General features: G+C 36.2%; 7 protein-coding genes across 8 annotated transcripts; 3 read left to right on the forward strand and 4 right to left on the reverse strand.

The window, feature by feature from the left end:
- Positions 1 to 7,865: 7,865 nt before the first annotated feature.
- Positions 7,866 to 8,763, forward strand: LOC132286833 (17.3 kDa class II heat shock protein-like). Its single transcript, XM_059789234.1, has one exon. The coding sequence runs from the start codon at positions 8,099 to 8,101 to the stop codon at positions 8,567 to 8,569; it is 471 nt and encodes a 156-aa protein (XP_059645217.1). The 5' UTR covers positions 7,866 to 8,098; the 3' UTR covers positions 8,570 to 8,763.
- Positions 8,764 to 9,767: 1,004 nt separating this feature from the next.
- On the reverse strand, positions 9,768 to 10,576 carry LOC132286838 (17.3 kDa class II heat shock protein). Its single transcript, XM_059789238.1, has one exon. The coding sequence runs from the start codon at positions 10,274 to 10,276 to the stop codon at positions 9,935 to 9,937; it is 342 nt and encodes a 113-aa protein (XP_059645221.1). The 5' UTR covers positions 10,277 to 10,576; the 3' UTR covers positions 9,768 to 9,934.
- A 6,442-nt stretch (positions 10,577 to 17,018) lies between these two features.
- LOC132286836 (17.3 kDa class II heat shock protein-like) lies at positions 17,019 to 17,923 on the forward strand. Its single transcript, XM_059789236.1, has one exon. It carries the CDS (start codon positions 17,259 to 17,261, stop codon positions 17,727 to 17,729), a length of 471 nt encoding a protein of 156 aa, XP_059645219.1. The 5' UTR covers positions 17,019 to 17,258; the 3' UTR covers positions 17,730 to 17,923.
- Positions 17,924 to 24,005: 6,082 nt separating this feature from the next.
- On the forward strand, positions 24,006 to 24,752 carry LOC132286834 (17.1 kDa class II heat shock protein-like). The gene has a single exon (XM_059789235.1). It carries the CDS (start codon positions 24,129 to 24,131, stop codon positions 24,597 to 24,599), a length of 471 nt encoding a protein of 156 aa, XP_059645218.1. The 5' UTR covers positions 24,006 to 24,128; the 3' UTR covers positions 24,600 to 24,752.
- Positions 24,753 to 24,843: 91 nt separating this feature from the next.
- On the reverse strand, positions 24,844 to 34,482 carry LOC132286830 (25S rRNA (cytosine-C(5))-methyltransferase NSUN5-like). The gene is made up of 13 exons (XM_059789230.1): positions 33,996 to 34,482; positions 33,459 to 33,517; positions 32,258 to 32,308; positions 31,227 to 31,362; positions 30,617 to 30,702; positions 28,596 to 28,694; positions 28,323 to 28,376; positions 28,068 to 28,212; positions 27,166 to 27,227; positions 26,617 to 26,704; positions 25,949 to 26,029; positions 25,623 to 25,784; positions 24,844 to 25,211 (listed from the first exon to the last, which is right to left on the reverse strand). The coding sequence occupies exons 1-13, from the start codon at positions 34,219 to 34,221 to the stop codon at positions 24,931 to 24,933; spliced, it is 1,530 nt and encodes a 509-aa protein (XP_059645213.1). The 5' UTR covers positions 34,222 to 34,482; the 3' UTR covers positions 24,844 to 24,930.
- Positions 34,483 to 34,896: 414 nt separating this feature from the next.
- Positions 34,897 to 39,416, reverse strand: LOC132286829 (protein PLASTID MOVEMENT IMPAIRED 1-RELATED 1-like). Its single transcript, XM_059789229.1, has 3 exons — positions 39,124 to 39,416; positions 36,437 to 38,670; positions 34,897 to 36,319 (listed from the first exon to the last, which is right to left on the reverse strand). Exons 2-3 carry the CDS (start codon positions 38,665 to 38,667, stop codon positions 35,167 to 35,169), a joined length of 3,384 nt encoding a protein of 1,127 aa, XP_059645212.1. The 5' UTR covers positions 38,668 to 38,670; positions 39,124 to 39,416; the 3' UTR covers positions 34,897 to 35,166.
- A 15,788-nt stretch (positions 39,417 to 55,204) lies between these two features.
- On the reverse strand, positions 55,205 to 63,141 carry LOC132286831 (uncharacterized). 2 transcript variants are annotated; one of them, XM_059789232.1, is made up of 2 exons: positions 62,949 to 63,141; positions 55,205 to 56,329 (listed from the first exon to the last, which is right to left on the reverse strand). In XM_059789232.1, exons 1-2 carry the CDS (start codon positions 63,030 to 63,032, stop codon positions 55,442 to 55,444), a joined length of 972 nt encoding a protein of 323 aa, XP_059645215.1. In that variant the 5' UTR covers positions 63,033 to 63,141; the 3' UTR covers positions 55,205 to 55,441. The 2 variants fall into 2 exon arrangements, with proteins under 2 accessions (XP_059645215.1, XP_059645214.1); XM_059789231.1 differs by lacking the exon at positions 62,949 to 63,141 and adding an exon at positions 56,460 to 57,034.
- Between the last annotated feature and the right edge of the window lie 8,948 nt (positions 63,142 to 72,089).

Consider the following 72,089-nt stretch of genomic DNA (forward strand, 5'->3'; position numbering starts at 1 on the left):
AGGCGAATGACCTACTCTCCGGCGCTGAGCCTGAGGGGAGGTTTAAATGAATCACTCCCCGGCGCTGAGCCAGAGGGGAGGTTTTGCCGAGCCTGACACTTAGGGTCCGAGGCGAGAGAACTACTCCCCGGCGCTGAGCCTGAGGGGAGGTTTTGCCGAGCCTGACACTTAGGGTCCGAGGCGAGATTTTCGCCAAGCCGAACACTGAGGGTCCGAGGCGAATGACCTACTCTCCGGCGATGAGCCTGAGGGGAGGTTTAAATGAATCACTCCCCGGCGCTGAGCCAGAGGAGGTTTATTTCCTATTTTTCCTCAAATCACTTATTATGAGGCCGAAGACTCAAAAATGATAGGAGGCCAAGAAAGCGAGTAACAGTGGCTGTGAAGTTCTCCATTTGTCGACTTTAGAGACCTGCCTCCACTGATACTCCCTTCTTGGCAGCCAAATGTTGTGGACCACGCATATATGAACCGCATTTCTTTTCTATTTCTATCCGATGTGGGACATAGACTAAATTTTGTCAAAAAAGTCGGTGTAAGGAATGCCTCTGGTATTGAGCTTGACAGCCTTAAATACCAGTGGGCCCTCCTTACACCGTAATTAACTATTTGAATATTCCCATATATAACAAAATGTAGCACATACTGTTTTGTCGATGTGGGATAGCTTGTGTAAGCATGCTGGGCCATAATTCATGTGTTTTGTGCCTTGTGTGCTTGTTTTTTTTTTTTTTTTTTTTTTTTAAAAAATCATTGTAAATGCGTTTTAGCAGCTTGCGTCTAATCACATAGTGCGACTTGGCATGTGCATAAAAGTTGCGTAAGTATAGAGTCGTATGGCCCCCCATTTTTATAAAAAGAAAAAATAGAGGAGAGTTGTATTGAATATAGAAGCAAAATAAAGAAAAGTTTGGCTGACTGTGGACATATGCAGCCTTATTTGTGAAGAACTTATAGCAAAATTGACAAACTTAACTAATGGAAATACGTTTTCAGGTGTATTGCGTTCCAAGGAAGCGCAATGGGACGTCCGCCAAATTCGGCCAAACGATATGCTCCTTTCCCCACTACGTCGGTAACTCTGTAGGGTCCGGTCCAATTAGGTTCCAGTTTCTTTACATGAGCTGTCTCCTGCTTCAAAACTCAATCGCCTACCACAAAGCTCCTGAATCTGACGCGTTTGTTATAACTGTTACACACCTACTGTTGGTATGCCGCGAGCCGAATTGCTGCCGCATCTCTCCTTTCGTCCACAAGATCAAGGCTATGTTCGAGTTGTTACTCATTGTTCCCTTCCAGTACCAAGGATGTCCGAAGGGTTGGGATTATGGACTCGGTAGGAATGACAGCTTCGGATCCATACGCCATAGCAAATGGGCTTTCTCCCGTGGGCCGTCTTGGAGTGGTTCGATAAGCCCAGAGCACTTGAGGGAGATTCTCGTACCACTTTGTCTTTAATTTCTCTAATTTTTTCTTTAAGCACCCGAATATCGTGCGGTTAGTTATTTCAGCTTGCCCATTGCCTTGTGGATGACTAACTGCAGCCAATTTTTGCAGGATTCCATATTCACTAAAGAACTTTCTTGTACTCCTGTTATCGAGGTTCTTACCATTGTCCATTACGATGACTTTTGGTTCCCCGAACCGGCAAATAATGTTGCTCCAAATGAAATGCTTTACTTCCTCGTGGGTGACGCTAGAGAAGGCTTCAGCTTCCACCCACTTGGTGAAGTAATCCGTAGCCAGAAGCACATGCTCTTTTTTTTCCATGGTTTTGGGTAACGGACCTACTATATCAATCCCCCATTGGGCGAACGGCCATGGATTAGCCATGGCGTGCAAACCTTCGGCAGGTTGATGCTTTATTGGACCATGACGCTGACATTTGTCACATCTTCTTGAGTATTCCTCGGCATTCTGAGCCAAGTATGGCCGAAAATACCCCTGGGTTAGAATTTTGTGCGCAAGGGATCTTCCTCCGGAGTGGTTTCCACAATCTCCTTCATGAACTTGTTTTAGAATTGTGAGAGCCTCAGTAGGGGTTAAACACTTGAGATAGGGACCGGAGAATGACCTTCGGTACAACTGGTTATTGATGATTGCGTACTTAGCCGCGGTAAGCCTGAGCTTCCTTGCCTCAGCTTTCTGATTCGGGAGAACCTCTTCCTTGAGGTAGGCCTCGATTGGATCAATCCAGTAGGGCTCGCGTGGTACTTCCGGGATCACCATCACCTCTTGCTGGGGATTAATGCTGGGCTCTTCGAGAATATCGATTGGAACAAGCCGAATCAACTCTTCATCCGAAGACGATGCGGCTGCGGCCAATCGATCTTCTTCGGCATTTTCATCTCGTGGTACCTGATGGAACTCGATTTGATCGAACTCCCGGATAGTATTCTCTACAGTATCTTTGTATGACTTCATACGTTCCTCATTGGGAGAATATTGCCCTGTCACTTGATTGATCACAAGCTGTGAGTCACTAAAAACTTTTAAACATCGTACCTGTAGCTGTTTAGCTAGCCGAAGTCCGGCGAGCATCGCCTCATACTCGGCCTCGTTATTAGTAGATGGGAAATCTAGCAAAATTGACTGCTGCAGCTTGGTACCCTCGGGGGTTGTGATGTCAATACCGGCCCCTGCCCTTTTCCGGTTGGAAGAGCCATCAACTCGTAACTCCCAGTATGGCTTTTGAAGTACCGGTTCCTCAGGTTGATCTTCGTATTCTAATAGGAAATCCGCTACCGACTGCCCCTTGTGAGATACCTTCAGTGCATAGGTGATGTCAAAAGAGCTAAGTTCAATAGCCCATTTTGTAATTCGACCAGACAGGTCTGGTTTAGCTAGGATAGCCCGTATAGGGTGATTTGTAAGTACCACTATGCTGTGAGACTCGAAGTAATGTCGAACTTTCCTCTTGGCATAAATTAACGCCAGGATTACCTTTTTTGTCTTGCTGTACCGTGTCTCGGCATCCGTCATCGTTTTGCTTGTGTAAAAGATTGGATGCTGAACCTTGCCCTCTTCTTTGATCAACACTGCACTTGTTGCTACAGCTGATACTGCCAGGTACAGGATGAGAGTGTCTCGGGGCGTTGGAGCAGAAAGGATTGGGGGTCTGGTCATGTAGCTTTTCAATTGATTGAGAACTTCCTGCTGCTGAGGTCCCCACATATCTTTGTTTTTGGATCGAATAGCATCAAAGAAATGTTTATACTTATCAGATAATCGGGATATGAACCGGCTGAGAGCCGCAATTCGGCCGATTAGAACTTGCACGTCCCTGCGGGTTTTCGGCTCCTGGTTTTGTATGAGTGCCTTTGCCTGAACTGGGCTTACTTCTATCCCTCTTTTATTTACGACGTGCCCAAGGAACTGTCCTGACGAGACGGCGAATGAGCACTTGGTGGGGTTCAGCTTCATATTGTACCTCTTGAGAGTATCAAAGACCTCCTGGAAGTGCTTCGGGTGGTCCTTTTTCCGTATACTTTTGACCACCATATCATCGATATAGGCTTCAACTGTATTTCCCAGCAAATTATTGAAAATTTTATTGACGAGTCGCTGGTAGGTGGCTCCGGCATTCTTTAGACCGAAGGGCAACACTCTGTAGCAGTAAGTGCCCATTTCTGTGATGAAAGCGGTTTTCTCCTCATCTTCAGGATTCATGGGAATTTGATTATAGCCGGAGTATGCATCGAGGAATGTGAGCCTTTCATAACCCGTCGTAGCATCCACCATTTGATCAATCTTGGGCAGAGGAAAGCTATCTTTTGGGCAAGCTTTGTTAAGGTTGGTATAATCTACGCATACCCTCCATTTTCCATTCTTCTTTTGAACGACTACTACATTTGAGAGCCATTGTGGGTATTGCACCTCTCAAATGAATCCTGCTTGTAATAGTTTATTTACTTCCTCGGCTATTATGCGATTCCGTTCAGGTGCGAACCGTCAGTGCCTCTGCTTGACTGGCCTGAACTCTGGGTTAACCCTCAGACTATGGCATGAGACTGTAGGATTGATCCCCACCATGTCCGAGTGATCCCAGGCAAAGACATCTGAATTGCACCGAATGACCCTGATCAATGCTTCATTCTCTTCGGCTGTGCAAGATGAGCCAATGTAGGTGATCTTCTGAGGGTCTCCGAGGACTACCTCTATAGCTTCGAGGGACTCCTCGGTAGGTGCTTCAGCTTCGTCTTCTTCCTCTGCCTTGAGATACTTGGGCAGAGGATACTGTAACTGCTATTTGATTGCGTCTTTGGGATTCGCCTCTGACTGAGGTGATTTCAACGCTTTCTTTGCTTCGTGCAGCGTTAGCATGTAACATTCTTTGGCAGCAACCTGGTCTCCCCAGAGGTCGATGACCTCCCTGCCATCGGGGGATAAACACCTCATCACTTGATGAAGTGTAGAGGGGACTCCATTCATACGATGGATCCAACCTCTCCCCATAATGAGGTTATAAGATGGATGAATCTCTGTCACGACGAAGTTTTCCTTCAGAGTTCTTTTTGCTGCAGTAACGGATAGATCAATCACCCCAAGCGGATTCACCTTAGTACCATCAAATCCCATTAGGGGGCCGAAAGTTGGCCTGATGGACGATGGTGAAACCCCCAACTGATCAAAAGCTGTTTTTGTAATGATGTTGGCGCTACTTCCCGGATCTATCAGTACTCTCCTGATCATGTAATTCGCTACCAGGAGGCTGATGACCAAGGCGTCCTCATGCGGGCGCTGGACTCTAGAAAGATCATTGTTACCGAACCCAATGTTGATGCTGCCTGGTGTAACCGTGTTTACCGAAGACAATCTTCGTAGTTATTATGAGCCTCTCTCAGCCTGGATCTGTACAACTCTTCAGACTCCTCATCATCCTTTGATCTTCCGTGTATAGCATGGATAACCTTTACCTGACCGCCCTCTACCCGTCGAGGGTTAACCTCCCGAGGTTTTACGTGCTCCTTCGTGGCGAGATACTCCACCAATTCTCCTCGCGCTATCATGCTTTCTACCTGTTGCTGTAGGGACCTGCAGTCATTGGTGGTATGCCCATAATCTCTATGGTAGGCACAATGTTTGCTTTTGTCCCTCTGCTCCAAGGGTTGTTTCATGGGCTGAGGAGTCGCGAACCTCGTCTTATTCTCTTGGAATAGGCGCGCTAAGGTAGTACGGAGAGGGGTAAGCCTGTCCTCTGTCCTTCGCCTTTTCTCAGACGCTTGGGTGACTTGTGTGGCGGTATGAGGAACCTTCTGCACCCTCGTGCTCGCAGCTTTCTCTCGAGACTTGTTCTCCACTGTGACAAGGGTAGCGTGCTGTGCGCGGTGAGCTACGTTTTCTTCCAACCGAATGTAGATTTGTGCCCTAGCGTTCAAAGTCTGCATATCCGGGGGGGAATATTTGACCAAGGATGTGTGAAACTTGGTTCCCTGGATCATTGCCAGCTTAAATGTTTCGATTGCCGTGGCAGGATGGCAATCTGCTATCTCCGAGGCCTCCATGTTAAACCTGGATAAAAAATCTTGCAGGGTTTCTCCCTTCCTTTGCCTTATGGTAAAAACGCTGGCGATACTTTTCTTCTGCTTCTTATTTTCGCAATACTGGGCTAAGAACATAGTGCACAAGGTCTCATAGTCAGGGATAGACTTGTGTGGCCTATTCCTGAACCATTCTAACGCTGCTCCGGTTAAACTGGTAGGAAAAACCTTACACATCCATGGATCATTATGATCGTCCAGTGCCATCTTTTGCGCATAATGATCGAGATGCCGAGAGGGGTCTCCTGCCCCATCGAACTGGGTGAAGGATGGCTTAGTGAACTTCTTCGGCCTCTCCACAAGGTACACCTCGTCAGTAAAGGGGGTCTTGACCAAGGAGTTCTTATGCTTTCTAGCCATCTCGGCTGGTGTCTGGACTCTCAAGAGCTTCTTTTCGTCGAAGGCATCTTGCATACGTGCGCCATCTGGAACGCCATTGGACCATACCGTAAGCCTATGGCTGGACTCGGCCTGTTCGTCCTGTGTGCGATGCGGGAGATTATCCGAAGCAACCGCCTCGGACCTCGTCCCTTGCTTTTGCTGAACCTCACTAGGTCGAGCCCCGTTGGGTGGTGTCTCGTTGGCTGGAGGCTCGTGAACCGGAGGTAAATTCTGGGTGGGGGGTGGCGCCACAGCATTGCCTGGTGGTGGTTGTGGCGTTAGCCTAGCCATGGCCGTGTGCAGCGTCTGAGTTTGCTGCTGAAGCGCAGCTATCTGGGCGACACTCGTATCGTTTGCTTGCCGGAGTGTCTCATACTGGTGCAAGAACTCTTCTCGCATCTTTTGCATCAATTCTATCTATTGATTCATTGCTGACTCTCCGTTTGACATTCCAGACACGATTAAAGGATTTAATTTGAAGAACAAGTGGGAGTATATTTTGATACGCTTCCCACAGATGGCGCCAAAGTGTAGGTGCAAAATTTCGCTCAACCAATAGTGATTGAGAAAAATAAAACAACTCACTCAAAAAACAATAAAAATAAATAAGAACAATATATAGAGAAGTGTTGAATTGCTTGATCCTTTATTGGAGGTCTTAGCCTCTATTTATATACAAAAGATTGCAAAATTATGGTAGGACTTGCGTTGCTTGCCCCCCAATTCTTTCTATATAACCATTCTTTTCTAGTAGAGTTTTTTCCATTGTCGAATTTTCCATACATAGAACTTGCCTTGCACAGAACTTCCTATCAGAATTTTCCTTATAAGGTAATTCCTTCAAATGGTAGGACTTGTGCATTCTTGGGCTGAATATATTCTGATCCGGCTGGGCTTGAGTAACAGGCCGGATGTTAAATACTCATAAGCTGGGCTGATGACTTCTTGATTCGGCCCTGATGGAAGTTGGAGGACAAATTATAATGGTCTTGGGCTGTAAGTATGCTCAATTTGGGCTTGAACATGATGGGCCTTGAATGCCCTTGTAATGTAGATATGTGTGGTGGTGACATGTGCGCTTTTTATTGGAGGGAGTTTTTTTCCCTCCACACTACCATTCAACTCTTAATTTATTTCCAAAAATTTTAGGTGACCACCTATTGGATATAATCAAATTATGTGTCCCACCAATATGTAATACTTGTTGGAATATTTTTTAAGTCTGAATTTAATAACCACGCCTATATTTGTTATGTGAAAAAAAAAAAAATGGAGAAACAACTGGGCATAATAGGAAATTTGAAAATAAAATAATGATTTTGTGTGAGAAAGTAAATTTTCTTGTATTTTATGCGTCCAAAAATTTTGAAAAAATTTATCGATGCGGGAATCTCACTTTCCCAAAAATTTTCCCTTTCCAGGTAACCAAACTCCCAAAAATTAATTTTCTTTTTGGTTTTTTTTTTTTCCATTCTACCTACTTCACGCTAACCAAATGAACCCGAAGAGAAATGTATGAGAAAGAATCCATAATTCAAAAGAGAAATTGTCAAAAAAAAAGAAAAAAAAAAAAAGACGGAGGAAGAGAAGTAAATTAAAAATTGAAAAAAAGTTAATTCAAAAAAGAAATTGTCAGAAAAAAAGACAGAGAAAGATACATAAATCGAAAATCGAAGAAAAGTTTATGCTTATTTTATTCACTTTAACTCTTATTTATTATTATTATTATTTATTTTTATGAAGGAGACAACATAAAATTGGAAATGAAATTCTTTCATTTTTGTTGCATTTAATATCATTTTTTAATAAATATTAAATATTATTTCTCTAAAAAAAAATATCCCAAGATTTATTTATTTATTTATTTTTGACAAATAAACTAAGAACACAAATTGGTCCACAAATATAAAATTTCATAGATGGATGCCCCCACTAACATACCAAGAAGTTCCAACGGACTTTAGTGGGAGAAATGACCAGAACCTCCCAGAAGTGTCTCGCCTATTCCCAACCTTTCCAGAAACTTCACATACCCCCACCTATAAATTACCCACGACATTCTCATCCCTTCAACACATTGATTCAACAAAACAATCCAAGCAAAATCGAAAGTTTTCGAATCTCTCTCACAACCCAAAACCATTTCAGTAATTTATCTTCCCCAAACAAAGCAGAAAATGGAATTCAGGCCAGTGGGTTTCGACGCCCCAATCTTCCACGCCCTTCAACACATCCTAGACGCCACCGATGAAGCCGACAAGTCCTCCAACACTCCGACTCGCACATACGTCCGCGACGCCAAGGCAATGGCGACAACACCGGCCGACGTGAAGGAGTACCCGAATTCGTACGTGTTCGTGGTGGACATGCCGGGGCTGAAGTCAGGGGACATCAAGGTGCAGGTGGAGGACGACAATGTGCTGGTGATAAGTGGTGAGAGAAAGAGAGAGGAAGAGGAAGAGGGAGCCAAGTACGTGAGAATGGAGAGGAGGGTTGGGAAATTCATGAGGAAGTTTGTGTTGCCTGAAAATGCTAATACTGATGCCATCTCCGCGGTTTGTCAGGACGGTGTGCTTACTGTTACGGTTCACAAGTTGCCTCCTCCGGAGCCCAAGAAGCCCAAGACCATTGAGGTCAAGATTGCTTGAATTAAGATGGCACATCATTCCTATTGGTTTATGATTTTAGAATGTCCTGTTTTAGAGTCTTTCTTAGCTACTATAATTTGGTTGTATGAGTTGGGTGTTTTGTTGTTTGTGAGCTGTGTTTTAGGTTTGCTTTCTGATGTGGAGGTTTAAATATTTTATATAAATCAATGGGATATATTGTCTTTTAAAGAGAATCTGTCTCAGCTTCGTGAATTTTTCCTTTAATGAATTTTGAGTATAATATACAATTTCCATTTTGGGGGTGTGCTGTTCTTAATATTTGGATGATGTGCTTTTGAAAATTGAAACAGCCAATAACTGGATTTGGAATATGATTTAATATCAGTTTACAACAGTAGGGGATTTTTTATATAGAACTCGCCTATCGATTTCTATAAAAGAGCATTGCACAATCTCTAGCAATTATTTCGCAATTTCACATCATGAATTTCTCACTCTCTGATGACCAACCGATTCGTTGTCATTCACCTTCGATCTTGAATTTCGCTCTTTCGATCGATTAGAGTTAGGGCTTCTTCGGAGGAAGCTCAGCCCATCACGAGCGTTCTTAATTTCGATACAATTAACAGTGGGAGCTAGTCAATTGTATGAATTGCCTATAACTAGGGCAAACTATATATGTTAATCGCTCTTATGCATTGCCTCTCTTAACATCCTTATGTAGTGAAAGTTCTTAATTTTATGGGTTTTAAACAGGGTTGATAATGTTGGTGCCAGAGATGGGATGCACATTTCTCAATTACTTCTTTGTAGTTCGCATTTACCTGTCACAATATTTAGTTTATCTTTCAATTTTAGAAGAAACTGAAATTTTAGGACAGTCCACCAGAGTATCTGTGCATATTTATATATACTATATGGATGTATTATATATATACTGAGCTTCAATATGGAATTAATTAAAATTTTCCATGAGTACAAAATAACAATTTCTATTAAATCATATTCCAAATCCAGTTATTGAACATCATCTATATAAAAAATCCCCAACTGTTGTAAACTGATACTAAATCATATTCCAAATCCAGTTGTTGGCTATTTCAATTTTCAATTGAACATCATCCAAATATTAAAAACTGCACACCCCTAAAATGGAAAAAGTATATCATACTCAAAATTCATTGAAGGAAAAATTCACGAAGCTGAGACAGATTCTCTTTAAAAGACAAAATATGCCATTGATTTATATAAAATATTTAAACCTCCACATCAGAAAGCAAACCTAAAACACACCTCACAAACAAAAACACCCAACTCATAAAACCAATTATAAGTAGCTAAGAAAGACTCTAAAACAGGACATTATAAAATCATAGGCCAATAGGAATGATGTGCCATATTAATTCAAGCAATCTTGACCTCAATGGTCTTGGGCTTCTTGGGTTCCGGAGGAGGCAACTTGTGAACCGTAACAGTAAGCACACCGTCCTGACAAACCGCGGAGATGGCATCGGTATTTGCATTTTCAGGCAACACAAACTTCCTCATGAATTTCCCAACCCTCCTCTCCATTCTCACGTACTTGGCTCCCTCTTCCTCTTCCTCTCTCTTTCTCTCACCACTTATCACCAGCACATTGTCGTCCTCCACCTGCACCTTGATGTCCCCTGACTTCAGCCCCGGCATGTCCACCACGAACACGTACGAATTCGGGTACTCCTTCACGTCGGCCGGTGTTGTCGCCATTGCCTTGGCGTCGCGGACGTATGTGCGAGTCGGAGTGTTGGAGGACTTTCTCTACATCTTTCTTTGCAATATTTACCTCCGTCAATAAAAATTAGGAATAATTATACTCACAAGCCAAAAGTGGAAAAATTAGGAATAATTATTTTTGGACTCGGCGGGTTAGCTAGAGATAGTCCCACTCCTATTTAACATGGGGCTTTTGCTGCAGATGAAATGGAAAATTGCTCATACAATTTTTTGTAGGCTTAAATCTCTCTTTGCACTCTGGGTCAATTGAAAAACCTAAAGTTCTTGCATTTGGCGTCAATCAACTCTCTGGTACAATCCATCCTTCCATTTGTAATCTTTCTTTTCTAAATGTTCTCTCTTTGCCTTCTAACCAACTTGATGGCACTCTTTCACCAAACTTGGGTCTGATGCTCCCTAATATTCGACTTCTCCAATTATGGGGGAACAAATTTACTTGACCCTACTGTCTCCATACCCAATTGTACAAAACTAGAAGAAATTGATATTGGAGAGAGTAATTTCAATGGGAAACTAAGAATTAATTTTGGAGGCTTTCAAAATCTTGGTAGAATTACTCTCTCAAAATAATTTGGGAAGTAGTGAACCAGATGAAATGAACTTCATTGATTCTATGGCCAACTGTAGTCTTCGGAGATATTAGATCGGGCTGCTAACCAATTCAAAGAGTTCAACTTTATATCTTCAAAATAATCGATTCACGGGCACAATTCCTGCTGCTATAGGAAATCTTCAAATATTACAACGGGTAATTCTTGGAGGAAATACATTCTATGGGAAAATTGCAGAATCTATAGAAAACTTATAATTGGTGATATAACTTCAGTTAGATGTTAGGAAGCACGAACACGCCTAAAATGATAAAGAATTCGTATCCAATTGTCCGTGTCAGACGTGCCAAATTTACACTTCACTGAAAATAGTATATGATATTTGTGTGCATTATAAATAGTATTTCTGTATTTTCCATTCAATTTTTGTCACCAAGGTATAATACCCTGGTAATTTGCATTCCTTCATCAGTTAGAAAACTTAAACAAATTTACACTTTGCACCAAAAATAATAATAATAATAATAATAATAAAATCCTACCAAACCTTGGCTTATATAAGGTTAATGGAACATACAACCAGACCTTAATCAGTTTGTAAAGTTTTTGGAAATTAATAGTTTTGGTACTTCTAAAAAGGTGCATCTTGAAGAATGTTTAATAGTTTTGGTACTTCTAAAAAAGTGCATCATGAAGAATGCTTAATGGATCCAACCATGTGCTCACCTATCCCTGCCTTTTGTACAAGTGAATCTTTATCAAGATAGATTAAAACATTTTAAGGGTCTTAAAAAAACAAAACAAAACAAAACAAAACAAACGAAAAAAAAAAACACTGGCACCCAACAATCCAAAGTCGTGCTCTAAGCACTACACAAATGCAACAAGAAAATCAAAATGACTACACATAAATAGCTCAATCTACGAGTTAAAAGACCAAGCCATTCGTCCGATAAGAACTGACACCTAACAATTCTGGAGCAACTGAGCTCCTCGTCCACTCAGGTCATAACTTACACAACCATCCCATACGCGATCGCATATACACATGGATATATATACTTATAATAATCATAATCCACACCATGATACAACCATGCTCTTAACTTGTCGCATTACCATAAAAAGGAACTGTTCACTCTATGCCTACCACTCGCCGCTATTATACTCCTTGTACACATCATCATATCAAGATCAGCATACTTTCAATCATTGTCATGGCAACAATATGCATTACTTTAAACACATAGGCATGTGATCACATAAGTAAATAAGCGAGTAGACAAGTAAGCATGCTTTTCGAACAATTGAACACCTTCACACATAAGCACATAGTCATGCAATTCAACTTCCTTATGCAATCCTAGGTAGGCCTCTGCCCGTCGTCCTAATGGTATTTGAACCATCACTTTGATACTTAGTTTGTAACGACCTGAACCCGTGGGTTCGAACCGTTAACCGGGTTCTTACCTGAACCCAAGGTCAACTAAGGGTACAATCATCATTACATGTGCTCTTAGATAGTATTCGATTCATTACATGACCCAAGGTACACCAAATAAAACTTAGAAGTAGAGGGTCAAAGCACTGGTCAAAGGGGCAAGGACAGCCGGCTGGTGGCCTTTCATCGGCCAGCTGAAACTGCATGTTCGGTCGGCTGATGGAAATGATCAGCTGGCCGAAACGATTAGTAAAAATGCAAACTCTCGGGACTTTCTTAAAGTGCACTGTCGGCCGGCTGGAGATGGGGTGTCAGCCGACTGATGATGGAGTTTTGGTCAACCGATGGTGAAGTTCGGACAGCCGAAACAAGGTTTTCTACAACCCAACTTTCTGGAATACCAAAATGTGCACTGTTAGTCGGCTGATGGTCCTTGTCAGCCTACCGACAGGCCCTGAAATGCTGTTATCTGCAACTAAAAACATCAAAAATGCTGAGCTCATTGTGGACCAACTTGATAAATAATATAATTCTGAATTCACGGCAAATACTACACCACATCCCATGACTAAAATCATCAATAATTTGTCACAAAATATACCATCACAACCCATTCATTGCAAGTTGCTTACTTAGTTCCACTTTACAAGAAATACTATCATATGGTTATAGTTACATCACAAAGTGAATACATTGCAAGGTAAGGTTTTACAAAAGAATGGGTTTTCAAGATACAAAAGTTAGGAAAATGAAATTATATCTCCCTTCAAGCTTGTGGTGGGTTGTCATCCGCCATTTCTTTTCCTGAACCCTGAAACATGTCAATAATGAAAGGGGTGAGCACAATGGCTAAGCAAGAGGTGTCTAAGACACACCTCTTGTGACCCCATGAATCCAAATAATGAATAGAAATAAGGAGAATGGGATCATGCCGTGTCGGGGAAAAACTTAACAACAAGTTTTACAATCACAATCAAAATCGTAATGAACTATGCTATGCAATGGGATGCAATGCCATGCAATGTCGCTCCACATTTCCAAAACATTTCCATCCTCGTTTCCAAACCGTTAGTGAAATCCGTCCCATGGCAACTCCATGGCGGCACAAGAGGATGATTGGCTAACTATCCCTGACCCATGGCAACTCCATGGTGTCATTTAGGGCCCAAGTAACTCAACCACACTAGGGCAGTCTCCCTAGTCCCCTCTACGTCCCATTAACGCTGCGAACCCTATGCAACTCCTAGGCGACCGGGTTTTCATAAAAACCTCTTTCAAAACCTTTTTGCCCAAAACAATTTCATTGGTTTTTTAAAACAACTTTTTCCCATTCCATTCTCAATGAAAATGCATAAATGCACCATGCAACTTAAATATCATAATTCTCCATATGTTTGAATTTTAACCATAAAACACATTTGAGAGAAACTATGTAACACACATATCATGCTTTTTACCACATGTACGGCAACTCAAATTACACAAGGCATGTAATATAATGATATAAAGCATGTTTCCTCATAAAATAGCAATTAAAACATAATCACATATCAAATGTACAATAATTTAGTCATTTTTGCAAGAATCAAGACAAATTAGGCATGCTTTACAACAATTTATAAAAAATTGACTCACAAAAATCAAAGAAGTTATGGATTAGAGACCCCTACCTCTTAATTGAAGAAAGTCCCAAAAATTACCCAAATCCAAGCCCTAATTTTGAAATTCCAAGGTTGGCCAAGGTTGGCCAAACGGGACTTGGCTCCAATCAAATCAAAGATCTCGATGAGCCCTTCGACTTGCCACAAACGGCACAAACAAACTCCCAACGGTCGGAGAGAAATCAAAGCTTGAAGCTTTGAAGTAAAAGGAAAAAAAAAAAAAAAAATGAGAGGGAGAGAGAGATTTACGTAGAGAGAGAGAAAGATTGAAGCAAAAAATGGCCTTGTAGCCATAAAAAAAAATAATAAAAATAAAAATAAAAATAAAAAAGAATGGTTGGTCCTACCATCAAGAAAACAAAGATCCCACCTTTTTTTTCTTTTATATATATATAATTAAATTTCCAACCACACACCACGGTGTCCGGTACGCAAAACAAAAAAAGATGAAAATACCTTAAAAAAAGAAATTTACAAAAAATAAAAAATGGTAAAAATCGGAAACATTACAAAATTGAAAATTTTCGGGAAAGTAGATTTTCGCATGTTATGAATTTTCCCTAAAAATTTTCCTGTACAAAACACGAGAAAATTTACTTTCTCGCAAAACTTAGCCACTTTAAATATTTGTTTCCTCTTGTGCCCCTGTCATTTGTTTCTCTCCTACTCTTCTTCACTTTCTCCTTATTTCTCTCCTTGTTTCTCTCCACTTTTCAGTTTCTCCACAAACTTCACGCAGAGGTAGATTTTCTTCTGTAAATTGGTGTAATCCTTATTTAATTATTTATATTTCTATATATGTATATAAAATTAATTTTTTATTAATAATGATTGAGATTGAATAGTATACATACATGTTTTTTTTAGTTTTATTGGAAAATTAGGGTTAGTGTTGGTGTTGTTGGCCATTGGGATTCTTAATTTGATTGGAAACTTACAACTTTCATATTTGAGTTTTACAATTGTTGTGTTCATTAAAGATACAATTTAGATATTAATAGAAATAATTATATTATTATTTTTAATAATATATAATTTTTTATTTTTTTATTTTTGCTAATAATAGATATAAACAATTAGGTATAAGGTGATTCATCAAACACAATTTTATTTTATTTTAAAATATTTAAATTCTTAAGGGTAGTTTTGGTAATAGAATCATTTTCTTTTCATTTTCACCATATCCAAACTGACAAAAATATTATTTTCTAGCAACTTTCTTGAAAATTTTTCCTTTTAACCAAATGCATACTGAAAACTTGATTTTCTTTTCCTTTTCTTTACTTTTTTTCACTTTCACTTTCCATCATAAATTTCTATCTAATCAAATGAACCTTTGGGTTCGTTTGGTTTGATGGTAATTTATGATGGAAAGTGAAAGTAAAAGAAAGAAAAATCAAGTTTCATTCACGCATTTGGTTAGCAAGAAAAATTTTCAAGAAATTTGTGGGAAAATATTACTATTTTATTAGTTTGGATAGCATGAAAAGGAAAAAAAAAAAAATGATTTACTTACCAAAACTACCCTCATAATTTCAAATATTAAAAAATAAATTAATTTTGTGTTGGATGAATTATCTTTATACCCAATTATTTATATTAATTTTTAGCAATTAAATAATAAAATAATGGATTAATAATAATAATAATTATTATTATTTATATTCATATTTAAATTAGACAAACTAAGGAGGACTGCATTTTAGTTGTCAGATTCTTTTTATTATATGTTTTTAATAATAATTATTTATATTTATATGTAGAATATAATTCATTTTTCATAACATACTCATGTTTTATCATAAAATAATGGATTATTATTATATTCATATTTAAATTAGAAAAACTAAGGAGGACTGCATTTTAGGAGCCAGATTTTTTATTTTGTGTTTTCAATAATAATTATTTGTATTTATATGTAGAATATAGTTCATTTATGATAACATACTCATATTTTATTGAATTATTAAATATATCTTTTTTTTTAAGCCCCTCAAAGAAACATTAAATGTCAACCCTAGGATAAAAATTGTCATGCAAAAGTAACATATTTTATAATTCATCACACAGTATAAAACTATATTTAGTTCAAAGTTGTATAGATAGTAAAAAATAAATATTATATTGATTTCCATCTATGTGAAATTGTTATGTCATATAAATAATATGATGACTCAAATTAATCTCTTCTCATATTTCTATTGAGATATTGATAAAAATTAAAAATTATATTATATAATATTCTACCATTCAACTCTTAATTTATTTCCAAAAATTTTAGATAACCACCTATTGGATATAATCAAATTATGTGTCCCACCAATATGTAATAGTTGTTGGAATATTTTTTAAGTCTGAATTTAATAACCACGCCTATATTTGTTATGTGAAAAAAAAAAATGGAGAAACAACTGGGCATAATGGGAAATTTGGAAATAAAATAATGGTTTTGTGCGAGAAAGTAAATTTTCTTGTATTTTATGTGTCAAAAAATTTTGGAAAAATTTATCGATGCGGGAATCTCACTTTCCCAAAAAATTTCCCTTTCCAGGTAACCAAACTCCCAAAAATTAATTTTCTTTTCGGTTTTTTTTTCCATTCTACCTACTTCACGCTAACCAAACGAACCCGAAGAGAAAAGTATGCGAAAGAATCCATAATTCAAAAGAGAAATTGTCAAAAAAACAAAGATGGAGGGAGGAAGAGAAGTAAATTAAAAATTGAAAAAAAGTTAATTCAAAAAAGAAATTGTCAGAAAAAAAGACAGAGAAAGATACATAAATCGAAAATCGAAGAAAAATTTATGCTTATTTTATTCACTTTATCTCTTATTTATTATTATTATTATTATTATTTATTTTTATGAAGGAGACAACATAAAATTGGAAATGAAATTCTTTCATTTTTGTTGCATTTAATATCATTTTTTAATAAATATTAAATATTATTTCTCTAAAAAAAAATATCCCAAGATTTATTTATTTATTTATTTTTGACAAATAAACTAAGAACACAAATTGGTCCACAAATATAAAATTTCATAGATGGATGCCCCCACTAACATACCAAGAAGTTCCAACGGACTTTAGTGGGAGAAATGACCAGAACCTCCCAGAAGTGTCTCGCCTATTCCCAACCTTTCCAGAAACTTCACATACCCCCACCTATAAATTACCCACGACATTCTCATCCCTTCAACACATTGATTCAACAAAACAATCCTAGCAAAATCAAAAGTTTTCGAATCTCTCTCACAACCCAAAACCATTTCAGTAATTTATCTTCCCCAAACAAAGCAGAAAATGGAATTCAGGCCAGTGGGTTTCGACGCCCCAATCTTCCACGCCCTTCAACACATCCTAGACGCCACCGATGAAGCCGACAAGTCCTCCAACACTCCGACTCGCACATACGTCCGCGACGCCAAGGCAATGGCGACAACACCGGCCGACGTGAAGGAGTACCCGAATTCGTACGTGTTCGTGGTGGACATGCCGGGGCTGAAGTCAGGGGACATCAAGGTGCAGGTGGAGGACGACAATATGCTGGTGATAAGTGGTGAGAGAAAGAGAGAGGAAGAGGAAGAGGGAGCCAAGTACGTGAGAATGGAGAGGAGGGTTGGGAAATTCATGAGGAAATTTGTGTTGCCTGAAAATGCAAATACTGATGCCATCTCCGCGGTTTGTCAGGACGGTGTGCTTACTGTTACGGTTCACAAGTTGCCTCCTCCGGAACCCAAGAAGCCCAAGACCATTGAGGTCAAGATTGCTTGAATTAAGATGGCACATCATTCCTATTGGCTTATGATTTTATAATGTCCTGTTTTAGAGTCTTTCTTAGCTACTTATAATTGTTTGTATGAGTTGGGTGTTTTTGTTTGTGAGGTGTGTTTTAGGTTTGCTTTCTGATGTGGAGGTTTAAATATTTTTCATAAATCAATGGGATATATTGTCTTTTAAAGTGAATCTGTCTCAGCTTCGTGAATTTTTCCTTTAATGAATTTTGAGTATGATATACAATTTCCATTTTAGGGGTGTGCTGTTCTTAATATTTGGATGATGTTCAATTGAAAATTGAAATAGCCAATAACTGGATTTGGAATATGATTTAATATCAGAGAAATTCAGAGTTATCTTTGTATCAAATTTGTCTATGTTACTGGCTAATTTTACCTCAATGAAATAAATTAATTGCTCGTGTATTTATTTTTCGAACGCAAATTTTAAATCCTACATTCCATCTCTCCATCTCAATATTCCAAAAAAAAAAAAAAAAAAAATCCCCAACTATTTGTTGTAAACTACATAATTATGATTCTGTTGTACAATATATGTAAACTTGGGTCTGATGCTCCCTAATATTCGACTTCTCCAATTATGGGGGAACAAATTTACTTGACCCTACTGCTCTCCATACCCAATTGTACAAAACTAGAAGAAATTGATATGGGAGAGTTGAAAAGGAAAGATTTGGTAGGAATATTACCAAATATTATTAGCTTTAAATATAATATTTAGAGAATATTTTCTGTAAATAGAATATTGGTCAAATCCTGTAAAATAGAAAATTATTAAATAGCCAGCTAGGTATGTACGTATATTCTCTCCTATAAAGAGAACATGTGTAAACTCGTGAGTGGTGTGTTAATACAGAGAACAATGTTTTTCTATTTTTCTTTCCTTTATAGTTTATATGGTATCAGAGCCACCCTAAGGAAAAAAAAAAAAAAAAAAAAAAAAAAAAAAAAAAACCACTCTAATTTTCTTTTCTGCATAATTTTTTCACTGATTAGCCATGTCTGACGGTTCCTCCATATCATCCTTGCCTATCACAACCCAGTCAACAAATTCGACAACCCAAGCCCTCAGTACCGATTCACCTACCGATTCTCACTTGGTTCAGATCACCAATATTCGCCTTAATGGTGACAATTATTTACGGTGGTCCCAGTCCGTTCAGATGTACATCAGAGGGCGGGGAAAGATCGGGTACCTAACGGGAGACAAGAAGGCACCAGCATCGGAGGACCCAACGTACGTGACCTGGGATGCGAAAAATTCAATGGTGATGACTTGGCTTGTGAACTCCATGGACGAGGATATTAGCTCCAACTATATGTGCTACTTTACGGCTAAGAAGCTCTGGGACAACGTGAATCAGATGTACTCTGATTTGGGAAATCAGTCTCAGATCTACGAATTGACTCTAAAACTTGGTGAGATTCGGCAGGGAGAAGACTCGATCACCAAGTATTTCAACTCATTAAAGCGCATTTGGCAGGACATGAATCTATTCAATGATTATGAATGGAAATGCACTGAAGATGCCAATCACTACAAACGGATCGTGGAGGCTCATCGTATTTACAAATTTCTTGCTAGGCTCAACGTGGAATTTGATGAAGTACGAGGACGGATCATTGGCAGTACTCCACTTCCTCCAATTGGTGAAGTGTTTGCTGAGGTTCGAAGAGAAGAGAGCCTCAAACATGTAATGTTGGGGAAGAAGACTACCAGCGGACCTGTTGAAAGTTTTGCCTTTATTGTTGCCGAGACTGCTACTAATAAAGCAGTCAACAAACCACGCTATACTCGAGAGAACTGCTGGAAAATCCACGGAAAACCAGTGAATTGAAAGAGTAGCAAGCCTGGTGACAGAAATAGGCGTGCGGTTCCTACTGCCAATGAAGCTTGAGACAAATCCCTTAAGCAAGGAACAGATGGATCACCTTCTAAAGCTGCTGAAATTTAATTCCTCATCTGGTATTCCTAATGTTTTTCTTGCACAAACAGGTAGTGCACTTAATGCTCTTTCTTATTGTTTAAATTATACTCCATGGATCATCGATTCTGGAGCCTCTGATCATATGACCAGCCTTTCCAATCTTTTTAGCACTTACTCACCATATTCTGGTCTTGAAAAAATTAGAATTGCATATGGTAGTTTCTCACCTATTGCAGGAAAATGTTTGATAAAACTATCCGAGAATATAAATCTTAAAAATGTTCTCCATGTCCCTAAACTAGCCTGTAACCTTTTGTCTGTGAGTAAACTAACCAAATAATCTAATTGTTGTGTAATTTTCTGTGATTCTTACTGTGAATTTTAGGACCGGAGCTCGGGGAAAAAGATTGACAGTGCTAAGATAATAGATGGACTTTACTACTTTGATGGGGACTTCTCCAGTAATAAAAAGGCTCAGGGCCTTAGTAGTGTTAGTTCTAACTCTGTTTATGAACAAATAATGTTTTGGCATTTAAGATTAGGACATCCTAACTTTTCATATCTTAAACATTTGTTTCCTACTTTATTGAAAGGTTTGGATTGTTCATCGTTCTATTGTGAAAGTTGTTACTTATCTAAGAGTCATCGTATTACTTATTTGCCAAAACCTTATACTTCTTCAAAACCATTTTATTTAATACATAGTGATGTTTGGGGACCTTCAAGAGTTACTACTATCTCTAGGAAAAAATGGTTTGTTACTTTTATAGATGATTGGGGAGTTTTTTTGAAAGAAAATGGTATTCATCATCGGTCTACGTGTGTGGATACCCCTCTGTATTAGCACACCATTCACGAGTTTACACAAGTTCAGAATACACAAGTTCAGAATACACGTACATACCTAGCTGGCCTATTTAATAATTTCCTATTTTACTACAGCATTTGACCAATATTCTATTTACAGAAAATATTCTCCAAATATTATATTTACAGCTAATAATATTTGGTAGTTTTACTACCAAATCTTTTCTTTTCAACACTCCCCCTCAAGCTGGTTTGAAGATATCCTCCATAGCCAGCTTGCCAATTAGTCGGTCGAACTGTCTTGTAGGAAGTCCCTTTATAAGCACATCTGCAACTTGCTCTGTAGTAGGAATGTATGGCATACAGATTAATCCATTTTCGAGTTTTTCCTTGATGAAGTGTTTGTCTACCTCCACGTGCTTTGTTCTGTCATGAAGCACTGGATTGTGAGCGATCAAAATAGCAGCTTTATTGTCACGGTACAATTTCATAGGCAATGGATTAGAGACCTTTAATTCATCCAATAGTCTCTTAATCCATAACACCTCACAAATTCCATGAGGCCGAGTTTAGATCAATTGCTCATGGAATTTGTGAGGTGTTATGAATTAAGAGACTATTGGATGAATTAAAGGTCTCTAATCCATTGCCTATGAAATTGTACTGTGACAATAAATCTACTATTTCGATCGCTCACAATCCAGTGCTTCATGACAGAACAAAGCATGTGGAGGTAGACAAACACTCCATCAAGGAAAAGCTCAAAAATGAATTAATCTGTATGCCATACATTCCTACTACCGAGCAAGTCGCAGATGTGCTTACAAAGGGATTTCCTATAAGATAGTTCGACCGACTAATTGGCAAGCTGGCTATGAAGGATATCTTCAAACCAGCTTGAGGGGGAGTGTTGAAAAGGAAAGATTTGGTAGTAATACTACCAAATATTATTAGCTGTAAATATAATATTTGGAGAATATTTTCTGTAAATAAAATATTGGTCAAATGCTGTAGTAAAATAGGAAATTATTAAATAGGCCAGCTAGGTATGTACGTGTATTCTCTCCTATGAAGAGAACCTGTATAAACTCGTGAATGGTGTGCTAATACAGAGAAAAAGATTTTTCTATTTTTCTTTCCTTTATAGTTTATAATTTCAATGGGAAACTAGGAATTAATTTTGGAGGCTTTCAAAATCTCGGTAGAATTACTCTCTCAAAATAATTTAGGAAGAATGAACTTCATTGATTTTATGGCCAACTGTAGCCCTTTGGAGATATTAGATCTGGTTGCTAACCAATTCAAAGAGGTCAACTTTAGATCTTCAAAATAATCAATTCACGGGCACAATTCCTGCTGCTATAGGAAATCTTCAAATATTACAACGGGTAATTCTTGGAGGAAATACATTTTATGGGAAAATTGCAAAATCTATAGAAAATTTATCATTGGTGATATAACTTCAATTAGATGTTTAGAAGCACGAACATAACTAAAATGACAAAGAATCCGTGTCAGACATACCAAATTTACACTTCACTGAAAATAGTATATGCTATTTGTGTGCATTATAAATAGTATTTCTGTATTTTCCATTCAATTTTTGTCACGAAGGTATAATACCCTGGTAATTTGCATTCCTTCATCAGTTAGAAAACTTCAACAAATTTACACTTGCACCCGAAAAAAAATAAATAAATCCTACCAAACCTTGGCTTATATAAGGTTAATGGAACATACAAGCAGACCTCAATCAGTTTGAAAAGTTTTTGGAAATTAGTAGTTTTGGTACTTCCAAAAAAGTGCATCATGAAGAATGTTTAATGGATCCAACCATGTGCTTAACCCTATCCCTGCCTTTGGTACAAGTGAATCTTTATCAAGGTAGATTAAAACATTTTAAGGGTCTTAAAAAAAGGGGGGAAAAAAAAAAAGAAAAAAAAGTAAAAGAGATATTAATCTCTCTCTACATATATGTTTTTGTGTTTTTTGAAGTGGATAAAATCAAAGATAAAAAAAGAATTGTGACCTTTTGTACTTTTTATTTCCATACAAAAAACAAATTTCAGCTATTCAATGCTAAATTCCATACCAAAGGATTTTTACAACAAGCACCAATTTAATTCTCTCTCAAACCTTCTAAACAACTCTCTCTCTTTCTCTGAGAGTACAAGGCAATACACGAGAATGAAGAACAGGAGAACAAAGAACACCACCATGTGGTCCTTGTATCATTCTCCCCATTATCCATGGCCATCGATCTAGAGTACTCTTCTAAGCAAGAAGCTGATCAAGGTGAAAAATATAAAGAATCATGCAAAATTGATTGACTGGAGTCTTTTTTGCTTTGATTTTATAAAGACTTGTGCAGTTGAAGAGCTGAAGACAGCTAGGAGACAAGATTTCAATTCACAGACAACGAAGTATAAAATAATATTTGTTCTAATAAAACAAAAATAAAAAATCGTCCTAAAATTAGTGTAAAGAAAAATAACTACTTAGACAAATATATGAATCAAAATATTGATTGGTGATATTTTCATTGAATACAATTACAATTTTCTATCACATGTAAATATATTTAAGAAACCATACACAGCTTAAAATACAATAATAATAATTAAGAACATGTAATCATAAATACCCGCGGAAGCCATTAAAGAAAGCAGAACAACCAGCGAGAAGTCAAACAATGTACAAGATTTGCAAATGAACGTTTTGCTTAATCTTCCACCTTCTCCACTAAACTCACGAGTTTATTTAATGAGGCAAAACTAACCAAATGCATCTTCCTTCTGCACTAAACTCACGAGTTTATTTAACGACGCAAAACTAACAAAATGCATCTTCCACCTTCTGCACTGAGTTTATTTAATGGGGCAAAACTAACCAAATGCAAGCACACCGTGTGAGAGTGTGAACCAAATAATATATATATAATATTTGATAAAATCCTTACCATCAGGGATTATCAAATCACAATAAACCCAACGTAACCGTGAGTTATGTTTAGCGCATTATAAGTAACTGCATATAATGCTAATATATATTATATATATTTATATCTTTATCCATATATCTCATAACACATGATTACATATGACTAAAATATACCATAATTCATATATTTAACAATCACAATTGAATTGGGTATCTAGCAGCATGCATGAAATTATACACATTGATTTAAACAAAAAGAAAAGAAATAAAAAGAATAAGAGAATTTAACATATATATAAAATAAAAATAAAAATAAAAATAAAAATAAAAAAAGAGAAAAAAAAAAATTATGGTTTAATTAATAACAAATTTTAAGAGGAACATTATTTAAAATCTATTTGAAATATAAATATAAATAATAAAAATTAGTATGAATATATAGCATGAGGCCCTCTGGGCCTTAATGGGCTCTCCCTGTATGGAAAGGTAACTCAACTTTTTAAAAATAAAATACCATTATACCAAGACTTTCAACGACTTAGAAATTACCAGAAGCTACTAGAAAAGTCTCACATATTCCTCACCTTTCCAGAAACTTCACATACCCACATCTATAAAATCCCCACAACACTCTCCTCCCGACAACACATAGATTCAACAAAACAATCAATCACATTCACAGCAAAACCAAACAGAAGAAAATGGAATTCAGGCCAATGGGTTTCGACGCCCCAATCTTCCACGCCCTTCAGCACATCCTGGACGCCACCGACGAATCCGACAAGTCCTCCAACGCTCCGACTCGCACATACGTCCGCGACGCCAAGGCCATGGCCACAACACCGGCCGACGTGAAGGAGTACCCGAATTCGTACGTGTTCGTGGTGGACATGCCGGGGCTGAAGTCAGGGGACATCAAGGTGCAGGTGGAGGACGACAATGTGCTGCTGATAAGTGGTGAGAGAAAGAGAGAGGAAGAGAAAGAGGGGGTTAACTACGTGAGGATGGAGAGGAGGGTTGGGAAATTCATGAGGAAGTTTGTGTTGCCTGAAAATGCAAATACTGATGCAATCTCCGCAGTTTGTCGGGACGGTGTGCTTACTGCTACCGTTCACAAGTTGCCTCCTCCGGAACCCAAGAAGCCCAAGACCATTGAGGTCAAGATTGCTTGAAATTCTCACATCATCCTTATCAATGTCCTCGTCTGTCGATGTCCTCGTCTTTCTTTGTTAAATGTGTTTTCTGTTTGTTATGGTATTGTTTCCTTTCTGATGTGAAAGTTCGAGTATTTATATAAATCAATGCAATATGTTGTCTTTTCAAAAGATTTTTTTTTTTTTTTTTTTTTTGAAATTTTAATCTTCCATTTATTTTCTTCCCCTAAACAGTTGTAAACATAATACCAAAGCCAAGATCAGGCATAATCTCACTCAAATAAAACAATCAATGAGATCAAAGGATCTAATACATTGCGGCATTAAAATATCAAAACTAGAATTTTGTTTATCTTTTGTTGTTGTTGTTGCTGCGTATGTGCAAGGCAAGCTGTGAATGTAACAACACTTTGGACATTTTCGTGAAGTGAAGAAACACTAAAAGCTTGTTTTTGCTTACAGGTTTCTTCTTACTAATAGAAAGTTTATTTGTGCCAAGAGCTACTATAGTAGCCTTTCTGGTACTTCTTGTTGACACTTGTGAGTGATTGACGATGCTCTTCCTAACGAATAACGCAATGAAGAAGCCTTCTTTATCCTCAACCGGGTCTGTCCGAAGCAAATGTTGAGCTGCAACACAACAGGAAGAAAAAAGAAGTGTCATCTAAAAATACATGATAATCACTAATCAGCCAATCTGAATATAGTAAAGAAAATAAGAAAGAAAATGCAGGAAAACACAAGCATGCATAGATCTGCCTATATGAATATAATAAGGAAAAAGTGACCGACCCTTGTATAAATGAATTAAAAGGCTATTGAATAAAATAAATACAACAACAATGAAGATCAAACAACGGTAAATTGCATATTGTGTTGATGGAGCAAGACTTGGTTTAAGACCATTACATGACAGAGTCGAGGTTTGCTTAAAAAAGGAAAAATAATCATATAGGGATGCTTTCTCTTGATAACGAAAAATGAAGATCAACCAATACTATTTGGAGAGCAAAATGTCAAATGTTTCAGACGACAACTTACATCCCTCAAAAACGGGGAGTCCACGGCGGGGCCACTGGGGTAAGGGTGTTGCCAATTGAAAACCATAGGATGCTGCAAGAGGTAAAACAGATTCGACAACATCTTCATTTTCTATTTTGTGGATGGAGCATGTGCTGTAAACGATTCTCTCCACTGCTGGAACTACAAAAAATAAAAATGTGAATCACATTGTATTGGATGTTTCACTCCATGTGAGAAGATTATACTACATTCCTTATGAGGTTTACCAGAAATCACATGCGAACAATATTTTGGAAATCGATGAAAAACCAAGAAAGAGCAAAAATCCAGTTAAAAAAACTTACAAGATAATGCATGCTCAAGAGCCTTCTTTTGAAAACCAGCAAGCTTTTTCAGTCGATCTATGTCAGCCGTATCGGCACTACCTGTGTAATTGTATTATTGCAAAAGAGATCAATGACTAAAAGATACTGCATGAGACAAAATTTCATCCAAAACATAATAACAATGAAAAAAAATAAAAATAAAAATCAAGCTGTTTGTTATATAATCTTACAACTCTTGCATATAGGAGCTGCATATGATATGTGACATGAACTAAAGCCATGAAGATGAATGGTTGTTCTCTATTTTTGGACAAGCAGTTTTAAGCTGTATCATGATAGTCAATTTTCTTGGTTATATCATTCATATATTACTTTTTACAGTGTAAAAAAGATATCGGCAACTACTAATATTAGTGATGAAAACAAAAGCTATCCCTAGCAGTGGATCCGACTCTCAAAGAACAAATTACATCAATGTGGAGAAGAAAGGTATTTCCTAATATGAAGTTTCTTATTAAAAGGTCTATTTCACAGAACCAGTAGTTTAATAATAATTGACTTGTGCTAACAAATAAATGAGAGCCAGCCAGCAACAGCTTAATAGGAAACAGAAGAGTAAGAGGTTAAAAGGAATGAGATCAGAAAGATGAAAAAGTGAACCTCAAAAGACACAGACTGATACTTACCTGTACTATAAGATGGGAGGAGATGATCCAGTCTCTCTGTAGCAGTCCCCGATCCAGAGCACGAAGGATCTAAAAGTATAGCACGAATCTACACAAAAAAGAGTGCTCGCAAAGAGAGAACATATATAATATCAGTGGAGTCCAGTACATGCAGTCAGAGGCGAAGGATCACAGTGCTTAAAAACTGCAGTGAACAGTGTAAGTTTAACATAATGTTCCTAGGTGCATATTCTGACCTCTGCCTAAGTTTAATACATGACAAGTTCCATCAGAACCAGCCCAGACCGGACGATTCAACCAGTGAACTGGCAAACCAGATGCTGCGCAAGCTGGTTCAGACCACAGAATCAAGGTGTTCATACAATCAATATTTAACCTCTCCCCAAACAGGATAGGTTAGCAAAGTCAAAACTGTGGTTGAACTGGTAGACCCTTGACCTGGCAATAGCGATGGGTCATTTGGCCACTCCAGTTCCAATGACTAATGCCCAAAATTGTGAATTAGAGAACTTCAACACTCCAATAACATAAAAATGCAACCCAGAATACCTTTGAGAATGAAGCATTTTTTGGATTCAAGTTCAAGAAGTCTCCATGCAGAACTTCCACATCTAGAATCTAGGTTAAGTTTATCAACACAAAACCTGATAAAGTGAAAACAGACAAGCTAAGAAATGCTAACAGATCTGCAAAGTATTCTCCCGAAGGTGGTAGATGATATTTGAAAAGAAGAGATTAAGTAAAATGCTGAACCATAAGGTATACAATATTTACAAGCACAATTAGGAATTTACTTGAATGTTATACGCACTCATGCATGTATATCATGTATATGGTTTAAAGTATATACCAGCCCCATTAGGAATTTACTTACATATTATACACATGCATGTATATCAATCTACAGTTTGATTGGTCATCATTTCACAGACCTATAGGTAGTTTTAGACAAGCTTCCTTTGATGTAGATACCTGCATGCCAAGGATTCTTTCACAATCTGGGACATTAATTTACCTACTAAAATATCCCATCTCCACCCAAGGTCCCAGCATTACAATTCCATTTTTGTCTAAATTGAGTAAATGGGCTTCTAACTGAAATATTTTGTTACTGACCCTTCCAGGACCTTGACTTGTCACATGAGTGAATTTCATATTTCCTAAGTGAAAAGAATATAAATATCTTCATGTACCAAGCGCTTGTGGAGGAATGGAATATGTGGTGATTCAAGAGACAACTATCATTATTCATGATAATTATATTTTACTGAACAAATGTTCATTATAATTCATTAGAATGATAATATATTATACAGTTGATTACTTTTTTTTTATTACAAAAATAAACAATATCTATATTTTCCTTTGACAAGCTAATAGATAATACAAAATGTAAGCAACTAATAGAGGCGGATGACATTTACAGGAAAAGACAGCCACTAAAAGGATACTAGAAGCCCCAGCCAGTTTGATAGTGCCTTCTAACCGTTTAACCCTCTCCTCATTAAGTTCACAAGCTATAATCTTTCCCTTTCCTCCCATAAGAGCGGCAAGATGTACCGTTTTGTTTCCGGGGGCGGCACATGCATCAAGAACCTTCAACAGAATAAATTGATCATTGGTTAAGCAATTGATGAGAATGCAAAAAACAATGGACTCGTGATTCCAGACCCTGATAATACAAATAAAACATATGCATAACTAACCTCCCATCCTGGTTCGGGCCTAAGAGCTACTGCAACCATGGAACTTGCCTTGCCCTGATGGGGGGAGGAATATTCATATAAATCAAGAAAAAGAATTAAAAAGTAAGACTAGCGCTGTGCGTGTGTGTGTGTGTGTGTGTGTGTGTGTGAGAGAGAGAGAGAGAGAGAGAGAGAGAGAGAGAGTCTTATTATGAATACTTCACAGGGAAAAAGAACGCACCCATCAAGTGGCTTTTAAACCTTAAAAGTAAACATAAATAGTAAAGTTCTTACTTGCATAAAGACACTTCCGTTCACAACCAAAGGATGATTGTGCAAATCAGTACCAGGTGGCAGTACCAACAAGTCAGGAACCACATCATCCTTGTGAACCTGTTTGATACAGAACTATAGAAGCATGATCTAAAACAAAATAACCAAAACAAATAAAAAAGTTATCCAAAAAGAGAAGCATGCCTCAAAAGTTTACCATGTTCCCATTTTATAATAACCTAAAAAATTGACCAAGTATAATATAAGGCCAATGTTAAGGAAACATAACGTAGGTATACAGTATACACTAGATTTTAGCTATTAAAAGTTCTCTTGCTATAACTGCATAAATTATAATGTGGAATGCCACAACAAATATTTCGAAATTGTTTCGCAATGTTTCTAATTATTCAGTCTTTTATTCAGTTCTCTTTTCCATTAATTGTAATAATGTTGCAACAAACATGAAATAAACCAGTGCATAAAACGAAGTACGAGCAGTGTCCTTAAATTAAATTTGGGGCTTTCCGCACCATTAGCCTTCATATACTTTTTTTTTTTTTTCTTTTTCCATAAGCATCATTAGCCTTCAAATCACCTGTTGCACCTAGTGCTAATTCACTCGAGACTCAAAAGTGGTGGTTTAGGATGTCTCCAGCTTTTCTCATAAGAAGAATGAAAGTAGTAATAGAAAAAAGAAAGAAAACAAATTGTGCCCTGCAAAATTAAGGTCCCAATGGTCAAGAAGTGAGGGTGATGAAGAAAGTAAAAAGAAGGATTAAAGCCAAACCCTTATGTCATTCATCATTAAAATAGACCACATTCAACATTATAAGACATTGAAGCTTTATGAACGATACGAGCTAGAAAAAGGAAGAACTTAGCAGTGCATGAAACCATAGCACATCTTTACTATTTGCTAAAGGCCAGGCTAGAAGGCAAGCCCATTCCTCCTTTACACAAGAAAATCCAACTCTTGACAATACCACTCACTTTTTTTCTCTCTCTCTCTCTCTCTTTTCCCTTGGCAAGAAACACATTCACACACCCACTTGCCCCTATGGGGACTTGAACCCTCAACCTTCTACTTTGGAAGGTGAGTAAGTAACACTAGGCTGCAGCCTTTGGCAGTTATACCACTCACTTTTATTTTCTCTTGCCAAAAATACCCCAATGATATCTTTTTATTATTTGCTGGGAAAGATCCTACTTCTCAAGTGCAATTGTTCCTGTTCTATGCCATAAACTCTTGTCCTTTATGAATAACTCAAATAAAACTCTCATTTTCAACAGTACCCCATTTTGATATGAATGGAAGATCTAATCAGTTATCACAGGCAATGTGTCATAACCATCACATTGCATGACTCTAACCTGCCACAACCACAACAATTTGCACACACGTCAGTCTATCCTCTCCCCCAAGTATGTTCTTATTAAAAAAAAAAAAAAAAAAAAAAAAAAAAAAGGAGAACTAAATGATTTAACAGAGCCGTGAAAATGGCACATGCTAGTTGAATTTGATAGTTTAAGCAGCACTTGCATTTTAAGCTCATAAATTTACAGTATACTTCTACAAGAGTGCTGATGCCATGTTCAGTAACATGACACAAATTTGAAATATTTGAAGCAACACTTTGAGATGGGAACTGTGGAATGAAGGAAACACACCTGTATTGATGCTTACATGGAAAGAAGAACATAAAAATAGCCAATACAGGTTGATACACACACACACACACAGAGTGTGTGCTATTCTAATAAGTGGAAGACCAAGTAGTGATTGGGAAAAGGCTTTGTTGAGTCGTTGACTTGGAAGACAAAGTAGTGCAATAATAAATAATTTATTCTTTTTTCTTTTTTTTTTTGGTAAAACAAAGAATTCATTATGTACCTTTCACGTCTAATCATCACAGAAGACGAATTGAAATAGTTCTCACTAAAAAGTAATGAATTAATCATTATAAGGTGTCAGAGCATTCTAAAACCACTCATTATAATTCTATTATTTATTTAATTTCATAGAGGTTAGGAGAAAGTACCGTGTTTTGTTTCCCTAATTCGTGTAAGGCAGACTGAATATCCAATTTCAGAGTATTTACACGAACATAACGAGGTTTGGAAATATCTGCAACAGAAACAAAACGTAACTTACAGACAATATTTTTACAAGTGGCACAGTATCTACTGTCCACCTCAGTGCCTAATATCTCTTTAAGTAAATAACAAGATTAACTGAGACAAACACCAGGCACAGTTCCTACAAACCAATAATTATATTAAAATGAACTCTAAACTCAGACTAAAAGTAAACTGGAACTTGCAGATTACATCAATTAATATGTGAGGACAAAGCTAATCAGAGCATTGACCATCAACTTCTTCTACTAACAAGTGAGATTAAACCATCAGAACATTTATGCCTATTATGGATTCCCTTTATTGATTTCACTTTTCCGAGAACATTTCATAAGGCAGACATGATTGCTAACATGACATGTTCACAAGGCCTTCTAAAATTGACGTAAAATAACTCCAAAGCTTAATTATCTAATGTAAGTATCTCTACACCATTATAACTTTATGACACAGCCCATTGGCCTCCAGAAGGACAGAATTCACCACAAATCAGAAAGCAGTATGAGCGCAGACCAGGAATTTCATAGAGAGCCATCAAGTCTCTGACATTTTTCAGTCTCTTTCTCACTAAAAACCGAGCTAGAGCGGACTGTAGAGCATCTTTTCTGAGCAAGAGAAACTTTTCTGCATCACCAGCTAATGAATCTACCTGTAGAACAGAGTTCAAGTCAAATGATCACTAAAAAGTCATAACACGGAGCAATGCCACAAATGAGAGGTATAGCACGGACTTTTTGGCAAACACTCCCTCCATCCCAAATTAAACGTCCCTTTTCAGGAATCTAACCTTTTAAAAGGACGAGTTTTAGTATTTTTGTAGCAAATGAATTACCAAAATATCCATAGTGGGTCCACATGGATGTTATTGTTTACTTTTATAAGTTCAATGCAAGAAGCTTAAATTGGTAATGTTACAAAAAATAGTACTTTGACTTTTCGAAGGAGATATTTATTTTGGGAGCCAAAAATGGAAAGGTGGACATTTTTTTTTTGGGACAGAGGGAATAATGTTTATTAATTTAGTGCAACCCAATTTACATCACCGATTCACCATGATTTATTAAGTGAGGCTGCATTATTCAACCATTCTATAATAACTATGTAGTCTAAGATTCAGGACACATAAGAAATGCCAACCTGCATAGCTTCTGGGCCCAGACATCAGCAAAGCATAGTAGTGATACATTAAAAGTGAATAGACAAAATATAATTTAATTTTAAAAAATAGCAATTTCTATTTTACATCTACTAAAGAATCATTTTTGCAATTCTAAAGCCAACACACTTTTTCACAAGGCAATGAATTCTGTAAAACTGAAATCTAAGTACATGTACATGTCATTGTAGGATATATGCTGGTTTTTAGACTATATAAAATCATTTTGTCACAGAAGGGCATGTTTTTCCTCTTTCATTCCATCCACTAGCAACCTTTCATTAATTACTTTACGCAGATGAGTGCGTACATGCCACAAATATAGTGGCACACTTTAAAAATTAACATTTTAAAAATCAAAGCAGTCATGAAGAGGAAAAGCAATAACCTGGCCAAATAGAATGTCATATGCGATTATGTACATCAATTCCCCTTGCCTCTGCAACAACATTAGATGCAATGTTAGTAATTAAACAAAACATCATACTAAAAAAAAAAAAAAAGTTATCATTTTCACATCTGACTCATAACACATTTATTTTACATGGCTTAGAGGTAATTTGAAGGTACTTCAAGCATGTGGAATAAAATGAAAGATCAAAAAATAATGAGAAAGTAACATTTGGTCTCTCTTTGCTTATCTAGTACCAAAAATTCAATGGGTCTCGTTGGGATTATTTTGAGAACTTATTCTGATGATTGTAGCTTTAATACAGAAGTAGTTATGCGGGATATATTCCGTTGGTCTACCCCCACTCCCCTAAGAATTGAGTTCAGCAACAGGGTTGTTCTCTTGGCCCTCTCTTGGGTATCCAAGGCAACTTGGTATCGGGGAAATTTTTGGATATCAGAATGCTCATATCATTGTTGTAGTCTAAAGACCAGAAAGAATGGAATCTGCTATAGGAACCAAGATCCTAGCTCGTTCCAAAGTCTTGAAGGAGAGGTTGGGCGGGTACTTTGTAACATCCCCATGGTGGGGGCTTTTTCAGTGGTCATTAAGTGGTTTACATCAGCCAGTGATTGGTTAAACACCAGGGGTTCTTGTCCCACATCAGATAGGGGTGGAATGCGTCTTTGGGCTTATAAGGGTGGGAAGGCAGCAGGCCCGGCAATGAGGGTGTCGCAAGTTCGAGTGGCATAGTATGTCACGGACTTACAGTTCTTGTTCCACATTGGATAGGGATGGGTCGGACAGCTTAAGCTTTTGGGCAGATGGCAAGCGCCCAGGCCTTTACTGTGCTTTTGCATTATTGTCATTACTTTTTCATGTGTGCGTTTTTCTTTTCTTTTATTTCCTTTTTAATCATGGGGTTCAGGTTGGCTTCTTACTTTAGAACCTTGAGAGAGAATAAATAAATAAATAAATAAAAGGAAGAAGAAGAAGAAACAAAAAAAAAGAAGGTAAGATTCAACATTACAAGAAGCAATTATAAAAGATCAATTCATATGGGCGAAAAGAGAATGATAGTAACTGCAACAGAAGGAAATAAGGCAGAGCAGAACTAGAACAATACAAATTCAACAATTTCTAAAACCACTGTACTACTATGTCTTAATTATATAGATCATAGAAAATATTCTTTTACCTTCCACTTGCCATTCAATATACTTGACGCCTCTATAACATCTTTGATAATTGGAAGATCTGAAACATAATATAAAAAAATAATAATAATAATAATAATAATCAATTGCCAAGTTCCAAGAATTTTTGAAGAAATAAATCAGTGCAACACAAAAAAGAATACCAAATGCACCAAAAACAAAAGGGTCATATATAATTCATATTTAAGTGCCAGCAATGACATGAGAAATGCAAACAAATTCAAGGCAACAAGAAAAGACATGATAGACTAAACTATACCAAACAATACAGCTCTAAATAGAATATAACAGCAAAAGAGAATTTGTGTAATCCCATAGTGGTTCAAAACGAGGGCATAGTTGAGTAAATTAACTAAATCTGAAAATTCACCATTACCACTTCAAACACTAAAAAGTTAGATGTAAGTAACCCCAATGATTCAATCTGAATTATTTTTGTTCATATCCAATTTCAAAGGTTCTAAGAACAAGAGCAAATTAAACATGCACATTTGTAAGAGCGTGTGTTGCTAACATACACTTGAGGGTTTGGCACACCAGAGCGAAGGTGGCTTTCTTGTTCCTGACGGAGGGGCTGTAAACGAGTGACTTGATGGAGCCGACAGCACGGCGGCGGGAGTCACCTTGGAGAACGCACCGCAAGACCTTCGCCGCCTCTCTCCGCGCGAAGTACGACGACCGCTCCGCTTTGCTTAGTCGCCGGTTTGACTTCTCGGCGGCCACAGGCTTCTTCATACGCACCATTCTTCACTCGAACGAGACTGCACAGAGAGAGAGAGAAAGGGAGAGAGAGAGAGAGAGATAGGAGGATTTATGGGGCGGGTAATTAGGATCGGGTTTTTATCTACTGATGACCAGTTACTCAAAAAGGGTCGGAGTCCAAAGTGATTCAAGAAACCCGGTTCTGTTTTTTTTTTTTTTGTTTTTTTTTTTTTTGGTTTTTCTAATTTAGTTGAGTCAGTAAACAAATCCGTTCTTTGGCTTGTTGAGAGGAAATCTGTCACAAAGGTGAAACTACTAACTTCTGTGACTCTGTAGTTTTTGAATTAATTAAAGAGGTCTAAGTAATTATATTATGAGTCCGAAATCGGACATTAAATCATTATTCTTATATTATTTTAAAAATAATAATAATAATAATTGTATTATAATTCATATCTCAAAAGAGACTAGTGAAATTTTTTATAATAAAAAAAAAATCATATTTATAGAGACTTGTAGTAAATCAATCAAATTAGGAAAAAATATTCACTTTATGTAATACCATTCTTTCAAATGCCCTAACTCCTTCAAAGCGCTGGAGCCTCTAACCAGTGTAAAAGCAACTGAATCATTATTGATTGCGGAAATCAACCCAACCATAAGCTTAGGGGAAGTATCTTTCAAAAGAAGAGGCATCATTGATAAAAGAGAACCAAGTAAAACATATAAGACATTAACTTTTATTGATAACATCGTAGTAGATACAAATATGAGCACCATAGACCCTGTCACCGTCATCGATTCGAGTCCAAAGAGCTACTAAATTACATCCATCAAGAAACACAATCCCAATTCCAAAGCAGCGCTATACAATGTTGACATATTTCAGCAGTGTTATATAACTTTGGTTACAGCAAGTTACAGTGCCATATCCTGTATACACCCATTTAGCAAAATATGTAGTCTAAAAATTGCATCCTACAGTCATCAGAACCTCATAGTGTCATTCAAAAAGATAACATCGGGGTTTCTTATATGTAAATTCAATGTTGCCAACTCTTTCCATTTAGCTTTTGTACATTGAACATGGGAGGAGATGCTCCACAAAATATCCCCAGGTTGCTTCCTTCTCATCACTTGTAAAGATGATTTTACTATTGCATTTGAGTTCAAATGTGGATGCTTGTTAGTCTTACTCTTACCTATGCAGCTAGCTAGAAGCCAGCGAGCCCCCGACTGTTGCTGTGTTCTGGTACCCCAAAGCTGCTGCATGCCAGGCTCAGCATTCAAACCTGCAACATGAACCTCAGTGATTTTGAACAGAGGAATGCCGCCTTCTTCAACCCTTTTCTCCTCATTTTCTTCAGCATTAATCAACTGCTCATATGTATCATCATATTCCCTACTGCTGCTTCTTTGTGATCCTGTGAAGAATACTTTTGGTTTTGAAGGAAGGAAAATCCTCTCCACCTGAATCAAAGCAAGCATTGGAGCACCAACTGCTTCATAGTCTCGGAGGGGATCTCTGAGCTGCACCATAAGAGCTACTGTAAAGTTGTTCCCCAAAAAGCCACCCTCTGTACCAGATGGTTTGCCCCATTTGCTGTCTATTGTCAACGTTCCACTAATTATATCCATACATTTAGCATGGTGCGCTGCCAGGATCTTGGAAGTTCGCTCATCGATTTCATCTCCATCACCAAAACCTCCAGCATCCAGCATCATCCACTCATCCAATGTTAGAGATAAGCTAATTAATTCATCAATATCATCGTCTTTGCCTTTGACATCCAACGGTTGCAACCCAGTAGCTCCTTCTAAACCGAAAGGCACACTAACCTGGGCACTCTCGCCTAAAAGAAATGAGGTTTCGGCAATAGGCTGGGGCCTAATTCTTGAAGGTGCTTCCTCATCTGACATGCCAGACTGAATTCTCAATCCTTCAATTGAAAGGGCTTCAATCTTATCCATTGCCAAAGGAGCAAGATCCTTGAGAGAAACATAATCAGAATCCATCTCACTACATATTGAGCTTGAGGTGAGGTCATCATAATTCCGGTCAGAAGGGAATTCTTCAATTTTCTTTATCATACCAAATGAGTCTTGCCCAACTTCTAATTCCTGCTGCAAAAAGTGCAACCTGCCACACCAACCATAAACGAATTTAATTCATCGTTAATTGAAACATAAAATAGAGAGATGGAAATAATAGAATACTTTAAACCAACAAATCAGTAAAACTAATAAAGTGAGAAACCTTTCGGGAACCTCCAATATAGATGCAACTTCCCACGTTACTTGTTGCATCGTCTTCCCAGTAACATCTTCCAGTGGCATTAATTTATTTGCCTGCATAGACATCTTTTCAGGTCCAACTGTTGCCCAGTGCTGTAATATCTCCATAATACTGGAACCCATTGCAGCAGGTAGCACAACTGGGGCAGAAACTTGCATGATCAAACTCAAACCATTCTTAGCAGTTCTGAAAAGTGAGGGACTCATAGATCGCAAATAACCTCCATTCTTTGTCTGAACAATTGGACCCAAGCCTTTTACAAGAGGAGGAAATTCCAATGGCTCTTCAGGGGGAAGATAGACTGGACTTCCAAAACCACCAGAGCTAGATTTTGAAGAACTCCGAAAGACCCTCTCATTCAGACCCCATTCCTGTAACAAAACTTCAGTTTCCAAGTTCTCAAGGATTTTGGCATTCCTTTTACTTCTCAATGATTCATTCAAGCTCTTATGGTCCATTTCAGCAGCTCCAGTTGGAGCAGCACCACCAAATTCCACCTGCTCTTCCATCGTGTCAAAATCAAAAATGAAGTTTCCAGAAGCTAACGTATCCTCTTCAAACTGCCTCAAAAGACGCTCTCTAGGAGACTCAGGCTCTGGGTGAGTATGAGAAGAGTATAATGGACTCTGCTCTATCCCTAACATATTTAGGAAATCATTTGCCACAGATTCTGTAACATCATCCAAGCTAAGTGATTTTACCATCCTACCAGCTTTATAACTTGATTTAGTCCTAGTGTAGTTTTCTGCTTCACTTAACTCACTCGTATCTAGTGAAGTATCGAATTCTGTTGATTCTGACATAAACAGGTTATGAATAACTGATTCAACTTCTTCAATGGTCGATTCTTTTGTACACATGTCATTTTCTTCACATCTGTTGTCATCCACCAAGACCTCATCTTTGAAATTAACATGGAGTTCATCCCTTGAATTACATCCTGTCTCCTCAGTAAGAGCCGTCACGTCACCCTGGAAGATCGTAGCCACATCAATAATTTCAATTGCAGAACCATCAAAAGTTTGAGCAGCACCTTCTACTTTCAGCTGTTCCTTCATAGACGATTCAATCCCCTGCTCAATAATTGTAAACTCAATATTGTCGCTCCCATTTTCATTATCATTACGAGGGGACTCAGGAAAATAACAAGGCTCTGGTTTGATGGGATCTACATGTTCAAAAAAGTAATCAAACTCTTGTGAACTACCCAACTTTGCCTCATCAAGTTTCTGGTATAAGTAAGTTACTGACCGAGCAAGCTCCAATCCTTGATCTGGAAAAACTTCGTTTAGAATTTTCGTATCTGAAAATTGGGATAGAGGGTAGGACACTTGGTTTGAATTATTTGGAACACTCCCAACCTTCCGAAGCATGCCATTACTACTACTCTGACTAATATCTACAAAATGATCCATTGTACTCTCCCTATGCTCCTTCAAACGCTTAGGAAAAGCCATGTTAGTTCTTGATTCATATGAATTATCTCCCATCACCGAAAACCCAAAACTAACATTCAGCATAGCGCCTTTAGCCTTGCCTGTGAGCTTAAAGCTTGTCGTCCACTTTCCTGAGCTCTTCTCCTCTTCCAACTCTTCCAAAGTAAGTGGAAGCAACCTTGTAAGATCAATCCAGTGCTTCCCAATATCAAGCCCAGGAGCTCCAATCACAGAAGCATAAAGCCAAAAAAGCTTAGGCTCATACTTTGCCGAACGGTGGGGCCCATTTTTACTGCTATATACTGAACATCGATGCATCAAAGTCTCTTCAAATTCAACCATCCCCTGACAAACCCGAGCTGGGCGTGTTCGCAACACCTCATCCTTCCTTTTCCATTGAACACATAAACAAATGTCATTGAAATTTGCTGGTAACCCTTCAATGGTGTGTACATGGAGAAAGAAAGAACAACTGAACCGGCGATTCTTAATGTGAGCGAGAGCCTTTAAGGGCTTCCAGTTCCATAGTGATGATTTCTTGTCCTTGTGCAACAAGTCATCGTTGTAAATTTTAGATTTTGATTCCGATGAACGTGCTTTACCAGTGGACTTGGCCCGATGAGTGGATGGTGAAATCAAAGCCTTTGGAGGGATGTTATGCAGATAAAGAGCTTTGCTTATTTCCTCAATGTCACGCAATAACCTACCACTACTAGACCCCCCATTGTTTTCCCCAGATTCAACTTTGGACAACATCACCTTCACATCAATAATACAAAATCTTAATTTTTGAAAAAAATAATAATAATACAAAATCTTGACAAAGGTAAACAAATATCAAGATCAGAATTTATAAAAATAAAAATAAAAATAAAACCTATGTTAGAATGCTGATAGAATAGAAGAAAATGTAGGTTATCTATACTTTTTTTTTTGCTTTTTTGTCTAGAAATTGTAAGATCATCAACTAAATTCTTTGTAAAAAGAGAAATTTAAGATTTGCAATCACAATTTCTTATCTTTTTCAGTAACCAAATAAGTAATCAGAAGCAAATCAGATCCCTTCAGTGTCTATTCGTTCACACATATGTATACACATGTATATATACAGATATATATAAATATAGATAGATAGATAGATCGATCAGAAATGCCCAATACAAATGCGTGAAGCATGTAACTAGATCAATCAAACGAGTCAGTGATGCTTACCAAAATTGAAAGTCAATGTCTGCGAAATTGAGTTTTACGTCTCAGCACTACTCTGATCTTTGTATGCAATTTGAAGAAGAGTGAGAGGAACTGTTAATCCGAGACCTTTGGGAAAAAATACAGTTAGTTTAGCCGCTAAAATTCCTCGAAAATCGTAGTTCCCTCCCTCTCTCAAACGAAGCGCAAAAATCAAGACGGAACTCTTCTGCCCTAAACGACGTTTTTGTTTGCTCTTCTTTTTGTTTTGATTTTATAGCATGTGAAACGACTATTTAGTATAGTAGTTTTGTCTTGGGTTTTAAAGCGTAAATTACACTTTGACAAGAATAAATAAAAGGAGTGTTATTCAATGATATAGCTCTCCTACTTTTTGCCAGGGAAAAAAATAATATTTGACACTGAATACAAAAAACAGGTTGACCGCCTTGCTTCTCTCGTGGTACAATCCTCTTCTTGCGAGCCCCCTTTCTACTCTTTGTAATGTTTTTTTGAGGGGACTTCTCGTCGAAGATCTTGGGACTTTAGACTCACAAAGAAAAGGGACCGCTTGTGAAGTCCATCATATGGTTTGAACATAATTTTGGATAATTTTTATTTTAAAATTATTTTTAACTCAATTTCTTTCACAAGAGTAGTTATGCAGTTTTATTATTATGCTAAAATCTAAATTATAAAATGGAAAAAATTCACTTCTTTTTTCAGAGGTTTTTTTTGAAATGCCGGGTGTTGCACAAAATAATTCAACAGGGTAGGTAGGAATTTTTTTGATTCTACAGAACTTGAATCTTCATCATCTATTATGTAAGCTAAAAGAGATACTATTATGCTACAACACATTAGAGAAAGAAATGTTTGTGGTAGAAAATTGGTCAAGGTAGTTGTGAATCTCAATTACTTGAATTTTGCATTCAATGCTCTACAAAGCCTACTATTTATAGTACCGAGTCTTTTGGTTAATACCCAAATGTTCCAATTTTGCTTCGCTAATAATGAGAACTTAGCTTTCCAGACCATGATCAGGCTAGCATTGCTTTTGCCGCCTAAGGGGTCAAATACCGAGTTACCTTTTTGTAGTGTGGCAACGACACATTAAATAACGTAGTTAAGCTTTAAATGCATTCGGCTATTTGACAGTATTAATGATAGAATTGTAGCATTAATTGTGACATTAAAGGTTTTTATCTAGTTTGTGTTTCCCATTCCCTTAGTTGGCCTCATAATCCAAGATGTGCTCCAGTTTCTCATCCTCCATTTTAGAATCATTCTAAGTATTTCAAAAGAATACTATATGTTGGGTCCTACCGTCCTACCTATGTTCCCTACCTTGACATCCGTATTCTTCGTAAGATTGAGTAGTGTAACTTAGTTTTTTTTTTTTTTTTTTTTTTGTAAGATTCGAGACATGTCTTTGGAAGTTAGGGACTCGAGATAGGTGCTTGAGGTTTTAGGAGTCGAGGCATGTTGTTCGAGGATATATTGTTTCAATGTTTTATGACTCGAGGCATGTTGCTTGAGGTTTAGGACTCGGGATACATTGCTTAAGGTTCATGATTTGAGGGATGTCACTCGAGGTTGTGCCCGAGGTATTTCACTTGGGGCTTGTGCTTGAGGTTTGAGATTCGACTACTACCTCTTGAGGGTTTTAGTTTTGATGTGAGATCGATTCTGGTTTTCTTTAAGTCTGCTTTGACTTTGGTGTTGACATGATTTGGATAAATTACATTGACCTCTTATGAGATTTAAGCAAATTACATACATTTGACCTTTATTACTTTTGTTGGGATTTATATGCCCTGGCATAGCAAATTCCTGTTTGGATTAATTGACATATGTTCCTGATGTTTCTGAAATATTTATGTTTTATACAATTGGTGAATTCAATGTATTATATTTCGATTCATTATAGAATTGATAGTGTCCATTTGATTACAAGAGATATTTATATATATGTATGTGATGACAATCAATGCATGATATATAAATAGTAATCATAAATTGTTCATAGTCAGTAATTATGGATGGACTCATAATTAATTAAGACTTGAACTAGATCCGCGTTAGGTTGAGATATATTGCGAGAGCCGTCGTATGCAATTGCTCCCTATCACCGTCATAGCATTTGACTCTTAAGCATGAGAAAATTATAGACTCTTTTATTAATTAATAATTACTTTGATTTGTTCGGCGGATTCTTCGGGATCCTTAGACCGACACTTTGGGTAGTTATGTGATTAATAGTTAGAGGGTTATATTTTCAATATTTGCATCATTGCTACTTGTATTTATTTTGTATTGATTATGGTTGATCACAAAGTAAATTCGAAGGCCTTCGTATGATTTTAGACAAAATGATTTATTATATATTTATTTATTAAATTATTATTTTTGTCAAACAAATGTTTTATTGTGATCGAGCCAGATATAATCAAAGGTACCAAAATAAATATATTAATTAAGTAGTCGGATTGATGGCATTATTTATCCGATAACTAATTATGCATAGAGGGGTCAAAGTGCAACATTGACTTAGAGGTTATTTATTATTTAATTGGAGTTCAATTAATTTCTTTTAGTGGAGTAGAAATTAATTTATGAATTAATTGAATTGGGTCCATGGACCGGGCCAATTATTAATTCATTGTAGCCAATAAAATAATAGGCCCAATGGATTCTCACTCATAGCCCAACTTGATATTGGAATCATATTAGATTTGAGACATATGAATTAGAGATGGAGAAGGATTTGTTGTTTCCTTTTCTTTATTTTTATGTTGCCTATAAATATACATGGTCTATGTATATTTTAGGGGTGATTTTTAATGAGAAGGAAAAAGGAATTTATTTTCTCTCTCTAGAAAATTAGGGTTTATGTTCTCATCTAATGGAGGCTCCCACAAGCCTAGTTTTCCAAGGTCATTCATGGAGGCTTATGAGTGATTCCTAAAGGCAAAACAATTAGCAAGAAGATGGAGATCCAAGAAGAAGGCATCTTGCTAAGGGATCTACAATAAGTGAGAACATTCACTTTAGAGGAAAGTTTTAAAGGTTTACTCAGACTTTTGATATAAGTATTCAATCTGTTAATTGAATGATATATCATATTTTTATTTTTGCATAAAACTTGTCTCTACGTAATGAATCAAGATTTATGAATCAAAATCCCTCGAAAAGTTTTTAAAACTAGCACGTTTCCTAACAGTGGTATCAGAGCATGATTTGATTCATTACTAGAGATCATGATTTTATGAAAATTCATCATTCATGGATCCAATTTTGATATGCATATATTTATTTATTGATGTATGTTGACGTATGAATTAATATATTGATATATATTGATACATGATGATGTATGTATAATTGTGAATGGATGATGATATGTATTTTGGGCCATGGATGAAGTTTATAGGAATATTGAATGTAATTTTATCTTTGGATGAATGTAATTAAGGCTTTGATTTAGCCGTTTGAAAGTTCAATGATGTAATTTAATTTTTTCCATTGTATTTCAAATTGTAAATTTATTTAAAGCTATGTAATATTCATCAAAGGGTGCTATGAAGCTTCAAGAAGGTCCAAGAGGGTTAAATTAGGCTTCAAGAATTTTCTGGAATTTTTTAGAAATTTTTCTAGAATTTTTAGAGCCTAAATTTAATTTTTCTGGAATTTTTTATAATTTTTGGCGCTTTTCCGGCAATATTCCGACGACCAGAGAGGCGTAATCCCATGTGACGCGGATTGGAAGGAATATCAATACACCCAATGAGAGTGCACGCGCCGAAGTTAGTGGACAGGTCTTACAAGCTGGCGCTTGAGGACCACGCGCCAGCCAAAGCAAGAGGTTCAGCAACTGGCGCGTGCACTGCACGCGCCAGACAATGGATTTTTCAACCAGGCGCGTGTGGACCACGCGCCTGCTATTTCAAGCCCCACATGGCGCATGGCAGCGCGTGGCGCTGCCACGCGCTGCCAAGGTCTTCTCGCGCGTGCAGGCGCGTAGAGAAGCTTTGGCGCGCGTGAGAGGCGCGTGGGGCTGCTGGGAACAAGGTTTTAATGGCTGCGGGTGCTATTTTGTTTTTCCTGACGCGTACCAGCTTCCTATAGGTGTTAACAAGCCGTTGGAGGACGCCCGTATAATTCTTAGAGCAATTAAATGTTAAAAGCTGATTCCATTGGCCGTTTTTATTTGCTTTATCTGTCATTTATTGATGTATGTGATGCATGTAATTGATAATTGTTGATTAATTATTACTCATGCATTGGATCCATGATATTTATTTAAATGGCTTGATTTACATTAATTAAATTATGAAAATTAATTGGATAAGATTACTAATTAATTTGAGGGCACTTATTGGGAAACGAAAAATTATTTTTGTAAATTATTTTTAAAGTGCGCTTCAAATTAAATATTAGTGAATCATTTAAAGTCCAAATATTTTCTAAATTTAATGGGATTAAAATCAAGACGTTTTGCATGCATTATATCATGTAAATTGAAAACCCTAATTATTAATGACTAAAAATTGAGTGGGAGCGGGGATTTTTATACATTACCCTATGGCCTTCGTTATTAAAACCATTGTAATTAGATCTTCAAAAATAAGGCCCCACGCATGATTTGAAGAGTATTAATATTACAAGAATGGTTGTCTCATGAAAATAAAAATATTAAATGTTCATTGTAATTAGATCTTTAAAAATAAGGCCCTACGCATGATTTAAAGAGTCTAGATTATAATGACAACATATTTAATGTTTTATTTTTCATTAGAGTATTAATAATGTTGTACACTCAATCTAAAATCAATAGTGTTAGCTCCCCAACGGAGTGGTCTACACTAGGTGATTTTAGAAAGGCTAAACATAATCAGGAATCATTTCATATAGATAGACAAGGCATTGTCTTAAGAGATATGGAGATGATGGGATTTGCCCGCCAATAGCAATAATGAACTTCGCCAACCGAATAAGTTATTGGTGTATTGGTTATCCGATTTTTCATGCAGTGGTTAAGGGACCCACATACTATTTTAATGGAAGTGCTCACCTAATAGTAAATGAATTTCAACAATAGTAATAATGAACTCCTCCAACAGGATAAGTTATTGACATATTGATTGGTTGATTTATTATGCTACAGAGTTGAGGGACCCGCATTAATTAAAAGGGATTGTTTACCAATAATGATAATGATCTCTTGTTCGATTGAGATTTATTATATTATGTGGTTAACAAACTCATTTTAATTTTAAATATGCATGACAGTATTAATAATTCACCTTGCATATTGTATGAATGCATTTATATTCAGACTAATTATGTCTAATCCATTTTATCTGCTTGCTAATTTCAATGTATGTGGACTTCATTTATAATGACTAGAAAAGGAATTTAGATCTTTTATTCACAACGTGGTGGTACAAATGTATTTACTACTCCTAAAACCTAATCATTTTACTTTAAGATACCCAAGAGAACATTAATGCTTTGAATAAGTAAAATAAGGTAAATGAAATGAATTGGTGCAATATTCTAGAGTTTACCTCGAATACGCTCCAAAGCTAACATTTACATTATTTTATTTTCTTCAAGCATCATGTTAAATGTCAATAAGATGTTTTGGTGAGATTAGATAGAGAGTATGTCAAAGTACTATGTCAGACTTGAATAGCATCAAGATAGCCTAAGGAACTCCAGTATGAAATCGAATTTTGAAAAATGATTGTTTATTATTTAAAAATTAGCTGGAGATCAATAAGGCTGACTTGGGTGGTAAGTTTCAAGTTGACATGATTATTGCCTTGTTACCAAACTCGTTCGACTCTGTTAGAGTGAACTAAATAAGGAATCAGTTTGAGTTTACACTCGCTGATATTCTTATAGAATTGGTAACAGATGAAGGGATAATCAAGAGTATGGGTGTTCCTATCAATCTAACCTAGTCTATACCATTTTCTTCTAGGCCCAAGTGGACGGGCAAAGCAAAGAAGAAAGATGATAATAGGACTAGGCTAGCACAAAACATGGGTATTCAAAAAGGTTAAAGGGAATAAGGCAGTGTATGTTGAGGGCGAAAAAAACTGTTTCTTTTGTCGCTAACTAAAACACTAAAGGACGAACTGTTTAAGTAATGACGTGGCATAGGAAAATATATATTTAATCATTGAGCCATGTTATGTGGTTGCGTCTATTAATTCCTGATGGATAGATTCTGGAGCCACTAAACATGTTTGCAATTTATTGTAAAGATTTCAGGAATCCAGAAGCCTTGATGATATGGATATATATTTATCTTTTGACCTGATGCCAAGGTTGTAGTTAAGTCAGTGGGAGTATTACATCTGAAATTAGAGAGTATGAGGATATTAGTATTAGAGAACTATCTTTATGCACAGAAGTGAAACGCAATCTCATTCTTATTTCACTTTTGGTTTATAAAAACTGTGTTGTTATTTTGTAAAACTAGTTTTATAAAATTGAATAGATATGCGATTGCTTCTGGTGCATTGAAAGATGGTTAATATACTATAATCACAAACTCTTAAGATTTGCAGGATGTAAAAACTAATGTTGCATCTTCTAGATTGAATGTTAAGAGAAAAATTGTTATTCCTGACTCATTGTATTTTTAATGTCTATTTTTGGGTTGTTATCAATCAAAATAAGATTCAAAGATTGGTCAAAGAAGGTTAATTACCTAGTGAGGCAGGGGAGCCTAAACCAAACTTGTGAACCCTATTTTGAAGGATAGATAACTCTTAGGGCTTAATCAGCCAGATGAAATAGACATAAAGGACAATTGGAGTCGGTACACATTGACACGTGTGGTCTTATGAACATCCAAGCAAGATTACTCACGTTTTGGATAAGTTTATCTGATGCAACACAAGTCTTAAACTCTTGGTATTTTCTGAGAAGGTTAAGACTGATGTGGAACACATATTAGGTAAACTTATCAAGACATTTCGATCTGATCGAGGATATGAGTATTTCTTGGGATAGTGCAAAGACTATATGGTCAATGAGGGTATTATGTACCAGTTTTCCGCAATTGACGCTAAATGTATTTAGGTGTCAAATAGAAATAACAGAATTCCACTTAACATAGTTAGATCTATGATCAGCTATGCTATATTATCTCTTTCATTTAAGAGTTTAGCGTTAATGACATCGATGCGCATTATGAACTGCATTCCATCTTAGTCTGTCTCAAGGATACCATTGAGCTGTGTTTTTTACTAAATATTAGTTTGAATCATATGCACATATGGGGTAGTCTTGCACATGTGCGCTTGATATGGACAAGTAAGTTGGAAGCAGATCATAGGCATGCTAGATTTGATAGCTACTCTAAATGTCACTAGGATGGATTATTTTATGATCTCAAAGATAAAAGTTGATTGTTTACACTCATTGTTTATCTATAGGAGAATCATATTATGAATCACATACCTAGTAGCATAATGTTAGAGAATTTGGTATGAGTACCAGATGTACCACATGTGAACACACTTATTATAGAGATTGAGAATAATATATGAATTCCCTATTGATGCGTTAGCATCATCTACTACACAGATTCGTGCATCGGTACATTGATGTAGTGGGAGGATTATCATCCAATTCGACAGAATCATGGTTTTAGGTGAGACCATTATGGACATCCCTGTTAAACATGAGTTGGACCCAATAAGCTACACGGAAGCGTGAACCGATGTGGATACAGATCGTTTTGGTGAGTTACTATGAAATCAGAGTTGGAATCTATATATTCTAATAAATTCTGGGATCTTGTAGAACTTTCTAGTAGGGTGATTCCTATGGAAGGCAAGTTAATCTACAAAAAGATACCAAAAGATTTCTTAGTGAATAAATCATGAGTGTACAAAGGAATGTCATTATTTTTCTAATTCTATATATATTGATGACATCCTACTCATTTAGAATGATGTGGAAGTTTTGTCATCAATAAAGAGGTAGTTGTTCAATTACTTTTAAATGAAGGATTTTCAGGATGTAAGCTAGATTCCTAGGATCAAGCTTTTTGCAAGATCAGGTTAAAAGGAAAATAGGCTTATCTTAATAATCCTACATTGATAAAGTTTTGACCAGGTTTGGTATGCATAACTCAAAGAATGAGTTCTTGCTTTATTGATATGGATAGCTCTCTCTAGTAAGTAGTTTTTCAAGACTATCAAAGGAGATTGAGCAAATGAGACTGGAACAATATGTTTCGGCATATGAGAGTCTCATATATGCCATAGTCTATACCAAACAGGACATCCGCTACATAGTAGGGATAGTCAGTAGAGATCAGTCCAATACTGGACTTGACAGCTGGTCTATTGTGAAAAATATCATTAAGTACCTAAGGAGAACCAATGATATCATATTCATTTATGGATGTGATGATATGGTCCTAGTCAGGTATGCTAGTTCTGATTTTCAATCAGAAGTAGATACTATGAGGTTCATGACTTAGTGTATGTTCACTTAATGGAAGGGAAATCAGTTGGTAGATTGTCAAGCAGATTTCAACTGTTGACTCAAACCTGCAGGTGGAATATATTGCAGCCTTAAAGGCGGCAAAATAAGCCTATTGGTTTGATCTCACTGATTTAGAGGTTGTGGAGCATACTAGTCTGCCTATCGAGCTATATTGCGACAATAGTGCAGAAGTAGTCCAAACCAATGACCCAAGGTTCCATAGATGAACAAAATACGCTGATAGGAAGTATCATGTTCTACGTGATATTGTCCGGCAAGAAAATGTACTTGTAGCTAGAACATTGCATTGGAACACAACTTTATTGATCCATTATCAAAGGTTTCATTGATCAATAATTTTGATCATCATCTGGATAACATTGGAGTTAGGTGCAATTTGAATTGGCTATGAGGGCAAGTGGGAGCTGTTGGGATTTATATGCCCTGGCATAGCAAATTCCTGTTTGGATTAATTGACATATGTTCCTGACGTTTCTGAAATATTTATGTTTTATACAATTGGTGAATTCAATGTATTATATTTCGATTCATTATAGAATTGATAGTATCCATTTGATTACAAGAGATATTTATATATATGTATGTGATGACAATCAATGCATGATATATAAATAGTAATCATAAATTGTTCATAGTCAGTAATTATGGATGGACTCATAATTAATTAAGACTTGAACTAGATCCGCGTTAGGTTGAGATATATTGCGAGAGCCGTCGTATGCAATTGCTCCCTATCACCGTCATAGCGTTTGACTCTTAAGCATGAGAAAATTATAGACTCTTTTATTAATTAATAATTATTTTGATTTGTTCGGCGGATTCTTCGGGATCCTTAAACCGACACTTTGGGTAGTTATGTGATTAATAGTTAGAAGGTTATATTTTCAATATTTGCATCATTGCTACTTGTATTTATTTTGTATTGATTATGGTTGATCACAAAGTAAATTCGAAGGCCTTCGTATGATTTTAGACAAAATGATTTATTATATATTTATTTATTAAATTATTATTTTTGTCAAACAAATGTTTTATTGTGATCGAGCCAGATATAATCAAAGGTACCAAAATAAATATATTAATTAAGTAGTCGGATTGATGGCATTATTTATCCGATAACTAATTATGCATAGAGGGATCAAAGTGCAACATTGACTTAGAGGTTTTTTATTATTTAATTGGAGTTCAATTAATTTCTTTTAGTGGAGTAGAAATTAATTTATGAATTAATTGAATTGGGTCCATGGACCGGGCCAATTATTAATTCATTGTAACCAATAAAATAATAGGCCCAATGGATTCTCACTCATAGCCCAACTTGTTATTGGAATCATATTAGATTTGAGACATATGAATTAGAGATAGAGAAGGATTTGTTGTTTCTTTTTCTTTATTTTTATGTTGCCTATAAATATACATGGTCTATGTATATTTTAGGGGTGATTTTTAATGAGAAGGAAAAAGAAATTTATTTTCTCTCTCTAGAAAATTAGGGTTTATGTTCTCATCTAATGGAGGCTCCCACAAGCCTAGTTTTCCAAGGTCATTCATGGAGGCTTATGAGTGATTCCTAAAGGCAAAACAATTACCAAGAAGATGGAGATCCAAGAAAAAGGCATCTTGCTAAGGGATCTACAATAAGTGAGAACATTCACTTTAGAGGAAAGTTTTAAAGGTTTACTCAGACCTTTGATGTAAGTATTCAATCCGTTAATTGAATGATACATCATATTTTTATTTTCGCATAAAACTTGTCTCTACGTAATGAATCAAGATCTATGAATCAAAATCCCTCGAAAAGTTTTTAAAACTAGCACGTTTCCTAACAACTTTGACATCCCCTGAGATATGCACTTTTGTAATACCCCGATAATTTTAAAAGATTTATTAATTAGGATTAATTATTTTATTTTATTTTTCAATGATTTATTTTATTTTATTGAGTGCTAGATTAATTATCTTATTATAATTAAGTTATATTTCGTGATTATGTATGATGATTGATTGTTTGTGTGGTTGATTATTGATTGAATTATTGGTGTGTTGATTTTATTGGTATTATATGACTTAGTTGTAAATTCTTGTTTGTTTATGTGCTTCATGTAATTAGTTATTTTAATTTCTGTATTTAATTAATTATCTTATTTATTTAAATTAATTGGATTGGGCTTAAGGAAAGTTGGACCAAAAGATGTGGTCTTGGGCTTGTATGAAACCTTATTGGGTTAATTAATGAAGGTCCGTGGTTATTTAATTATTTAAATGATCACTTTTGTATCAATTATATATATATATATATATAATTATATATAAATATAATTAATTAATAATTGTCATGGAAAGATATATATATAGATATATATTTATTGATATTTATAAGTATATATGATTTAATTAACTAATGAGTTAATTATGGAAGGAATATATATTTATATATATATATATATATATGTTTATAGATATAAATTATTTAAAGATTATTATTTTAATTCATAATACTAGTTGGAATAGGATTTGGAATTTAAGGTGTATAAAAATACACATAAGGCTTTAGGGTTAAAGGTTTTACACATTAGAAAAATAAAACAGACAGAGAGAGAGGAAGAAGAAGGGCTGACAAGGAGGAGGTCGGATCTGAAAAGGAGGACGTCGGAATTGGAAGAGATAATTAAAGCTTAAAGCGTCGGTTTCGTTTCGAAACTTTCAGGCGAGTTTTCTCTAACTTTCCTCTTAGAACTCATAAGGATTTCACCTTGAGTATCAAGACTTTAATTAAATTTATTTGTTTAAAAATTATGGTTAGATCGGAATAATTAAAAAGTATAAACTATTATATTTGATTTTTAGATTATTGGATTTTAATTGATATATATAGGTGTTATGTATATTTTAAAATCAATCTATAGGTGGATTTGTGACCCAAGAGAGTTAATTATGGTTTCTTTATTTTCTAGAATTGTTCTGTAATTTTCTGGAATTTTTCTGATATTTTTAGGAATTTATTAGGATTAATTTTCCTATTATTTGTTAGGAAAATAATTATATATATATATATATATACTAGGTAACTGGCTCATGTGGAGCGGCGGCACAATAAAGAATTGATCCAGTGCAGCGTGGTGTAGGGTAATAGGGTGTATACGCCAATTAGGGCCATTTGATTAATTAAACTTATGTGAATTGATATGGTGCATCGCGGCGCATAAAACTTTGGTGCGCATGTGTATCTGGACCATAGAAGTGGTCTGGTCAACTATGGGATTATTTGGTGTATTGCAGACCATGAGAAGATGGTGCACTCGCTGATCTGGACCTTAGATCTATTATAGTTAATAGAAAATAATCTAGTGTGAGCGTGTTCATTTGCGCACTCATTTATGACCATTGGATGCGGCATAAAGGAAGTGATGGATTCAGTGTGGTGAGCTCACGGTAGCTGAAAGAGCTTAGCCAATACCAGCACACAAGGAGGCTTGAATCCAGCGCGTGCAAGTGCATAGTAAGCACGTGGGCGCGCGTGGGAAACTATGTTGGCCTAATTCGACACTAGAAATTAAAACGGTCATAACTTAGTCATTTTAAATCGAAATTGGGTCAGTCTTGAGCTCAAATTCAAGGATTTTTCGTCTTCTTTCCAATGGTACCAATTTCATTATCAGATTCCCATCCTACTAGGAGATATTTATGTTTTAGTGAGAAAGTGTCGGAAAACTATTTAAACCAATATGGAGTATTTAAAGGAAACTATTTCTGACATATTTAGTTGCACTAATTTGTGTAAATATAATAAATTAATAATTTGTTATGGAAGGAAGTGTATATATATATATATTTATATATATATATAATTATTTATATATGTGTATATATAGTTTTATTTGTCTATGAGTTGTATGGAAGGATGAATATAAAATTATTTATATATGTGTATATATAGTTTAATTTGTCTATGAGTTGTATGGAAGGATGAATATATATATATATATATATATATATATATATGTATGTATATTGATTTTAAATAATCAAGGATTATTAAAGAAGGTGTTAAACACATATATACATTAAATAACATATGTGTAGGTATATATATATATAAATCATTTAAGATGATTAATATTATCATTCTTATTTGGCATATCTTAATAGGCTGGTTGTTAAATTAATGATATGCGTATAATATGCATGTGATGGCTATGTATGAATTAGCGTATTGTTAATTTTAAAGTTAATTCATGGTTAAAGTGTGGGCATGGATGAATTGTCAAATGATTAAATATATTACCTAAATATTTGTATGAATAGAATACATATATGGAAAGTATGGATGAATTGCTAATTAAATGTATGAATAAATATACCTGTGGAGGCATGGTTGAATTGCCAATGTATAAATATACATACACGGAGGCATGGTTGAATTGCCAATGTATAAATAAATATACTTATGGAGGCATGGTTGAATTGCCAATATATAAATAAAAATATTTACAATGGCATGGTTGATTTGCCAAAGCATAATTACGTTGTTATGTGTTAGATGATTAAAATATCATCTATGGTTGTTGTATGTATGGATTGGATTAGGGTTAGATATTCTTAAATGAGAATAGTTTAGTACTTACTGGTTAGTGTATTATTTTACATTAATAAAATAATATTGGGGAAGACGTGGATGATTTGTCAAAACTTGGATTTTTGATATGTGATTTAAACAATTAAAATCATTATCGGGTTGGGATTAAATAGAGTATTTCTTTTATTATAATTTGTTGTTTAAATGATTAAACAACTGACTAGGATGGGATTAAGGTCAAAGGAGTTTTTATAAAATGAAATGGTAGATTGGTCTAGGTATGGATATTATTTTAATAATTATTTAATAGGTATGAAAATTTAATAAACCTATTAATGGATGTGATTAGTATAGTATATATAATTATATATAGACATGTATATCGTGCTTTATTAAAGTTAAAACTTTATTAGGTTTGGTTTTGATCAGAGATGATTTGCTTATTGGTTTTCAGAGGCCTGGTAGAGTGAACTTGCTCGTAGGGTTTAACCCACGATTTATTTTTCAGGTTATTAGAGGTTCCAGTCTCGAGATTGAGGATCCGCAGCTGGGAGACTGTCATTCATCTATTCATCTTGTGTACTTTTAAATAGTATTGGATTATTGGATAATGTTTTAAGGGGTCCTTGAGTTATGGGATTTCCGAATTGTAATTGTTGGAGAATCATTAAGTAATATTTATTTATTAGTTTTCTTCAGCGGTTTATTTATTCTTTATTATTCATCTTTGTATTCTGTGCTTGTTAAATACTTAAATTGTTTTGATATTCCTTGATTTTGTGCGCGGACTTGATCAATCCGTGTTCCAAAATTAGGGGGTATCACAACTTTCTTGCTTCAAAGTACTGTAGCATCAACAATGGCTCAATGGTATCAACTACCAACCGAACTCCTAAACCTTATCTCCAAACACCTCACGAAACCGATCTCCGATGATTCCTATGATCCTATCCATCTATTCTTCATGGCAATCCTCTCTCCCTTCTAAAACCACCCACCCAACTTCTTCATCGCCAATACCACCTTGATCACACCAACTGGTCGGGGCCAAAATTTGATTCAATTCGAACACCGGCTCACCCTCTTGAAGAGCATGAAGATTGGATTGACAAGCCCATAATTTGGGATGGATTAAAAGGTCAATATTTAGAGGTAGGAAATACTAGGTTAGGGATTCAAAGAATCATATATATATATATATATATACATCCCCTCAACCTTTATGGTTTGGTATATCACTGATTTGTATGTTCAAAATTATTTGAAAAAATTACTGGAGGGTGGCCTCAAGAAGATTCAAATTCCAGGATGTGAGAGTTATTGTATTATTTAAGTAGGTGTGATTGTATTATTTAAGTAACAATCACGATCTTTTTCCGTTATTTCCATCATTTGGTTTTAACATAATTTTTTTTAACTTTTATTTCATAATCATTTTTTAAATCAATTTTTTTCATAAACATTTTAGAAGAATAGTTATGTAATTTTATTACCATGTTAATATTTAAAGGGCTTAAATCATAAAAATCTCCCTACATTTATTTTTTGATCACAAAATGTCAACCTATTTTTAAAATTTTTTATTCTTTTAAAAAGTGTTCATATTGTTTCAATATTCAACCAGAGTTAATAGGGTTGTAAAATGATAAATGTGGCCTTATCATTTAATATTAAATTTAAAACTAAAAATTATTTTTTAAAATTATAAAAATACCCTTCACTTATGCTTTTTCTTCACCCCTCTCTCTCTTAAAGTCTCACCTCTCCTCTCTCTCTCTCTCAAGCAGACCGTCAAAGCTGGTTTTAGTATTGTTTTTTGGATTTTAAGTCTGTTTCTCTCTCTAATTGACACTGCCACAACACGACGCTCACAGACCCGACACTCCTCTCTCTCTCTCTCTGTCTCTCTCTCTCTCTTTCTCTACTTTTCTTGGCTTTCTGATTTTGTTTGTTCTTACTACCATCCCTTTCGTCTTGTTCTTCCTCTTCCTCTTCTACAAATACAACAACACTAATTTGTTTTTTATTAACTACTCATCTCTGTTTTGGCCCTCTTCAGTTCGTTTTATTATCTCAATCTGTTCTCATTTGTGTATCACTTTCTCTATAAATTTATCTCTCTTTCTGAGAAACCAAACAGTGTATTTCAGCTTCAGAGTAACGAAAGAGTAAGGAAAAGGGTTTCACGATTTCCATCTTCGATTCAGAAATTATATTATAATTATAGCAATTAATGTCTCTGTTTAATTGTTAATATAATTCAATGCTATTTAATTAAAGATAACAAGAAATGAGAGTAATAGGATGCGGACAATGTTACCTTTAATGTTTGTATTTAGTGTATGACACTGCCAAATTTATTTTTATTTTATTTTCTTGGTTTTTTTGGGTTGGTTTTGGTTTGAGAGAGCGAGGTGAGAGTTTAACAGAGAAGAAGGAGTGAATGGTATTTTTGTAATTTGAAAAAATAATTTTTAGTCGGATATGGATATTAGGAGCAATGTGTACACTTTTTAAAAATATAAGAATTTTTAGAAACATATTAGGATTTTATGATAAAAAATAAATGTAATAGAGTTTTTTTTTTTTAAGCCCGTATCTAAATGACGAATGGAAATCATTTGCAACATTTTTAATTTGTTCTCGATATTTTATTAAAATTCAGGGGGTTACACAAAACAATTGTTTATTTATTTATGTATTTACATTTTGCCCTATATTGAAAAGCCATGGGTTTGAATCTATGAAAGCCTGAGTGGGAACTCAATAATTTTGTTCTCTTTTATATTTCAAATCAAGTACAAAAATGATCGCGGAACCCCCTTTTAAATCCAGATGGTATTATTTAATTAAGTATATATAGTTTGTCATTAGAATGTATTCAATAAAATTAATAATAAAAAAAAAAAAATAGCTGACCTAATTAGAATAAGACTTTATAGGTTTGTATTTTTTTAATTTTTAAATTAAGAAGAAAAGGAATATAAGCAGATTCTTTGTAATTGAGGTTGGAATTTATTTCTGCTTACTCCAAGTAAAATTGGGAGAGGTTTCAAAATAATACCATACATTTCACAGAATAGATAGACATAATTAAAATGTTACAACAGTGATTAACACTAAACATTGACTAGTACATTTTTGAGAAATTTTGCTACAAAAGGAACACAGGGCAACTTATACGTTGAACTGAAGCATAAAAACCAATTAATTAAGCAGCATTGGCATGGTTTATTGCAAGTCATGAATGTTCTGAAAATCTTCTTGGTTGCGATTGGATGCATGGTTTATATCAACTGAACTTGGTGGTGTTTCTGGTTGCGATACATTTATTAATCCACGGCTCTTCAACCATATTCCTAGTCGGAGAATCCCAATCACAGTAAGAAGAGGAATTACCAGGACACAAGTCAATGCCAATGATAGTGAAAGCAGATTCAACTGTTTTAAGTCAGCTGGAGTGATTGCCCCAATAGAAGAAGAATAAGTTACCGCAACAGTACACAATGTTGACAACATTAAGCTGAACAAAAGCACCACCAGAGCATTGTTCCTTAAGGGAATTGGGATAATTAGAAACAACATTGCCAACATAGATGTACCGAAGCTCATGACGTTAGCTTTATAGAGAAAACGGAATTCATTTGGAGAGGTAGAAGCCATTATAGCTTCTCCTGCCTTGTGTGGATTTGGCACAGGGTTACCTTGAGAATCTACCACTAAGTTGTCTTGCCAAACACCACCGGGAGGATTCACCCCAATTTGGAATGTCAATGAGCATATGACCGAAGCCACTACCATTAATCCCGTCCGAATCTCCTTCATAAACTCGCCGCCACCCCGAGAACCATTATCTACCAAACCATTCAGGAATTGGATGAGAAATGGCGTACAGTACTTAAGCAGCCGCTGCCTAATGTTTGTTCCATTTTCATTACCAGATGAGTCGACAGGTATATCTCTGCTGCCTCTTGATGCTCCTCCAGCTTCATCAAGGGAGTTGCCGATTTCCAAATCCTTCGGTCCACTGCGTGCTAAAATATTGTCCAGTGCTCTCAATGTATTAGCAGTAATCGCATTTACATCTATTTGGGCACTTGCCAGCAAATACTTTATTGTCTGCAAAAATTAATTAAACAATTGGTCCACCTTAGAGATTCAAATTTTTTGACAAAAAAACATAAGAATGGAAATAATAATAATAATAATAATTAGAGATTCAAATTGTCGGATGGAAGGACGGACCTACCTTGATCTGTTTATATGCAACTGCTAAATCTAATATGGTGTTGTCATTCCCATCCTTTAAATTAGCAAACTCACGATCATTCATAGTCTCCAACAATAGTTCCAGCGCCACTAATCGATAGTCCTGCACACACAAATGCAATATGGTGGCACCCTTGTCCAGTACTATTGCTCGAGCCGCAGCTAATCTAGCTTCAACCAGCTTTTTCAAGACACTGACTCCCTTTGATGGCCGCTAGGCGCTAGATGATGAGGGTTTCTACCATCTTGATCACAAGCGAGGCACATTTCAGGGTTGGCTGACAGTAATTTTTTTGCCATCTCATCGTGCCCTTTAGCCCATGCCAAGTGAAGAGGGGATAATCCTCATGAATCTAACTCTCCAGAAAGCTCGGAATTTCAACTTAGAATTTCCTTCACGAAATCAGTGTGCCCTCGGATTGCTGCCACGTGCAAAGGTGTTTCGTTGAAGCAATTCACGGCAACTCTATCAAGAACTAATGGATCTTTTTTCAAGTAATTCATGCAGTGAATTCGCACTCCCTTGTAATGCTGTTTTGTAAAGCTCGTGCTCCATACGTTTTTTTTTTCTCTATTTGGCTAGCGCTACCACTATGGTCTTATCTTAATATAAAGGTAAAGCTAGACAATACAGAAAACACACATTGTTTTGGTTAAAAAAAAAAAACTTGAGGCTATACGTTATGACAGGTTTAACCAAACCCGACAATCCTAGGTGGGGGGCATCAGGTCCAATTTTGATTGTTATACTTATGTCTATATATAGAGTTGTCTTAAATTCATGTGTCTTCAAATGCATTAGACACAATTGAAAATGTGTGGTCCCTGGTCTCAGACTCTCAGTACATGTAGTGGTGAAGTCGATGCATGTGTGACCAATACCATCTTGCGCAGTGGCAACATATTTTTGCGCCACTTTTCCAATACCAAAAACAAATATGAAGATGGGTAACGCCCATTTTTGTAGTTAAACCCGCTCTTCTATCTCTCTCGAGCACTGACCCAGCATAGGGGATCAGTGGGGGCATAAATTTTTTATATTTTTATTTTATACTTCTATTTTTTAGAATTTATGAAAATGTCCCCACTAAGATTATAATTCGCCCCATTGGATTCTTTTTTTTTTTTTTTTTTTTTTTACTGCAAACTTTTGAATATTTATGAAGACGCGCCACTAAAATTACAATTCGCCCTCACTGAAATTTATTTTTTTGCACTTTATACTTTAAATTTTTGAAAATTTATGAAGAAAACCCCATTAAAATTACAAAAATGGACTCACTATATAAGTTTGCCCCCACAAATTAAAAAGCCGCTTTCCCTCACAAAATTTTCTGGGTCCATCATTGATCTCTCTAAATGCAGATCAGCCTCCGCCTTTCCACTCTTTCTCCCACCACCATCACCACCATCATACTCAATGCCTTTACAGCGGCACACTCCGGCTACACCATAGCTCTCAAGAACACCAACGTCGCCCTCTCCATCTACACCCATGGCAAAGGTCCAACCCTCCCAATTACCAGCTTCCGCCACTGGTTCCCTTCTCCTCGCCTCCATTGCACCACCCTGCTTCGATACCCTCCCTTCGCCTCCGCCTCCCCTCATTTTCTATGATACCCCTCGGATCCGAGACACGGGTTGATCAGGCTCAAGCCCAAACACGAGGGAAATATCAGACAATTAAAATATTTTAAAGCGAACACAGAATACAAATATTTAAGTAAAATAAGATTTAGAATAAAGCTAACAGAAAGATCCTTTATCAAATCCTCCAAACGGTAATGAATAAAATGAATCCAAACTATCCAAAATCTCCAAGTGTATAACTCGGGAATCCATCTAATAGACCCCTAAATAAAATCCCAACTGAACTGAAATAACTGAAAGTAAATAAAACTGAAACATCGAGACAAGTCTTACGCAAACTGACGAATGGAAAACTGTCCTCGAACAGCACAATCAAGCTCTAAGGTTGGAACAGTCCTGTACCTGAAAAGAATAAAGGAGTGGGTCAAGCCCACGAACAAGTTCTAATCTAACTGCAATCCATACAGTGACTCGATACGCAGATACACTCTAGATATCTCACAGTATCTATTTAGTCCATAAATATATATATCCACACTAAGGGACATTCACTGGACTATAATAGAGGTCTCAACCTGAATAGAAGGCAACATGCGAAAACGCACCCGAAGGTGGGCATGAGTACCTAGACTTAACATGGTACACCTACTTACTATATCCAGCTACGCATCCACTGCATATACGCACCCTAACCAACGAGCCTGAGACTCAAGCTCATCTCGTGGTACCATAACCATATATCTAAAATCCTTCCAAATCCAGAGTATGTCATTCATTGAGGAGACATACAAAACACAGTCCGGATAGTCACTCAACTTATACAACTGATATGACTTGACCACAACCAACTAATCCAGGAAGTCATTCAACTTAGTCAGTTGATCTGACTTATACATAATTTAGGATTCAACAGTTTACAATCCATTCCATTAATCTGATAGGTTAGGTCTTAGCATTTTGAAGCCAAGCCGTCCCTAATGTGCCACCGTCCCATACCGAAGCACACAATCCTCCATATCCATGTAAATTACAACATATAAATCATACTGAGTAATTTACAGTCCAAACTAATATCCAAATAATTGCAGAGACGATAATTAATATTATAGCAATTAAAATCCAAACAATAATCCAGGTAATTGCAGAAAAGATTTAATATTCCGACAATTAGCATCCAAAGTATGCATAGATCAAAACTAATAATTAAATAATCCTATCATACATTTAAAACAAGTTTTATAAACATATTAAATCCCATTAAAATGCTGAAATTTAATTAAGCACTTAGTTTATCTTCCATTCGTTAACAGCATAGAAAGTGCCTAAATTTTATACTGTTTATCCCATTCACTTAGAGATCATCCTAAATCAATTTAAGATCATAATGACATCCAAAACCAACTTCCTAGTCCCTCTATGAAATTCCAGAACCATTGGAACAGTTCAATCCTCGCACAATTCAAAACAGTGTGTCAAAAACAACATCAGGAAGCAAATTTGAGAGGGAGCCTGCTCTAAGACTTTGAGAGCAGGCTCTAATCAGCTTGGAGCCGGCTCCAATGACCTTGGAGCTGGCTCTACATGTGTGGGAGCCGGCTCCCACTTCTATGGAGCTGGCTCTCACCTCCTCTGAGAGCCGTCTTCAACCGCTGCAACTTCTGCGACCTTCTACTTCGTCTTCGATCGCTCCCAACCTGTCTATTTGGTTTTAAACTATTCCTAAAGGTCCTAACTGTGTCCAGTATAATCCCCATGGAGTGTTTACAGCAGTTGAAATTAAATACAAAAGTTATAAGTTCTACAGACTAAGCATGCTTTAAGAATACAACTGAAATCAGGCATGCACGAACCATAATTTAACAAATTTCAACACATATATATATCATCAATATAGCATCTAATACACATGTAAAACTTAGTTAATAATTAATTAAACCCTAGAGACTATCTAGGTGCACAGAACACAAGCCAGAGGGAAGGAAGAAGAAAAGAACTTGCCTGTGATTTCAGTTTTGAAATCTCGGCGTCGCGTCCACTGTTCCGGTAACACTAAACTACTGTCTATCCTCCTCTTACTTCTGTTCTTCCCCTCTCCTAGGTCCGACCTTGAAGCCTCAGTCGAATCCCACGCCGAACGTGCTCTGTTCTCTCAAAACCTCACTCTGTATCTCTCTGTGTTTACAGAACTAACTTCACGTTTTTTGTGCTATGAGTTATGATCGTAAAACCCTAGGCTACAGTATAATGGTTATAGTTATAGGCACAACTCTAAAACCCTAATCTTGTAATATTAGAGACAAAGCCCTAATGTAAACCTTAGTCGGCCCAACCGTGTAATCTAGGTTATACTAAACGCGGCTGCATGAACATAACTTAAGTTTAATAACCTAACTTTACCATTACATGAATTATAATAAAACAATGAATTACAAATAACAATAAAAATACTACAATTAACAAGTAAAGAAAAATAGTCACAATAAATAACCAATTGTCAATAATTCAAATAATTCACATGAAAAACAATTAAATCAATTTAATTCAAATATCATTTAATAAAAAGGCACATAATTATTTAAACAAACAAAATTAATAAATAAACAAATAAAATGCAATAAAAGTAAAATTAATATGCCGAGACTATCCTTTTAAAATTAGGGGTATTACATCTTCCCCTCTCCCTCTCCTTTGTAACGCGCCGCCACCATGTTTTTAATCAAATCAGCAATTTCTCCTTGACAAAGGAGGAATCAGAGTGTGTTAATTTGACTTTGGAAGATGCTTTAGAGGGGAGGAGGCCTTGTTCGTTGGGTCGACTGGGACGTATTTCTTCGGATAACCCACTTCTTTGTCATCAGATTTTTGCCCATTGGTTGTGTCTTTTCTTTCTTCGGATCTACGGATTACCCCTACTTCTTTGCTTTGTTCAAATAGAGGAATTTTTTTGCTTTAACTAATATGGCTGTTACATAAGCCAGGTACATCTAGTAGAGGTTTTCCTAACCACCCTATAATTAAAAACCAAGATGAAAAATCCAAACCATTGTAACAATGAAGGTTAAAAATTGGATCTTCTGAATTGAGAGAGAGAGAGAGAGAATAGACTGACAAGGGAAGCGGGATTAACCCGTAAAAATGGGTATTACCCATCTTAAGTATGGGACACACAACGCAAAAATATGTGACCACGGAGGATGAAGTTCATCCTCCCACTGCGCAGGATGGAAGTATTTTTTTTTTGTTTTTTGAAAGGTATGTGGGATGGAAGTATTACTCCTAAGTATATATGCAACAACATGACAACTTTTTATTTGTCTCCTTTTTGCTTTGCTTTCGGCACCATAACAATACATTTATACTTTATGGTAAAATACAACACCTCTTGAGGTTTGCTAAAACGACACAGGTACAACTTATCTTATTTTGGGACAAAGACACCCCTTGAGATTTAATACAACTACCAAAGACACTTTAATGGTAATGAATTGACATAATTGCCATTTGACTTTTATATAACCAATTTAAATGTTGAAATGACCTTTCTACCCTCAAACCCATACCTATTTCTTTCTTCTCTCCTCTCTGTTCTCTCTTCATTCTCTTGCCGCCCCAACACACACACGCATGCACATGCGTGCGCGCGCGCGCGCGCACACACACATATCTCCACACACACACACACACATATATGTATATAGAGATACATATAAATATACACACACAGAAGGGGGCGACGGGCTGCGGTGACGACAACGAGCCGCCTTTCCTCCATCGTTAGCGTCATCAACTCTGCCCGTTGCAACGGAACCTCGCCCGAGACTTAACCGAAGGTGTCTCTGACAACGGTTCTTTCGTTCAGTTCGTGTTTCGATTTTCCCTTCGAGTCATGGATTTTCCTGTTCTTCGAGTATCGTTCAGATCCTGAATTTTTCGTCGTTCCGCGGCCGCAAAAGCCGAGTTCCGGCCGATTCTTCGACAAGTCCAACTCGTCACTGAGTCATGGATCGTTCAGTGTACACGGTCTGTCGTCTCTAATCTTTAGGTTTCCTCCAAATTTTGTGAAGTAGCTGAGCATCAAGGCTCGGAGGAACTACAGCAACATAGGCATAGCTGCTTCGTGGTTGAACAATCAGGTGGTTGATGGTGTGACGGCAGCGGCTAAAGCAGCCGCTGCCGTCGCACTGGCCGAGATTGTGGCTGTTGATGAGAAGGTGGTGATGGTTGATGTCAGGTCTAGATTGGGGGTGGTGGTGACTATTGTGTGGTTGTGTGTGTATAAATATATATAGATGAAAAGAGTAATTTAGTCATTTAAGTATTTTTGATATTTTATAATTAAAACAAATAAAATAATGAAGGGTAAAATGGATTTTTCACATGTTTTAAGGCTCTCTTTGGATGACAAATTTTGCAAGGGGGTGTGATTATCCAAAAATAAGCAAACTTTCATCTACTTGGCCTTAATGTAACTCAAACATCAAGGGTGTCTCTGTATTTTACCTTATACTTTAATATCCGGATTGTTTGACTACGCGCGCGGTAGCAACACATTTTAGCTCATATCACTTTCGTACATTTCTTACATCATTAATAGTATTAATTTTTTTACAATATACATCTTATTTGCCAGGAATTTATATTATATACATGGAAACAGAAAAATTATAAAAAAAAAACATAAGAAAATATATATCATTCAAGCTGGGTTGGACACAAGTATTATCCAATTATGTTGCATAGCTTATATATTTACTTCAAAGTGAAAACATAAACAAACAAACATTGCAGATCAGATATATATATCAATTAACTAGTAAATTTGTGAAGAAGAAAATGAAAAATTAATTAATTAGTCATAAACATATTGGTATGGATGTACCTCGATCTGTTTATTCGCGATTGCTAGATCTAATATGGTGTTGTCATCCCCATCCTTTGAATTGGCAAACTCATGATCATTCATTGTTTCCAACAATAGTTTCAGCGCCTATATGGTCGCACTTTTCTGATCCGGTACTATTGCTCGAGCCGCGTCTGGTTTGACTTGAATCAACTCTTTCAACACATCGACTCGGCCTTTGATGGCCGCTAGATGAAGAGGGTTTCTACCATCCCGATTACGAGCATGGCACATATCAGGATTAGCCGACAGTAATGCTTTTACTATCTCAACATGTCCTTTTGCCGATGCCCAATGAAGAGGACACGATCCTTGTGAATCTAACTCTCCAGCAAGCTCAGAATTTTGAGCTAGAATCTCCTTCACAAAATCAACATGTCCTCGGATTGCTGCCACGTGCAAAGGAGTTCTGTCGGAGCAGTTCACGGCAACTATATCAAGAATCAATGGATCTTCTCCAAGTAATTCATGTAGTGATTTTACACTCCCTTCTAATGCTGCTTTGCAAAGCCTCTGCTCCATACTCTTCCTCTCTCTCTCACAAACGTCCAGGCGATGTATGTGAAATAATACAGGAAAACACTTATTTTGTTGAGTCACGTTTGGGTCAATTTTTTAATGGGTCGTGATACTCAGGCGGACAATTTAGACCAATCTCCTAGGCAGAATCTAGGTGTCTGTCTTATTACGTGGCAGTCCAATTGTCAAAGTTTTGAAATCTTTTCCTCACTCCTCTCTTTTTCTCCTCTCTAAATCTCAGAGAACACCACCCAAACCCAGAAGGACAATGGTGCCCTCATATCAACAAACCCATAACACCTGATGCATCAACACTTTCTCGTCAAGCCCCGACCGTGTCGCCGGGCTCGAACCTGTTTTACCGGAAAGAAACAACGAGAAACGGCAAGCTGAACGTTGAGATTGAACTGACCGATGAAGCGACTGAACGGCGGTGAAGAGGGCGGCAGGATTGTTCGGCGAGCAAGGAAAGATGGTTCTGGGGTCGATACCGGCGAACAAGAATAAAAATAACAGAATTGGCAGCGAACACGGTTGTACAGAACGGCGGACGGCGGTCTGAAGTCGACGGCAAAATGTTCGGCCGTGAAACAAGTTTGAATTTGTGGTGTCTATGGCCTGAATATGTATACATATATATTGACCAAAAGTGTATGCTCCATTGACAACCGGAAAAGCTTAAACGAAGACGAGAGAGGAAGTTCAGGCAGATCCAAACCAGAGCAGAGCAACACCGGACCTAATTTCAACTGACCCAACCGCGTAGCTCGAAGCAACCACGACTAAGCTCAATCCGAAGAGCCCTCAAGCAACGGCGCGAGCTCTCAAGCCTCGGAAAAACCCATATCTGTCCGGCAATCTCCATATTAACACCGGACCCGTGTTAAAATGTTGAAATGAAAATAAAAAGTCTACAATGAATGATGGCTGTTATTGATTAGTGCAAAATTAGAAGTTCAAAGTCCATGTTTGAGTTAAACACTAAAGAGGACTTTGTAGGCTAAGTGTTGAATAAATTGTGTGTTGTACATCAGACCATTAATGATGATTTGATAGTCTTTGTATGTGTAGAGTCCTAGTGAAGGGTACTTTGAAAATCGGAAGACAAGTCATTGAATGAAAATAGGAAGGTGGAGCTGTAGTCCATGTATATGCTGGTTGTCTGAAAATTGTAAGTGTTGTATTCCTTCGGTTTTCTTCTCTTCTCTTTTCTTCTCTTCTCTTCTCTGTTTCAATATTTCATCTACTGCAATTAATTCTTATCAATTAAAATCATCTTCTGAGAATAATTGGTTGAATCTCCAGCCAACAACCCATCCTTGTTTTCATCAGCTACCCAACCGGCGGCCCTCCTCTGCTCCGACGACTTGTTTTTTTACCTCTCCATTCGCTTTTCTCGGATCCACCGTTCACCACTTCTTGCCTGTTTCCCTCTCCGGTTCCACTTTACCCTTCTTTGTTTTGTACCGAAAACTGGGTCTTCATCTTGTGAGAAAGAGAAAGAGACTAAGAGAAAGACCCAAATGGAATTCTCCAACCGCCGGCAACACCGACCAGATCGTTCACCACTTCTTGTTTCTTTAGCAAGAGAAATAGAATGAGAAAAAGAAAAAGAAAAAGGGATTATTACTGGGGTTAGGGGCTCCATATTTACTAAGAGGTTGAGTCAAAGTCCCATATTTTTCTAAAATGAGTTTCATATTTCTGTTGCCTAAAATACCCTTCTTCCTATTTTATGTGTTGCCTAAAATACTCTTTCCTACAATGACCTAATTGCAAGCCCTAATATCATAACCATTCGTTCAGTGCAGCAGCCCTCTCTCTCCGCCTCTCTGTAAAACAGCGCCCTAGCCATATGACGACTTTCATGTGACGAAGAAGACGATGAACAGCGAGCAGCGATCAGAGGGGAGTGACGAAGGCCAACAACCAGTCACTGTTGTTCAGTTCTACCAGCGAGTGAGCAAGGACGAAGGTACCTTGTTATAATCGCCTATTTCTGTGATTTTAATCGTTATGATTTCTGTTTCTGTCTAGTGAATTCCCCTCTTCTCTTCACCTATAGTATAGTCGGAGTGATGAATCCTTTAGGACTTCCATGATGAAAGTCAGTTTCCTCAAGAAAATGGGCATAATTGGGCTGGAGCAGTGAATGTCTTGGAGATGGGTTTGGTGTTGCACCAAACAATATGTGCTATTTTCATAGATTGCAGTTTCTATGTAGTAGTTGTCATCTGTGGCCTCTCTCTAGTGTAGCTTTGGTTGTGCAATGTGCGAGGCAATTACCCTAAAAGCTTAAGCATGTTGGGCCAACTTGTTTAACAAAGATGATCAACGCCTACTCCTGTCTTTGAAATCCAGTTAGCAAAATCTACCTTGCATTTCGTTTTTCTTTATTTGTTTCATAGTATTTTTTCATTTATTCTTTGCCAGATTTGATTAACATGGTATTTTTATTTTGCTTGCAGTTGAATTTCCCTTTTTATTCTTTTATCTGCATATATCGTTGATAAAAAAACACTATTTGTTTGCATGAGGAAATAGATAGCATGTTGATGTTGTGACGAAATTGGTTTTCTGATTTAGTGCTTCCCTGCTTGTTTAAATTTATTTATGCTTTAGTTGTTAATTGAGTTCAATATTTATCGTCTTACCTTTTCATAGTTACTCATGTATTCAAATATGTAGGTTATTGTGCATCTCTAATTATACTGTTTTTTTTCCCCTACAATACGAAAAAATTGTGAATCATTCATGAACTAAGAAACTATAATTTGTGCTTAGCCAAAGCAAAGGTGGTGTGGTTATTCATGGTATAAGGTTGAGGGCCTAAGTTGTTATAAACTGGTGTTGCCATTGGTTGGTTCGAGGTGTGAAATTATGGTGGCAATCAAGTGTGGAGCGGTGGAGGTATTGAATACTTGAAGGCTAGATCTATAACCTGTTTAAACAGAATATTCAAGAATTTTACTGCATTGTCGTATTGTTGCTTTCTATCAAAGAACTTGAGGCTTAATTGTCTGATTTCAAACTTAGGCACATGAACTGTGGTTACCATGCTACCCTTCTGTGTTCTTCAATTAACCTGGGTTTTTAGACATCTAGATTAACGAACCCTCCCTTGACTAGTAACATTCCATTAGTTTGAATTTGACCCATGAATTAGACTGTTCTGTTCACTAATTGTTTTATTTATTTTCTTAAATATGTCATATTCCTAGCGCAACGATATGACTTTTCACTGATCCTTTTTTTTTAACCAGAAATTCACTAAAAAATTTGCCAAAAAGACTGAATGATATTGCTTTTAGGAAGTGATGGAAGAAAATACAAGTGCTTGATTGTTCCCATTTTTTTTTTTTTTTTTTTTTTTTTTCGACTCTGAAATTGAGAGTATATGATTTTTTTCTAAAATATCAAATCCGGTTTTTTAATTTGAAATCTTTGATTTGAGACAGCATTTGGCAGGACATAATCTGGGCGAGGCTTCAAGCGGTGTAGACCAGATCTAAACAAATCCACAGTACACAAAAACAATTACCTTAGCAGCAAAGTGGAAAATGCAAAATGTATAAGTTGACTTGCCTTTTGATCCTTGTCTTTACTGGTTTTTAGCATTGCGAATTGGACAATTTTGTTTCATAACTGGCGTTATGGCTGTCTTTTAACGTTTCTCTTCAGTCATCACCTTGTTGCACTTAGTCTTGCTTTGTGGTTCCTTTCTTCAATAAGTGCTTATTTACAAAAGTAATAGGAGTTAAGGTGGTTAACACCATAAATTTTCACTATAACCTCAAAATCAATTGTCAATCTAATACTAGAAAATTACTAACATCAAATGTTGTTTTTCCACTCGGGAAGACTCATACTCGCAATAATTGCAGAAGACTTCCCCTTTTAGTAGTATTCCCTCATGGTCTCTTTAACTAACTTCCATTTAATTTGTTTATAGCGATCTGCTGTTAAGGTTCACATGTTTATTCTTGTTCCTGACTCACTGTTTTAGTCATAAAGAGTTGATGTCACGGGTTTAATTACTATTAATTAGGTCCAGGGGAGGAGAGACAAGCCTTCCATGTAGTGGTTGGTTAGATACTCAGGTCCTATAATCCATTTTATTTACCGAAAATTATATACAATCCATTATAAATTTCTATGATCAGTATGACATATGGTATAGTTTTTGCTCAAAGAGTTGTTTATTGTTTTGCTTGCTAATGACACTACAGATGAGCTGGTCTCTTGGCATCTTAATATCCCATTTCCTTTATAGTTTTTTTTGGTAGCTAGGTCATTTCTTTAATAGTTTTAAATAGCCAATTGTTCACCATTCTCTTCAATTCAATTTATTAGCTTGATTATCAGGATAATGATGAAACCAAGTTTTGGCTTCATTGACAAAATTAACGATGTCCTATTGAAATTAGCTAGGTCATTTCTTTAATAGTTAAACTTTTTTTGTGCTTGATAAATAGAGTGAGCAGAGAACACCTAAGAGGAGTTAGAATCTTTTTGGATGTTGCATTTGACAATGTAGGCATAGTCAAGATGATATTGTGCCCATGTGTTACGTTTTGTAATTACTTGTGGAAGTGCCGTTAAGATGCATTAGATGATATTATTGTTGACGAGTTTCTTAAAATTTACACACATTGGGTGCTTCATGGGGAGAGAATCTTATGGTATTACTAATCAAACGGTAGAGAATGAGGACATAGACGAACAGGATGGCGTACATGAGATGTTGCATGACACATTTGGAGTAAGAGCCCTGAAGATGATATAGATGATTCGATGCATGAAACTAGAAAAAGGCCTAATATTGATGCATGAGATGTTGCATGATGCGTTTAACATTTCCTTAAATTATATGGTGGGCATGAACTAAAACAATATACTTTTTATGTTTCTTAAAACAAAAATATTTCCTCTATTTCTAATTAATATAGGATTAGTATTAAGCTAATGGCTTAATTATGGTGATTATTTGGATCTATAAAATTATTATAATAATAAATTTTACTTGGGATGGGTTTTTAACATAGTAGAGTGAATGAAACAGTTAGGGGGAGGGGGGGTGAAGAGCATTCTGGGCAAAGTGACCTTTCATTCCCTTATAACTTGTTATCCTTATAACTTAAAATGGACTAAATATCACCACTCACTTGTTATCCTTGTAACTTAAAATGAATTTTCTTGTTCGGACATTAAAACATTTTACTGACTTTAAAAGTACTTTGAATAAGGTTATTTTTAACTCAAAAGTCTCAATTTCATGATCTAGTGAAATTAAAGATTTTGTGCAATTTAAATCCGAAAAGCAATATCCTAAATTGAAGACACAATCTCCATGCAAAATCGGTATTACATTCGTGAACACATTTACTTTAAGGATGCAACACTCATTCAACATATCGTATTTAATTTAGAAATTTTTTGTCGTTTCATATTAGATTTCATAGTGTTACATCCATGATTTAATTGTATAGTAAAGTACACAGAGGCCTTCTTTGCCCTTCACCTAAACTACGCAAGAAAGCCTGTACTAGCGAGGATCCAGATTTGTGTGTTACCTACAAATATAAATATATGTGTGTGTGTGTGTATGTGTGTGTGTATATATATATATATCAAAAGGGACATAAAAAGTGGGACACTTAAACTAAATACAATAAGATATTGCAAACTTGAAAAATAATAATCTCTCACACATATACACACGAGGTTGGTTTATATTTGAGCCTGTTTCATCACTAGCAACATAAAAGGCAATGTAACCTTGTTCTATTTATTTGAATTCTGTCCATATATGTGTTCTATCCTTCCTTTTTGTATCTAATGCGCCTGTGTTGGTAATTTATTTGTAGATGTTCAATACCCGGTGTTCTCCAAATAAATTCAAGGAAACGATTTGCAATTTAAGTGAAGTCAAAAAGGTGTCGTACAAGAGATTGGGTTTGGGTCCTTTTTAGACATCGAGTGTACCATTTTGTAGCGCAACCTGTGCTTATGGTTGGTAGAACACTTTGATCCTAGAACATCCCATCTCACCCTTGAATCTGGTGCTCAGATTCGTGTTACGCCAAGTGATGTGGGATATAGGACATTTGTAATGTTGAATAGTGTCATTTTTTTGGCATGTATTTTGCAATCTGTTGGTGTTAGCTATTTTTTAAGTTTTAAAGAAGAGTAGCTTTGCAACTTTTGATTGTGGATTAGGTTGATATGTTTTTGCAACTATTGTGTGGCTTATTATACTAGCATCTACCTTAGATAGAATCAAATGAAGTTGCTATTTTGGTTTTTCATGAATTAGTATTGTATGGCTTATTATATTAGGGTTTCACTGAATTTTCTTTCACTATTATATTAATGTACTAATTTCAAATTTGATGGAGTTTAAAATTGAAGCAGTTTAATGAATGGAAAATTGGCCTGTTGTTTCCTTGTTTCCATGGTGTCGATAAATGGATATTCTAATCTCAATAGTTGTCAAAGAAATAGCACACTATCTCAATAAACATATATGTGTAATGTGATTAAGTTGCATATTACATCCATAAACAACTCCATTAGCACCATGATGAACACAAAATATTCTCCAAGCTAGTTAAGTGAGTGTTTAGAAAACATGGTACCTTGACACCAAAAAGTGGTACCTTTAGTTCAACCACGTGGTACCTTTGGGAAAAAAAGTGGTACCCTCGCAAAAGGGACTTATTTTTGCAATTGAAAATGGCATTATAACCCACACCGCTAATTAATTTACACATTATATCCATAAACAGCTCCATTAGCACCATGAATAATACAAAATATTCTTCAAGTTAGCTAAGCAAGTGTTTAGAAAACGTAGTACCTTGACGCCAAAAAATGGTACCTTTAGTTCAAAAACATGGTACCCTTGGGAAAAAAGTGGTACCCTCGCAAAAGGGACTTATTTTTGCAATTGAAAATGGTATTACATCCCCACACCGGTAATTAAGTTGCACATTACATCCATAAACAGCCCCATTAGCACCATGAATAAGTGTTTAGAGAAAACATGGTACCTTGACGCCAACAAGTAGTACCTTCAGTTAAAAAACGTGGTACCCTTAGGAAAAAAGTAGTACCCTCGCAAAAGGGACTTATTTTTGCAATTAAAAATGGTATTACACCCCACACTGGTAATTAAGTTGTACATTACATTCATAAACAGCTCTATTAGCGCCATGAATAAGTGTTTAGAGAAAATGTGGTACCTTAACGCCAAAAAGTGATACCTTCAGTTCAAAAACATGGTACCTTTGGGGAAAAAGTGGTACCCTCGCAAAAGGGACTTATTTTTGCAATTGAAAATGTTATTACACCCCACACCGATAATTAAGTTGCACATTACATCCATAAACAGCTCCATTAGCACCATGAATAAGTGTTAAGAGAAAACGTAGTACCTTGGTGCCAAAAAGTGGTACCTTAAGTTCAAAAACGTGGTACATTTGGGAAAAAAGTGGTACCCTCGCAAAAGGGACTTATTTTTTCCAAATACATTTCTAAGTGCACTTTGATTATCCAATGTCTTTATTTTGATTCTATTTAATTAAAGTTATTATAATTTTTTTTAAAAATAAATTTCTAACTGCATTTTGATTATGCAACGTAATTATTTATTAGTGCACTTAGAAATCTATGTGACACAGAGAACAATTATGTAATGTCTGTATTTTTATAATGTTAATTTTTTTGTAGATAGCTGATGGGAGGACGAAAATACTATGTTGTTTTCATTAGCCGAAATGTTGGAATATACACAAACTGGGATGAGTGTAAGGCACAGACACGCGATTTTCCGAATGGCACGTATTATGTCTACAATAGCAAAATAAATACAGGGTACATTTGTAGAAACACAATCACTTATTTTATTGAAGGAAAAATAAATACACACTTGAACACATTGAAAAATAAATACACACCAAATCCCGATAGAGGGGACGATGATTATATGCCAGGTTAGTGTTACATAAAAAAATGAACCATCGATGTGAGGAGTTAAAAATGGAATAGTTTTGAGAACGATTGAGAATGTAAAACAACTACTTTCAATTCACGCATCTCTTAACGAGTACTTTCGCTCTATATACTTTCGGTCCATACATCAACAACTGAGATTTATTAGTGCTAATGTTATGGTTTTGTGCATATGCCATATGTCTATTTATAGAGCCTAATTTACAGACATGTGAATGAATTTTACCTATATCATGATTTGACAAAAGGGACTAGCCATGTGATTGAACAAAAAGCCAAATAATGTAAATCAGCCTTGGACCATGGCAGATAAAGAGGTATGGTCACATTATCAAAAAAAAAGCTTTAGTGTTTGAAAAAGTTATTAACAATGGCATTGTTGCCCTAAGGCAGAGTATTGGCATCCCTATTTGTAAGTGCAATTTACTCATCTAATGTTTTTATTTTAACAAAACTATTATAATGTTAATTTCTTTTTCAAATAGATTTCCTCTTATAAATTATTTATATCAATTGGATAATCTTTAAATTATTTCATCCATCACTTTTTAAGTTGTGCATGAATGGTGTCTGCCTATCACTAGAACA

This window comes from Cornus florida, unplaced genomic scaffold, assembly GCF_030987335.1.
Source record: "Cornus florida cultivar Cherokee Brave unplaced genomic scaffold, ASM3098733v1 CherokeeBrave_3.0.0_Hap2_Chr11, whole genome shotgun sequence".
Classification (NCBI taxonomy): Eukaryota; Viridiplantae; Streptophyta; class Magnoliopsida; order Cornales; family Cornaceae; genus Cornus; species Cornus florida.

What these genes read in the sequence shown, in the direction of transcription:
- LOC132286833 (XM_059789234.1), top strand. Translation starts at nt 8,099, where the DNA reads ATGGAATTCAGGCCAGTGGGTTTCGACGCCCCAATCTTCCACGCCCTT.
- LOC132286838 (XM_059789238.1), bottom strand. Translation starts at nt 10,276, where the DNA reads ATGGCGACAACACCGGCCGACGTGAAGGAGTACCCGAATTCGTACGTG.
- LOC132286836 (XM_059789236.1), top strand. Translation starts at nt 17,259, where the DNA reads ATGGAATTCAGGCCAGTGGGTTTCGACGCCCCAATCTTCCACGCCCTT.
- LOC132286834 (XM_059789235.1), top strand. Translation starts at nt 24,129, where the DNA reads ATGGAATTCAGGCCAATGGGTTTCGACGCCCCAATCTTCCACGCCCTT.
- LOC132286830 (XM_059789230.1), bottom strand. Translation starts at nt 34,221, where the DNA reads ATGGTGCGTATGAAGAAGCCTGTGGCCGCCGAGAAGTCAAACCGGCGA. An exon ending in GGTGTGCCAAACCCTCAAGT is followed by an intron (nt 33,518 to 33,995) that starts GTATGTTAGCAA and finishes ATTATGTTTCAG; the next exon opens with ATCTTCCAATTATCAAAGAT. An exon ending in ATGACATTCTATTTGGCCAG is followed by an intron (nt 31,363 to 32,257) that starts GTTATTGCTTTT and finishes TCTGTTCTACAG; the next exon opens with GTAGATTCATTAGCTGGTGA.
- LOC132286829 (XM_059789229.1), bottom strand. Translation starts at nt 38,667, where the DNA reads ATGTTGTCCAAAGTTGAATCTGGGGAAAACAATGGGGGGTCTAGTAGT. An exon ending in ATATTGGAGGTTCCCGAAAG is followed by an intron (nt 36,320 to 36,436) that starts GTTTCTCACTTT and finishes TTGGTGTGGCAG; the next exon opens with GTTGCACTTTTTGCAGCAGG.
- LOC132286831 (XM_059789232.1), bottom strand. Translation starts at nt 63,032, where the DNA reads ATGAATGATCATGAGTTTGCCAATTCAAAGGATGGGGATGACAACACC. An exon ending in TCGCGAATAAACAGATCGAG is followed by an intron (nt 56,330 to 62,948) that starts GTACATCCATAC and finishes TAATTTTTGCAG; the next exon opens with ACAATAAAGTATTTGCTGGC.